General features: G+C 42.4%; 1 protein-coding gene across 1 annotated transcript; it reads right to left on the bottom strand.

Moving 5' to 3' along the window:
- Positions 1 to 32,167: 32,167 nt before the first annotated feature.
- On the bottom strand, positions 32,168 to 32,482 carry LCE7A (late cornified envelope 7A). Its single transcript, XM_061168421.1, has one exon. The coding sequence runs from the start codon at positions 32,480 to 32,482 to the stop codon at positions 32,168 to 32,170; it is 315 nt and encodes a 104-aa protein (XP_061024404.1).
- Positions 32,483 to 72,089: the final 39,607 nt, after the last annotated feature.

Here is a 72,089-nt window from a genome sequence, read left to right on the forward strand (position 1 = left end):
TTATTTTTATTTTTTTGGCTGTGCAGCATACGATGTGGAATCTCAGTTCCCCAATCAGGAATCAAGCTCGTACCCTGTGCATTGGAAGCATAAAATCTTAACCACTGGGCAACCAGGGAAGTCCAATGTTGTGTATTTTAAATGGAATAGTCAGGAAAGGCCTACAGCAAGAACCCAAGGAGTGGGGTCAGGGTGAGGATATGCAGGGGAGAAGGAACAGCAGGGGCCATGTCCCAAGCAGGCATGTTCTGGAATCAGCAAGGAGGCCAGTATAACTGGGCATGTATGAATGAGGGAAAGAGCTGTAAGAGGTGAGGGTGGAGGAGTGGGTGATGCTGGGCAGTGGGAGAAATCATGAAGCAACTTGGGCTTTTATGGTGAATGAGATGAGAAGCCTCTTCAGAGTACTGCACAGAGGGGCGGCATCATCTGACTTACTTGTAAAAGGTTCTCTCTGGCTAGCTTGGAAGCAGGCAGCCACAGTAATGTGGCAGCTGCCTAGAACTAGGGTGACAGCAGGAGGGGCAGGGAGACGTGGTCAGAGGATAGATATGTCTTGACAATAGAATCAGTAAGATTCCCTAACAGATTAGATGCAAGGTATAGGTGAGGGCAAACAATGACTCAGAAGTTCTTGGCCTGAATGACTGAGGATGGAGCTGCCACTTAACAGTGACAGAGAAGACCACAGGAGAGGCTGGCTTTGTGGGAAAAATCAACAGTGAGCTTTGAGACATGTTGCTTGAGATGCCCATTAGACACACCCAAGGAGAATTGTCAAGTAGGCAATGAGATATACTAGAAGGAGAGTTAAGAAGGAGGTTCATGCTGTAGACATAAATTTGGAAATCATCAGCATATAAATGGCATGTGAAGTCATGAGCCAGGATTAAGTCATCAAGGGAATGAATATAGATAAAAGAGAAGAGGTCCCAGGACCATCCCCTGAATCATTCCAGTGTCAAAGGGTCAGATGAGAAGCAACAAGTCAAAAAACTGGGACCAAATGAGAAGGAGCAGGTGGTGAGGTAAGAAATTCACCAGAAGAATAGGGCATCCTGGAACACAAGTAGAAAGAGTGTTGATCGGAAAGGATGAACATCTGCGGAAAATGCTGTAAAGATGAGAACTGAGAAGGCCTGTTTTGTTGGGCAACATGGAATCCATTGATGACCTTGACAAGGGTAGCCAAGGGCTGTGGTGAGGATGAAAACCAGACTGTGGTGATTCCAAGAGCAAATGAGAAGAGAGGGCTTAGGAGCAGTGAGGATAGAAAGCATTTTCCAAAAATCTTATAGGGAAGAGGAGCAGATAAATGGGAAAATAACCAGTGCTAATTCTTGTCCTCCAGCTTCTTCTGAACTTTGCTCATGATTTTGCCCTTCCCTTGCTGGGAAGCTGTCACTGACAGACCAGCCTGTGAGACCCTGACTGCTCTAGAGCCCACGCTCATTTCAACCTCATCTCCTTACTCTTTGCTCCTGCCTGTAGAAGCTTGGATCCAGCATGGGACTTTCCCACTTCTTCTCTGTTCCTGTAGAGCAAGTAACTCCATGACTTACTTCTGCACCTCATTCAGACTTCTACTCGAAATGTCACTTCCCTTCACACTGTCTAAAATAGACCACTCACTCCACCATGTTATTTATCTCATTAGAGTGATCATCATCATTTGAACTTATGGTATTTATTTGTGTGCTTGCTTCACTAGGAAAATAAGTGCATGAGAAGAGAGCCCTTGACTGCGCTAGTTCCTAGACTTTCCCAATACTCAGGACCATACTTTGCATGTGTGTGAGTGCTCACTCAGTCATGTTCAATTCTTTGCAACCCTACGGACTGTAGCTCACCATGGTCCTCTGTGCATAGGATTCTCCAGGCAAGAATACTGGTATGGGTTGTCATTTCCTACTCTAGGGGATTCTTCCAACCCAGGGATCAATGCTGCTTATCCTCATGTCCTACATTGGTAGGCAGATTCTTTTACCTCTGAGCCACTTGGGAAGCCTACTTGGCACATGATTTCTTCAGCATGCCCATATATCTGTCACTTACATAAATACTCCTTGATGTAATGTCTACTTACGTTAAAAAGATGCAAAAATATGTTTTCCCATAAATAAATGTAACCTGTAATATCTAGTTGCTGTTCCTGATGACAGAAAACTTAATGCATTCACATCCAGATAAACTCAATCAACTCTGGCTTAACTTCAAGCATTATAAGACCCCCTCTCCTATCCCTTCTCCACTTAGCCTCAGATTATTTTAAGTCTGCTTTCTGAAAGGTATACGATTTTAGATCTGTGCCATGAATCCCCAATTGGAGCTGAAACTCCAATACCTTGGACACCTGATGCGAAGAACTGACTCATTGGAAAAGATCTTGATGCTGGGAAAGATTGAAGGCGGGAGGAGAAGGGGATGACAGAGGATGAGATGGTTGGATGGCATCACCAACTTGATGGACATGAGTCTGAGCAAGCTCTGGGAGTTGGTGACAGACAGGGAAGCCTGGCATGCTGCTGTCTATGGGTCACAAAGTGTCAGACACGACTGAGCGAATGAACTGAACTGAATAGATGAATCCCCAAACCTTAGAAACCTTCAGACTTCTGTTTTGAAGATCCAGTCCTTGACTCTACTCTGGGGTCTGTGCTGCTGGCCAGATGGAAGACTCAGGGAGTTTTGTACAAGAAAAAGGATGGGATTAAAATATTCCAACGTTTCACCTCTCCACGTCATCTCTCCTTCTTCCTGGCAGTAGTGATCATTTGACATTGTGAACATTTCTTCCTCTCCATTAATAGTTTCCAGCTTTAGAGACAAAAGCCAGAAACCCATCTTCCCTCCAGTGTTTTCCCTCGCTCTTTTTGGTGGTATTTCTGTGCTTCACCTTTCAGTCCTCCACTCCTGTCCTCCACGGCAATACAGGACCCCCAGCCATTCTCCACCCCTGCCTCTAAGTAGTTCCACGCAGCAGGTGGAGCTAACTGGCTATAAGGCCAAACAAAAGAGTTAAGTCTGCATTTAGGGGTGAGACCAGGACAGACAGTCCTGGCATTTCTGCAGGTACTAGGAGCTATCAGAGCCAAGCCAGCCTCAGCCCTTCTGGGGGGAGGGGGTGTGCTGCGCCCCTTCCCAGGAGGCAGGAAGCAGGAGAGGGGCTGAAGCCACGGTAAGTATGGTGTGATTTTATGTGGGGAAGGAGGAGCATTCCATCTCTCTGAAGTTCAAGGAGTCCCCTCTTCTGTGCTGTGCTGCATGATATCAGTTTAAAAATACAGTTTGTGATTTTTGTCCATAACTCTTACATGCAATTCAACCCCTTCATCCAGTGCTTAACCAATCAAATAGCAATTGGTCTAGTGTGAAGGGGAGAGAAAATTAGGATTTAAAGACCCTTCTTAGGTGGCTCAGTGATAAAGAACCTGCCTGTCAATGCAGGAGATGCGGGTTCAATCCCTGGGTTGGGAAGATTCCCTGGAGGAGGCAATGGCAACCCACTCCAGTATTCTTGCCAGGAGAATCCCATGGACAGAAGGGTGTCAAAGGGTTGGTCACGACTGAGCACGTATGCACACAGTTTTAAAGACATATTTAAGTCTCCGCAATTTGTCCCCTCCTGAGTTTTCTGCCACTGAAATGATCCCTCTTTTTTTTCCAGCTTTATTGAGATATAATTGACATATATCATGTAAGTTTAAGGTGTACAACTTGACACTTTGATAAACACATATATTACAAAATAATTACCACAATAAGGTTAGTTAATGTATCCATCTTATAATTACCATTTATTTGTGTGTGTGGTAATTTAAGATCTCCTCTCTTAGCAGCTTTCAAATATCATTAAATTCCAGAGCTTATTTATTTTCTAACTGCAGGTTTGTACCCTCCTAACAATACCTTCCGATACCCCTACCCCGACCTGGCCCAGTCCCTAGCAACCATCACTCCACTCTGTCTCCACGATTGTTTTTTTAGCTTTCACATGTAAGTGAGAAAATTCAGTACTGTCTTTCTGTCAGACTTATCTCACTTAGCAATTATCCAAAATGAAACACAGAAAGACAATCTTAAAAGAGAAAAGAATAAAGCTTCAGTGAGCTGTGGGAAAATATCAAGAAACCTAATACAAGCACAGTTGAAATGCCTGAAAGATGGAATAGACAAGCAATTACTAAAATATTTCAAAATTGCAGTGGAGGGGCTCTATACAGATACAAAAATATTAATGAACTCAAGCACAAGAAATGTGAAACAAATTGTATCAAGTCACATCACAATAAAATTGCTTGCAGCAGGCGATAAGGAAAATAATCACAAAAACAGGCACAGAAAAACAGACACATTGCACAAAGATCATATTACAGAGGGAAAAAGAGTAAAAGCAAATTGCTCACTTGTCACGATGCAAGCCAGAAAATGGCAGAGGAAATGCACTGAAAGGGAAACTTTGGAATTCTATATCCGTAAAATATCTTTATAGAATGAAGAGAAAATATTTTTTCAGACATTTCAAAGGTGAAATAATTTAACACCAACAGACTCTGAACTCCAAGAAATGTTAAAGATAGTCCCTTGGGATGAATAGGAGTGATATAAAATGGATTTACAGATGCACACAAAAGAAATAGCACTCTACCTAGATAGAAACAAAAGACTTTTGCTTATTATTTAAACCTACTTGAAGAATAAATAATTGTTTAAAGCAAACTTGATAGAAATTTATTTTGAGGTTTTTAACATATGTTAAAGAAAAGTGTATCATACCAAAGCACATAGGTCAAAAAGAAAGAAATGAAAGGATATTGTTTATAGGTTCTGAGACTGTAAGTGAAGTGATGTAATATGAAGATAAACTATCCTGAGTGAAGGATCTGTACAACACAACACACAACATAACCACCAAATCACACAGTTATGGAGTGTAAATCAACAAAGGAGATGAGATGGGATTATATAAAACATTCCATGCAAAAGAAAAACAAAGGCATAAGAAAACAGAACAAATGTGGGACATAGAAAACAAATAGCAAGGTGGTAGATTTAAACTCTGATTAAAGGACAGAGATCGTCAGATTGAACAAAAAAGACCTAACTGTATATTATCTAGGCTTCCCTGGTAGCTCAGTGGGTAAAGAATCCACCGGCCAATGCAGGAGCCACAGGAGATATGGATTTGACCCCTGGGTTGTGAAGATCCCCTGGAGAAGGAAACGGTAACCCACTCCAATATTCTTGGCCTGGGAAATCCCGTGGACAGAGGAGCCTGGCAGGCTACAGTCCATGGGGTTGCAAGAGTTGGACATGACTTAGCGACAAAAGAAGAACAGCATATATTGTCTGCAAGGAACTTATTTTAAACATAAAGATAAAAATAGGTTAAAACTAAAGTGATAGAAAAAGAAATGCCTTGTTTATACCAATAAAAAGAAAGCTGAGGCCTCCCTGGGGCTAAGTGTTGAAGAATCATCCTGCCAATGCAGAAGACATGGATTTGATCCCTGATCCAGAAAGATTCCACATGCCTGGGTGCAACCACGTCCACTGTGCCTCAACCTTTGAGCCTGTGCTCTCGAGTCCAGGAAGCGCAACTATTGAGCCCATGTGCCACAACCACTGAAGCTCGCGCCCCTCAGAGCCCACTCCTCAACCAAAAAAAGAAGTCAACGTAATGAGAAGCCCACACACCACGAGAGGAAAAGCCCTCACAGCAACGAAGACCCAGCACAGCCAAAAATAAGCAAATAAATACATGAAATTTTACATATATAAAATGAAAGTTGAAGTGACTAAATTGACTTGAAAGCAGATTTTAGAGCAAAGAATGTCACCAAGGACAGAAAGTTCATTCTGTGATGATTATGATGCAATATATGAAGAGGATATGATACGTCCTAATGTTTATGCATTTATTAAGAGATTTTTAAAATGTATGAATCAAAACTGTTAGTTATAAGAAATAATTGAGGAATTTACAGTTATGTTCAAAGATATCAACACTACTCATTTAATAATTGATAAAACAAGTGGCCATGATGTCAGTAGAAATATAGAAGACTTGAATCATACTGTCACATCAATTAACCTAGTTGACATTACAGAACATTCCATGCAACAACAGATTCCACTCAGATTCCATTCTTTTCAAGTGTACTGGGAGCATTTACTGAGAGAGAGCATATGCTGGCCCATAAAACAAGTCTCAATAAGTTTAAAAACTTTTAAGCTATGCAAAGCATGCTATTTGACCACAGAGGAATAAAATTAGAAATAACAGAAACATCTTTTAAAAGTGTCCCAACATTTGGGGGGGGGGGGCGAGGAAAGCCCACTTATAACTAACTCATAAACCAAAGGGCAAGCCAAAAAGAAAGTTAGAAAGTCTTTTGATCCAGAAAATTGCAACACAACATTTAAAAATTTTTGAGTGTAGCTAAAGTAGTACTGAGAGGAAATTGTATAGCATTAAATATGCATATTATAAGAGGAAAGACTTCAAGTTAATGATCTTGGCTTTCATGTTAAAAAACAAGAAAAGAGAAGAACAAAGAAAGCCCAAAGTAAACAGAAGAAGGAAAATAATAAAAAGTCAGCTCAGACATTTAGTGAAACAGAAAAATGAAAACAACAAAACCAATGAAACAAACAGCTGATTCTTTAAAATTGATAAAATTAGCCAACTTACACATGAAAAAAGGGAGAAAATATAAATTTATCAATACCAGAAATGAAGTCATCTTACTAAAAATTCCACAGGTATTAAAAAATAGTAAGGACATATTATAAAAAACTTTATGTCAATAAATTCTAAAGTAGATAACATGATTAAATTTCTTAAACAAAAATTGACAAAGTTCATTCAAAAGGTAATAGATAATCTGAAAACTCTAAATCAGTTAGAGAAATTATATTCTAAATTAAAAGTTTTCCAGTAGGGACTGACAGTAAAAGGGCACAAGGGAAATTTCAGGGACAGAATGTACTAGTAGTCACAAGGGATATACATTTGATATAAATCATCAAGCTAAACACTTAAAACAGGTATATTTTTATTACTTGTAATTTATACTTCAGTAAAGTTGATTTTAAAAGCTTGAGCGGGGAAAAAAAAAACTTCCCACAAAGGAGCACTGGTGAATTCTACCAAATGTCTAAGAAAAAGATTATACCGAATTATCCACAAACTACTACAGAAAGTTGAAAAGAAAGGACTACTTCTCACTTCATAAGGACATTGTTTTGACACCAAAGTCAGACAAAGACAAGACAGGAAAAGGAAGCTATAGACCAGTATCCCTTATTAACATAGAGACAGAGAAAGTAACAAGATTTTAGCAAATCAAATGTAAACAGTTAAAAAAAAAAAAAAAAGGACTAAACACCCAATCAGATAGGGTTGGTTTGCCAAAGGAATGCAAGGTTGTTTTACCATCAAAAATCAATCAGTATAATTCACCATATTAACAGACTAAAAAAAAAACCCCAACTATATGAGCATTTCAATAGATGCAGAAAAAAGCAATTTTCAAAATATGACATTTATAGAAAAATCCTATGAAATTTACATGAAGCTACTAAAACTAAAAAGTAATATACGAGATTGCTATACAAAAACAATTGCATGTTAATATACTAACTGTTGACTGAAAAATAGAGTCACAACCTGAAAGTATAGAGTTATTTTATTTGGTGGGAATGTTTAGGACTCTGAGCCAGGGAGACAGCATCTCAGTAGCTCTGGGAAAACTGCTTCAAGGAGGTGGGGAGAAGTCAGGCTATATACAAGTTTGCAAAAAAGGGAGCAGGCAGTCTGAACATCAAAGATCAGGTATCAAGTTAAGGAATTTAGTATTCTGTGTATAGGAAGATGCAAGCCTCTGGGCTCACTGAACTCATTTCCCTCATATGCACTTCAGCTATCCGGGGCCAAATCCTGTTTCCTTGTTCACCTTGCTTCTTGCATCCCCCCAGCTCCCCAGCAATCACTGTGCGGGGGGCAGCGTCTGCTGGATTGCAGTTTGGGGAGCCCTCATTCACATTCTGAGGCCAGAAATAGCTGATGGCTGTGACATTTCCTGTTAATTAATATGGTAGGAGATATTTTCATTTCACATAACAATAACCAGAAATTGAAATAAAAATACCATTTACATTATGATAAAAATATGTGAAATACCTAGGGAAAAAACAGACAAAATACATGCAAAATCTTTTCACTGAGCTACGAAACTTAAAAAGAAATTAAAATGACCTAAATAAATGGAGAGATATTCCATGTTTATGAATAGAAAGACTTTGTATTGTTAATATATTCATTCCTCTCCAATTTAATCTATAGATTTAATTCAATCCCAATTAAAAAATCTCAGCAGACTTTCTTTTCTTTTGTAGAAATGGACAAGTTTATTGTAAAATTTATATGGTAATGTAAAGAACCTAGAGTAACTAAAGCAACTTTGAAAAAGGACAAAATTAGAGGACTATTTGATTTCAAGACATTATAAAGCTACAGTAAATAATAAGAAAATGTCAGTCAGTTAGTCAGTTCAGTCACTCAGTCATGTTCGACTCTTTGCATGAATCGCAGCACGCCAGGCCTCCCTGTCCATCACCAACTCCCAGAGTTCACCCAAACCCATGTCCATCGAGTCGGTGGTGCCATCCAGCCATCTCATCCTTTGTCGTCCCCTTCTCCTCCTGCCCCCAATCCTTCCCAGCATTAGGGTCTTTTCCAATGAGTCAACTCTTCACATCAGGTGGCCAAAGTATTGGAGTTTCAGGTTCAACATCAGTCCTTCCGATGAACACCCAGGACTGATCTCCTTTAGGATGGACTGGTTGGATCTTCTTGCAGTCCAAGGGACTCTCAAGAGTCTTCTCCAACACCACAGTTCAAAAAGTATCAATTCTTCAGTGCTCAGCTTTCTTCACCATCCAGTTCTCACATCCATACATGACCACTGGAAAAACCATAGCCTCGACTAGGTGGACCTTTGTTGGCAAAGTAATGTCTCTGCTTTTAAATATGCTATCTAGGTTGGTCATTACTTTCCTTCCAAAGAGTAAGTGTCTTTTAATTTCATGGCTGCAATCACCATCTGCAGTGCTTTTGGAGCCCAGAAAAATAAAGTCTGACACTGTTTCCACTGTTTCCCCATCTATTTCCCATGAAGTGATGGGACCAGATGCCATGATCTTAATCTTCTGATGTTGAGCTTTAAGCCAACTTTTTCACTCTCCTCCTTCACTTTCTTCTAGAGGCTCTTAGTTCTTCACTTTCTGCCATAAGGGTGGTGTCGTCTGCATATCTGAGGTTATTGATATTTCTCCTGGCAATATTGATTCCAGCTTGTGCTTCTTCCAGCCCAGTGTTTCTCATGATGTACTCTGCATATAAGTTAGATAAGCAGGGTGACAATATACAGCCTTTTCCTATTTGGAACCAGTCTGTTGTTCCATGTCCAGTTCTAACTGTTGCTTCTTGACCTGCATACAGGTTTCTCAAGGGACAGGTCAGATGGTCTGGTATTCCCATCTCTTTAAGAATTTTCCACAGTTTATTGTGAGCCACACAGTCAAAGGCTTTGGCATAGTCAATAAAGCAGAAATAGATGTTTTTCTGGAATTCTCTTGCTTTTTCAATGATCCAGTGGATGTTGGCAATTTGATCTCTGGTTCCTCTGCCTTTTCTAAAACCAGCTTGAACATCTGGAAGTTCACGGTTCACATACTGCTGAAGCCTGGCTTGGAGAATTCTGAGCATTACTTTACTGTGAGATGAGTGCAATTGTGCGGTAGTTCAAGCATTCTTTGGCATTGACTTTCTTTGGGATTGGAATGAAAACTGACCTTTTCCAGTCCTGTATCCACTGCTGAGTTTTCCAAACATGCTGGCATATTGAGTGCAGCACTTTCACAGCATCATCTTTTAGGATTTGAAATAGCTCAACTGGAATTCCATCACCTCCACTTCCAACAAACACCCTCTTCCAACAACACAAGAGAAGACTCTACACATGGACATCACCAGATGGTCAACACCTAAATCAGATTGATTATATTCTTTGCAGCCAAAGATGGAGAAGCTCGATACAGTCAGCAAAAACAAGACTGGGAACTGACTGTGGCTCAGATCATGAACTTCTTATTGCCAAATTCAGACTTAAATTGAAGACAGTAGGGAAAAACCACTAGATCATTCAGGTATGACCTAAATCAAATCCCTTTTGATTATACAGTGGAAGTGAGAAATAGATTTAAGGGACTAGATCTGATAGACAGAGTGCCTGATGAACTATGGACAGAGGCATAGTCTTCTGAATAATGTGATGACATTATACAGGAGACAGGGATTAAGACCATCCCCATGGAAAAGAAATGCAAAAAAGCAAAATGGCTGTCTGAGGAGGACTTACAAATAGCTGTGAAAAGAAGAGAAGCGAAAAGCAAAGGAGAAAAGGAAAGATATTCCCATTTGAATGCAGAGTTCCAAAGAATAGCCAGGAGAGATAAGAAAACCTTCCTCAGCAATCAATGCAAAGAAATAGAGGAAGACAACAGAATGGGAAAGACTAGAGATCTCTTCAAGAAAATTAGAGATACCAAGGGAATATTTCATGCAAAGATGGGCTCGATAAAGGACAGAAATGGTATGGACCTAACAGAAGAAGAAGGTATTAAGAAGAGGTGACAAGAATACACAGAAGAACTGTACAAAAAGAGATCTTCATGACCTAGATAATCACGATGGTGTGATTACTCACCTAGAGCCAGACATCCTGGAATGTGAATTCAAGTGGGTCTTAGAAATGATCACTACGAACAAAGCTAGTGGACGTGATGGAATTCCAGTTGAGCAATTCCAAATCTTGAAAGAAAATGTCAGGAAGGACAAATAGATCAATGTAACAAAATAAGAATTCAGAGGTAATTAAAAACAAATATGGTCAGATGATTTTTGACAAAACTGCAAAGGCAATTCAGTAGAGAAAGGATAGTCTAGAGCAATTGAATATCCATAGATTCCCCTCCATACTCCCCAACTCAAAAAAACAAAAAACAAACAAAGAAACCCTTTGTCCAAAGCTTTTACCATGTATTTTAAAAAGTAACTCACAGAAGAACATGTAGGAGAAAATTTTTGTGTTCTAGGATTAGGCAAAGATTTCTTAGATATGACACCAAAAACAAGATCCATAAAAGAAAAAAAAATAATTGGATTTTATCAAAATTAAGAACACCTCCTCTTTGAAAGAAATTGTGGAAGAGAATGTAAAGATAATCCACAGACTGGGGGAAATATGTGCAAATAGCTTACCTGATAAGGGACTTATATCTCTATATATATTGTTATTCCACACGGGCTTCCCTGATAACTCAGAAGGTAAAAATCCACCTGTAATGCAGGAGACCCCGGGTTGATTCTTGGGTCAGGATGATCTGCTGGAGAAGGGATAGGCTACCGATCCCTTGGGCTTCCCTTATGGCTCAGCTGGTAAAGATATATATATCTTTATATATATATATATATATTTGTTGTTCAGCCGCTCAGTTGTAACCCCATGTGTTGCAGGAAGGGGGCCCTCTTACCGGGATGGAAACTGGGCTTTTGTCTACCACTCAGAAATGATTTGTCCGAGGAGACACATGTGCTGACAAAGCAAGAGATTTTATTGGGAAAGGGCGCCTGGGTGGAGAGCAGTAGGGTCAGGGAACCCAGGAGAACTGCTCTGCCAAGTGGCCATCTCGGGTTTTATGGTGACGGGATTAGTTTCCGGGCTGTCTATAGCCAATCACTCTAACTTAGAGTCCTTCCTGGTGGTACATGCCTTGTTCAGCCAAGATGGATGCCCGTGAGATGGATTCTGAGAGGTGATTGGACATATGGTGTCTCCTTTTGACCTTTCCCAAACTCTTCCAGTTGGTGGTGGCTTATTAGTTCCATGTTCTTTACCAGGATCTCCTGTCGTAAAACAACTCATGCAAATGGTTACTATGGTGCCTGGCTAGGGTGGGTGGTTTCAGTCAGTGTGCTTCCCCTAACACATGGACTTTGCAACCCCATGGACTGCAGTATGCCAGGGTTCCCTGTCCTTCACTATCTCCTGGAGCTTGCTCAAACTTAAGTCCATTGAATTGATGATGCCATCCAACCATCTCATCCTCTGTCATCCTCTTCTTCTCCTGTCTTCAATCTCTCACAGCATCAGGGTCTTTTCCAATGAGTTGGTTGTTCGCATCAGGTGGCCAAAGTATTGGAGCTTCAGAGTGGGTCCTTTCACTATTCAGCATGTGTTTCCTTTAGGATTGATTGATCTCCTTGCTGTCCAAAGGACTCTCAAGAGTCTTCTCCAGCACTACAGTTAGAAAGCATTAATTCTTTGGCGATCAGCCTTCTTTATGGTCCAACTCGCACATCTCTATGTGACTACTGGAAAAACCATAGCTTGAACTATATGGACTTTTGTCAGCAAAGAGTGGTGTCTCTGCTTTTTAACATGCTATTTAGATTTGTCATAGATTTTCTTCCAAAGAGCAAGCATCTTTTAATTTCATAGCCTATTTTTTAAAATCTCAGAATTCTGTCATAAGAAACTAAACATCTCAGTAAAGTAATGGAGGAAATATTAGAAAAGATGATTCACCAAAGATGATATATGAAGACAAGTGACCATATGGAAAGATGTTCATACCAGTAGTCATAAAGGAAATGCAAATTAAACTCAATGAAATAACACTGCATATCCATTAGAATATCCAAAAATAGAAAGATGTGCAGCAACCAGAATTCTCATATATGTCCAATGGGAATGTAAAATGGCCAAGCATTTTGGGAAACAGTTGGGCAGTTTCTTAAAAGTAAAACATACACCTACTGTGTAACAGTCATTCTGGTCTTTTAGGCCTTTACTCAAGAGAAATGAAAGCATAGCCCATCCAAAGACTTGTCATGAAAGTGCAGGGCAGCTTTATTTGTAATAGTCAAAACCTGGAAACAACCCAAGTGTCCATCAATAGATTAATGGGTAAACAAAATGTGGGTATTATCCATACAATGAGTGCATTTACTACCCAGCAATAAAAAGTAATGAACAATTGATACATGCCACAACTTGTTTGAATCTCAAAGTAGTTTTGCTGAGTGAAAGAAGCCAGGCATAAGAGAATACATACTGGATGATTCTCTTGACATAAAATTCCTGAAAGTTCAAACTCATTTATAGGGACCCAAAGTAGATCAGTTGTTTTCTGGGATTGGTGGACAGGGAGGATCATGAGGGAGGAAATACAGAAGGGCATTAGAAAAATGTTGGAAGGAATGGACATAGCAGTTGTATACCAAGAATACAGGAAGAAGTGATGTCCACAGTGTAGTGAATGGGGCTGGTTTCTCTATTTCTACCTGTGCACCTAGATGAACTGAACTGTGTTTTGTGGGCAAATTGTTTTATCATGGTAACTCTTCTGGAGGGAAAAAGGGACCTGGTGACCGATAGAGAAGTTTGAGGAGAACCATGCATTGCGTATCCATGATGTGTCAGATCTGATGTTAAACGCTTTAAATGAATGATCCTATTTCATTCTCATAAAAACCCTTTGAAGTACCATTACTCTCATTTTACAGATGAGGAAATGGAGCCTCAGAGGGTCCAACAACTTGCTCCACCATTGCAGAGCTGGTATTGATACCATAAGACTCTGCTGCCTGGGCCAGTCACAGTGCTGTGCTGAGTCCTGGGAGCTCCGGTTCTAGGAAGATCTTGGGGGTGAGAGAGGGAAGTCACTCCTTGGCATGTGTTTTTGCTGGTTTGACCTCAAATGTGTTGCCCCAGGACCCAGGGGCACTGGAATTCCTTCGCTTAGGGTGACTGACCACCTCCACCCCCCTCTTCCTGGGACTGGAGGGATTCCTGAACATGGAACTTTCATTTTAAAACCAGGATGAGTCAGTCACTCTAATTCTGGCTCAGCAGAGGCCTTGTGCTTCCAGACTCTGGTTTTCTGGGTCCTGGGTGCCTTCATGACATGCATAGCACATTTTCCTGGGCTTAGGCCAGACAAGTGAGATGGTTTCAATGGTTTCACAGGTAAAGGAGGAAAGAGAGGTGATTTTCTTTATTGCTCTTTTATTTTTGTGCTATCTAATATCAGGATCACTAGGCAAGATGGTTCTAGCTTTTTCAACCTCCCATTTCCAGCTAGGGCCTCACAAGGGTGGGGGGTTCTGAAGGGAGGTAGGGGCTTCTGGTTGAAAGTAAATGGTGGTCACTGAGAAACAGCTTTTCTAAAGGTGGGTCTAGCCTGACGCTGCTGGGTGATGGGCATGGCCTGTCTACTTGTTTGGGACAATCTACTTGTCTGGTTACTTCTGCCCCCGGGGACTTTTGGGCCCCTGCTTCGGGCTTTGGGACTGCTGCTGGGTTTCGGAGTTGTTCTGAGTTTGGGGTGCAGCAGGATCGGGCTCCTTATTAAGGCAAGTACACTCAGGCTTGGGCTCCAAACAGCAGCACGGCTTTGAAGGGCAGCATGGGTTGCATTTTGATGGGCAGCATGGGTTGCATTTTGGTGGGCAGCATGGGTTGCATTTTGTCGGGCAGCTTGGACTGCATTTTGGCGGGCAGCTTGGACTGCATTTTGGCGGGCAGCATGAGTGGCACTTTGGTTGGTCACACATCTTCTCAAGTTTTAGGGATCCTAGAACAAAAAGATTTTCAGAGAAAAAGCTGGCTATCTGCATTCCCTCACTCCTTCTTTGACCCCCAGATACACCAGTCTTCAGAGCAATGACACAGACAAGGGCTGGGAAATCAGGCCAAGATGTTCAGAGGGAACCCAGTCCCACAGTGCTGGGCTTTCATTCGGGTCAGTGAGCTGCTTCCTCACTGTGCTGTGCTCAATTGCTCAGTGATATCTGACTCTTGCAACCCCGTGGACTGTAGCTCACCAGGCTCCTCTGTCCATGGGATTCTCCAGGCCAGAATACTGGAGTGGGTTGCCATTCCCTTCTCCAGGGGATCTGCCCAACCCAGGGATCCAAGCTGCATCTCTTAAGTCTCCTGCATTTGCAGGTGGGTTCTTTACCACTAGCGCCACCTGGGAAGCCCCAAAGGGAGTCAATTTCCTAATGGAAAAGGAAAGACCAGAATATGTGATAATTTTGCCTGGGGTCTCTTGGCTAATGAGGAAGAGTATGACCCTTGACAATTGAGTCTGAGTCGAGTGGTGAGCACTTCACAAACATCATATCATAAATGATTGCAGCCAACCTGAGAGGTCAGTGTTTTCACCCCCTTTTACCTATGAGTAAGACAGAGGTTTAGTGATCTACCTCAGTTGCTGTTAGGTAGATTCAAAGCAGTTTCCATCCCCACTCAGAGCATATGCTTGGTCTTATGTCCTTGGTCTGGTGCTACCCAGGAGCGCAGGTGCAATGAGAGTCTTGCTAGATGACTCGTTGACCGGTCCTGAAAGCACCACCTCCTCCCGTTCTCCCCAGTAAGAAGTCACTGCCTTGGGGGCCCTTCCAGCAAGAGGAAATGGAGAGGCCACTGTTTTTGGCATGGAGGGCCGAGATCCAGGCTGGCTCTATGACTCCCAAGTCAAAGAGAAAAGCAGTTCTCTGACCTTTATCTCTTCCTCTATGCTGGTACAGTGTTGGCAATGCAGAGGGGGTAACTGGACCCTGTATGCGTCCTCAGACTCAACCATTCAGGACTTTTGTAATCTTCCAATTCTTTTAGGAGTAGGAAAAACCCAAACAACTCTTTTCTTTGCATCTTATCAACCCACCTTTCTCCTACCCAGGAAATCCAGGAATGTTCTCCTTAGATCCACAGGCCTAGGACCCAATATATGGCCCCTGGGGTAGCCCCTCTGGTTTCTGCCCAGTACCTCTTTACGAACATGGATGAAAGCCACTGGGAGGTCCCAGAGCAGGACAAATGGTCTAGAAGTGGACAGGAGTCCATAGACAGAGAGTCCTCTAGCCTCAGAGGAGATGTGGAGGAGGGGAAATGAGCCTGTACCCCAATTGGGGGCTCATCCCACAAGGCCACAGACCCCTGTAGGCAGGTGCTGGGTCTGTCAGAGGTGGGTCTATGAGAGCTGGTCACCAGGGTGGAGACGGGTAGGTATGGGAGTTCATCTGATACCTGCTGAGATCAACTGCTTCTACCCTCCAGCCTCCAGCGTCCAAGGATAAGCCTCTTTTTTTTTTTTTTTAATTTTTAAAATTTTCTTGTTTGCGGCCTGTGGGATCTGAGGTCCCCAACCAGGGATCAAACCAGGCCCCATGCAGTGAAAGTGCAGAGTCCTAACCACTGGACCACCAGGGAGTTCCCTCCATACTGTTTTTTTAAACTGAACCAGTTATCGCTGTTGGCTTTCCACGAGACACACACACTCATAATGCCCTTGTGTGTGTGTGTATGAGTGTGTGTTTATGCAGAAGCACAAGCACAGGAAGGAAGAACGTGAGTCTTCTGGCCATGGCTGTGTGGCTGCATCGAATTGAGATTTTGTTATATTTGTTCATCAGGCTTTAAAACTGGAGCCTGTGTGAACAGCTACTAATGGAACTTGCTTCTATTCTGGCCTCAGCCCCTCCTTTTAGTGGATTCTTCCCTGTTCTCCATCCCACCCTTGTTCTGCCATCTGCCACCCTCTCCCCTAGTGGCTCAGATGGTAAAGAATCTGCCTGCAATGCCGGAGACCCAGGTTCAATCCCTGGGTCGGGAAGATCCCCTGGAGAAAGAAATGGTAACCACTCCAGTTTTCTTGCCTGGAAAATCCCATGGACAGAGGAGGCTGACGGGCTATAGTACAGACCCACAGGGGTCACAAAGAATCAGACACAACTGAGTGACTAACACACCATCTCCCGGCCCTGCTCCAAACACTCCATGTGCTGAGAAAGCCATGGTTCTCATCTGTTTGCTCTTCTCTGTGTCCTGGGATAGGGGACTTCCTGGGTATAGGAGGTATGAATCCCCTTGCAACGAAGACTTCCTGAGGGTTCCCTGAGTAGAGACGGAAAGGCTTATCAGCCCCTTCTTGCCAATGAAGGCAGCTCTAGTTCACAGAATCTGTGCAGGATTTTCATGTTAGGTGGTTCCTGAGGCAGACCTGTCCAGTGACCCACTTTGCTGTAGACCCAGGGCCTCAGCTGTCTCAGATGATGGGTGTCAGGCTCTTAGCTCAGCCCTTTCATCTGGGGCTCCACCTCGCTCAGCTCAGGTGTGCAAGCCAGGCCCCAGTGAGCCAGGTGTGGCTGACACCTCCGCCCAGCTCAGCCTCTCTCCATCCACTTTCAGAACCGCCAGAGCTTCATCCTGGGGTTCTGTGGGAGGGAGTCCCCAGCATGTGCCTGAGGAGGGGCTGTCACTGTGCGGCTTGTGTGTCTTGAGGACAGACTGAAGTGACTCCCATTTGGGGTCCACTATGCTGTGCACCTCCCGAGCTGGAGCACCAGAGTGAAAGATACGTGAGAAGGAAGCACCACCTCACAGGGCCCCCAACACTGCCTCTGCACCCTCCACCGTCTCCCAGGTCCCTGGCCGTCCGGCTGCAGCCTCAACTGTGTCAGCGGCAGGTTCCCACCTGAGAGGCAAAAGTGACTCCTGGAGTAGGGTGTCGGCCTTAATTCCCTTGTGACTTTATGCCTGCCAGTTATTCGGGAATTAATTCTGTCATCCGGGGAGAGGTTTCTGCTTAGTTTTAAGCACACGACGCAGGACCAGAGTTCCTAAGGGGTGGGAGTAGGAGACAAGTCACACAGTCCCTCCTTTCAGGTCAGGAGACGCTGCAGAGAGGCTGAGGTGACAGAGACCTGCCCTGTCCATGCCCTGACTTGCCTGGGAGGAAGAGGAGGGAGAGGCAAGGCAAAAGGAGACACAGAGAGGAAAACAGAAGGCAGACATCAGCAGGAAAATGGGGGAAAAGAGAGGAGGGTTAAGGTCCATGGAGCCTTGCTCTCTGCCTCCTTTATGGTCTTTGAAGCTGTTTGACAGAAAGTCTGTGTGTACTTGGGTGTCCTGTAGCCCTGGAGAGTGAGCTTGTGTGTGTGTGTGTGTGTGTGTGTGTGTGTGTGTACATGTATGCATGCACACGTGTGTGCGCTGGGAGCCTGGTATATGACTCAGGCTCCTTGTTGTCTGAACCTGTCCCCTCTGTCCCCTGAGGGGCCAGACCTGAGATCAGGGAAAAGGAGGTGGAGTTGGAAGAGGGTGAGGAGCGGGTGGTGGGGTAGACGGTAAGCCCTTTTAAACTTTTTCCATTGCTTTTCTCTGAGCATGCTTTGCTTTCTTCACAATTTCTTCCCCCTGCCTCTCTGTCTGTCACTGTTTTCCATTCCCTCTTTCCTCCTCTGGGTCTGTGGTTCACCTTTCTCCCTCTGCAGCCAGGGCCCCTGGACTGACAGCTGAGAGCCTCCTGCCCACTGGGAAATCCAGTATGTCAGGCTCCACCCTTCCAAGTCCAGGCTGGGCTGTTTCTAGAGGAGCAGTTCTCATCCTAGTGACCAGAGGGTTCACCTGGCTGCTCCCAGTCAACCCCTCCCAGCACTTCCTCTTTGGGCGGGTCCTGAGAACAAGTCCCGGGTGGAGACAGGGACGTCAAAGATGGAGAGCAGCTTGGGAATGAGTCCCGCGCACTAAAGGGGAGGGAAAGGGCAGGGCCGTCAGGCCCCACGCCTTCCAGTGTTCTCCTTGTTTCTCTGCCTGGAGGATGCGAGGCTGCCCTCTGTGGGACCTCTGCCCACCAGCCCACCTCATCTCCAGCCACTGTTCCTCTGTTGTTGTCAGACTGGCCCCGAGCAGATCCTTGTTAAATTCTGCTGGCCTCTGTCTGGACGTTTGCACTGCTCTTGCCATGGCCTAGAACACCCATCGTTACACTCACGAAATTATACTCAAATCTGAAGTCTCAGCTTCCACATCACTTGAGGAAGACGTCCCTAACTCACAGGGTCTGTGGCTCCGATATAAGTTCTTGGCGTTCCCTGAACTTCTCGCTACCTCGCTACCTTTTTACCATGATTTCCCTAATCGTCTGTCTTCTCTGGTGTGTTGCTTGATGAACACGGGCATCCTCACTGTCCTGCCTGCCACTGTTCTCGCCATCTAACACTGTATGACACTATGTAGCCTTCAATACCAAGGAATGAATGAATGGACGAACGAACAGTCAGGAAGACAGGCAGGGTTACCTGCTCTGGTCACTTCGTCTCTTTTCAATTCGTGCTTCTCAAGCTTGGCTTCCGGAAACTGTCTTCCCTGGACTGGCAGGAGATATGCCCCTTGCTCAGCAGCCTAGTGAGTCCATGATTATCAGAAGCCAAATGGTTTCTGTTCCCTGCTTGTGTCAAGATTCTGAGATTCTTAGCCTCTATGACCCGCCATGTGTGCGTGTCATAGTCACGCCCTGAGATTCTGCGATTGTGACCCACCAGCGCCCCCTGCTGACTGGATCGCAGGGCTCCTCTTGATTTCTTCTTCCCTGAAGGGCACAGGGAGCTCTCGCGAGAACCCGTAATTGTTCAATCACCAGAGCTTAACGCACACATATGTATCGTGTCCACTGTCTACCAGGCTGTGTCCTGAATGTGAGGTGCACAAGCCAATCGTTCACGTTCTCAAAACTCCTCTAATTCGGTGTAGAGACGGGAGAGGGGTCAATACCATGTGATGAGAACGATGGCAGGGGGACACGGGGGGCCATGGGACCACACGGGCTCAGGGTTGGGGTCTAGGAGGCTTTCAGGAAGGAGTGACGTTCAAGCAGGGATTGGATGGCAGCCGAAGATAAGGAGTGGGACCTGGAGATGTGTGAAGGCATTCAGACTCAGACATGGATAAGATAAACGTGGCCTGGGTAGGGGAGAAGCTCGGTGTGACTGGCGCACGGAGGAGAAAGAAGAGGTAAGCCAGGAAAGCGGGTAGATGCTGTTCTGATGAGAGCATTTTACACTGTGGGGAAGGGCTTGGATTTAACCTGAGGATAAGGAGAGTCACTGAGGGCTTTCAAACCGGAGAGAAACAGGGATCCCTTGCGGGGCAAGGGCTCTATTTTAATCATTTTCCTATGTTTCCAGTATATTCCCAGCACAAACACCACCCACCTCAACCTAGGGCCCTTCGCTTGTACTGGCTGGAACAGTCTTCATGACTGACTCCCTCACCTCCTTCAAGTCTTTGCTTATAAGTGGCTTTCTAATTGAAATATGACCACCCTCCTCCTCCTATTTCAAACTACAATCTGCCACTCTTTCCCTCATTTCAATCACCTTATACAGTTTTATCTTCTTTTCCTTGGTTAACACTTTACATACATACAATATACTTTACATATAATTTCTTTGCTGTGTTTTTTCTATTGTCTTTTTTCTCTCACCAAAATGTCATCCCCAAATGTACAAAGTGTTTTTTTTTCCCCCCACAGACTCATCTCAAGCTTCTAGAATAGTGCCTGACACATAGGAAATGAACAGTGTTGGTTGAATGTATGAAAGCTGATTGTCAGTTACTCCTTTTTGTGGGCCGTGGTCTCAGCTGTAACTCCCAGCTTCACTTGCCCAAGGTGAGAAACCCATTTTTTTAAAGTCGGTTCTCAAAACATCATCCAAACTAACAGACTGTACGCCTTCACAGTCCCACTCCTACCTTCTATGTTTTTCTTTTTGCCTCCGTCATCAAATTTAGGGATGGTTATGATCATCTTCCTTACCCAGAGAAGCTTAATATATTGGTGGTGAGAAAGACTGAGGCCACCTTGTAGGAACTAGCGATTAATGTAATTAATAGTAATTTATTAACTAAACATTAATGGAACAAATCCTTGTGGTCCCTCACATCTGTGTTCTGGTCCCTGAGGCCTAGCTTCCAGCAAGTCTCCTTTGACATTATCCACTATTATCATATATTCATTTGGTTCCAAACCCAAAAGGTAGAAGGGACACAAAGTGCAATTCCCCCTTGCTACTCCAATTCCTTTAGCCAATAGTGATCTGTTTCTCAGATATCCTTTCAGGATATTTTATGTGCAAAAAGCCACACAAAAACATGTATATTTTCCCTTCTTTTAACAAAATAAGAAAAGAAACTCCACATTGTCCTGCTCACTGATTTTTCTCACAATGTATTCAATAAGTTGGGGGTTTCAGTACATAAAAAGGGCCTTCATTCAGTTTGCAGCCTGAATAATAATATAGAGACACATGCACGCTAAGTCATTTAGTCTTGTTCGACTCTGTGCAACCCTATGGACTGTAGCCCGCCAGGCTCCTCTGTCCATGGGATTCTCCAGGCAAGAGTACTGGAGGCAAAGTACATGGCCTCCTCCAGGGGATCTTCCCCACCCAGAGCTTGAAATCTTGTCTCTTACATCTCCTGCATTGGCAGGCAGGTTCTTTATCACTAGTGCCACCTGGGAAGTCAGAGACACATGGGAATCCCCAATTTGGGCTCTTGTGAATGACACCACAGTGACACACCACACCCTCTTCATGCCTCGGGGAGTATGGACATAGAATTCATTGCCCTAAGTATAGTTGCTTCCTCAGAGGATAAAATTGAGAGACGTTGTCAATTTTTCTTCTATAAATGTTTCACGACTTTATATCACTCCTTACAATGTCTAAAACTTCATGTTTCCCCACAAACTCACACAATGAATTCATTATTGAACTCATTCACTCTATCAATAAGTAAAACTGATAATTCAGAGTAGGTTTGAGGTTTTTCTTAGTAAGTCAGCTCAATTCTTTTGTCTAGGAGTCATAATATTTCTTTATTTGGAAACTGTCCAGTTATGCAGTTTGTCTAATATTTAATTAGATTGACGATCATTTTATTATTGATTTGTGGTGTGCATACTGTATGGGGGGAATTAGCCCATTTTTGTGCTATGATATGTACAATATCTTTTGGTGTGCTTTTGGCCTTGTTAGATTTCAGCCACACATAATTTTTATGTAAATGATTTTTTATTTTATTTTTGTAAATGTTTTTTTAAAAGAGCCTTTGTAGAGGAATCGGGTGGAGAGGGAGGTGGGAGCGGGGATCGGGATGGGGAATACGTGTAAATCTATGGCTGATTCATATCAATGTATGACAAAACCCACTGGAATGTTGTGAAGTAATTAGCCTCCAACTAATAAAAAAATAAAATAAAATAAAAAATAAAAGAGCCTTTGTGTTTGCTATGGTGAACTGTCACATTCTAAGTAGTGTATAAGCACTGAATTGAAACATAATTAGCACATTTTAGAGCTACAAGCAAAAATGAAAGTGCTTGCTATGCAAATAGGCTTTTAGGCAAATCCCCTGTCTATCTTTCCACCTATCCTGAGTGCTGTCCCTAAACCAGGCATATATTCTGGAACCACCCTCAGTTCATTTAGCAAGTTCTTTATCTCTGGGGTCAGTTGCCACCAGCAGCAGAACAAGTACAGGAATCTCTACTCTTCATTATTCTAAACAATCTGTGAATAACCTCTGAATTTGCGTCAGCTTACTGGGATCTATAAAAGGCCTGAATGGTGTGGTCAAGGATCCTGAGTCCCTCCATGTGAATGGGAAGCAATATTAAAGCTGCAGCCTTTACCTCAAGCCTGTATCTGTCCTCCATTGGACTTTGGAAGAATTGGGTTGGCCAACAAGTTCGTTCATGTTATGGAAAAACCAGAACGAACATTTTTGGTGAACCCAATACCTCCTCTCAGTCATGACTCACTTTTAAGAGGTAGAAGTATCACATTCTTTTCCCAAGTCCACACTGATGTCTCGGGTCCAAACTCCAGTCAGGAAGAGCTACTCCCAGAGATGACTGTGATTGTCCCTTTTTCTCTTCATCTCCAATTCACCTCATCAATAACCAGAATATGATGTAGCATAAGAATTTCCAGGTAATTCACAACCAAGCATTACTGCTGCAGTTTAGTTTAAGGCATAGCTTTACTGTGTGGATTACAATAAACTGTGGAAGAGATAGGAATACCAGACCACCTGACCTGCCTCTTGAGAAACCTGTATGCAGGTCAGGAAGCAACAGCTCGAACTGGACATGGAACAACAGACTGGTTCCAAATAGAAAAAGGAGTATGTCAAGGCTGTATATTGTCACCCTGCTTATTTAACTTAATATGCAGAGTATATAATGAGAAACGCTGGGCTGGAGGATGCATAGGCTGGAAACAAGATTGCTGGGAGAAATATCAATAACCTCAGATATGCAGATAACACCACCCTTATGGCAGAAAGTGAAGAGGAACTAAAGAGCCTCTTGATGAAAGTGAAAGAGGAGAGTGAAAAAGTTGGCTTAAAGCTCAACATTCAGAAAACGAAGATTATGGCATCTGGTTCCATCACTTCATGGCAAATAGATGGCGAAAAAGTGGAAACAGTGGCTGACTTTATTTTTCTGGGCTCCAAAATCACTGCAGATGGTGATTGCAGCCATGAAATTAAAAGACGCTTATTCCTTGGAAGGAAAGTTATGACCAACCTAGACATCATATTGAAAAGCAGAGACACTACTTTGTCAACAAAGGTCCGTCTAGTCAAAGCTATGGTTTTTCCAGTGGTAATGTATGGATGTGAGAGTTGAACTATAAAGAAAGCTGAGCACTGAAGAATTGATGCTTTTGAACTGTGGTGTTGGAGAAGAGTCTTGAGAGTCCCTTGGACTGCAAGGAGATCCAGCCAGTCCATCATAAAGGAAATCAGTCCTGAATATTTGTTGGAAGGACTGATGCTGAAGCTGACACTCCAATACTTTGGCCATCTGATGTGAAGAGCTGAGTCATTTGAAAAGACCCTCATGCTGGAAAAGATTGAGGGCAGGAGGAGAAGGGGACGACAGAGGATGAGATGATTGGATGGCATCACCAACTCAATGGACATGGGTTTGGGTGAACTCTGGGAGTTGGTGATGGACAGAGAGGCCTGGTGTGCTGCGGTTCATGCGGTGGCAAAGGGTTGGACACGGCTGAGTGACTGAACTGAACTGAAAACTTTACTGCCCCCTGGTGGATGTAAATATCCTTACAGTACTGAAACAAGATTGCCTCTTCAGTTGCTTTTCTGAGGTGTGAATCCAATCACTGTCTACAGTGTAAGTCCTTCCAGGTCAGTGATGTGGTCTATTTGTCTGAGAAACAAAGGTGTGTGTGAATGTGTGTTTGTCTCTGTGTGTGTGAGAGAGAGCGGGCGAGAGAGCACACACCACTATGTCAGTTATCAATTTATTGCTTCTTGGCTTCAAATGCACCCTTTAACATATGCTTTATGATGAACGATGGACATCGTGCTCATTTCTCCATAAAAGTGAGCACGATGTTAAACTTTCTCCATAGAGGGTGCTGTAGAGACGTTACAGGAGGAAGGGGCTTCCTGTGGTTTCTACGCAGGTGGGACCAGGGCAGGGACAGGTGAGTGTGGGGACATCTGAAGGTGCTTGCCCCAGTCATGGGCCACTTTACTGTCTCCACATGAAGATGACCTTTTTTCTCAGTGCTCTCACCCTGAAACCAAAGTCCCCTCTGACCCAAGTGCACACAGCCTTGTTTGATGAAAGGGGGTGGTGGACTTCCACACAGAGCTTCAGCTCCCTCTCAAGTCTCCTAGCTGCTGGCATTCGCTGAAGGCCCCTGCCCCCACTGTGGCCTGGACGCCATGGCAGACCCAAGCCACACAGGTTCTTAAGGCCCCCTTGCCCTGCACTGGGAAGGTGGTCTGTTTGCCTGGCAACTCCAGATCAGCTTTGGTCTGGCTAAACCAGAGAGCTCCTCTGCTACCTGGTGGCTGAAAGAAATTTTCCAATTACGTGGACCCCTTCCAAGTTTGTCCTTCTTTGAGTACTTTTCCTTAGCCTCTGTCATATCTTGTGTCTACATTGGAAGGACTGATGTTGAAGCTGAAACTCCAATACTTGGGCCACCTGATGCGAAGAGCTGACTCATTTGAAAAGACCCTGATGCTGGGAAAGATTGAAGGCAGGAGGAGAAGGGGACGACAGAGGATGAGATGGTTGGATGGCATCACTGACTCAAAGGACATGAGTTTGGGTAAACTCTGGGAGTTGGTGATGGACAGGGAGGCCTGGCATGCTGCAGTCCATGGGGTCGCAAAGAGTTGGACATGACTGAGCGACTGAACTGAACTGAACTCTTTCTTTTACTATTGTTAATGATTCTTATATTGAACTTCCCTTTTCTAACTTACTGGTTGGTTTCTATAACCTGGTTGAACCCATTGCTACAGTCAGCCCAGAATCAAAGCTTGCTTCTAAAATTTGTTCAGCTCTGTGACCATGAACAAATTACTGAAACTCTGATTCCTAGTCCGTAAAAAGAAGACAGATTACGTGCCCTTTACAATCGTTATGAGAATTACACAGAGCCCATTATGTGCCTAGAAGTCAGCAAGCTTTGTTAGATGTGGCCAGTTAAGGAGATAGAAACATAGAAGAAAAAACAAGTCAGAAAAGGAAAATATAAGCCAGAAAAACACCTGATAGAACAAAAGGCAGAGAGAAATGTTAACATAAAGTCAAGCAAAAAGCAAATGAGATGAATAGCCAATGGTCCTTGAATTTACTTCAAATGGCAAACATTTTATTCAATACTTACAATTTAGAAACCATTTCAAAATAGATATTTCATCTAACCTTCCCAATAAACCATCTTAGTGTGTATTGTCATAAATGATGCTGTCATTTTCAAAGGTCCGAGACGAGACTCAGAAGCACGTTGGAAGCCACCTGCTAGCTTGTAAAAAGAGGGTCTTATCTCCCTGCATAACCTATTGTCTTCTACCACTGCCCTCTTGTGGTCAAGTAGATATCAACGCCTGAAACGTATCTGTCAGCTCACAGGGCTGAAGGTCTCCAACTCTAGTCCCCAAAGAAGACTCTGCACAACATTGAAGGGTGTCCAGCCTGACTCAAAGAGGAAGTGTTTCTTATAATAATCTAATCTTGTAAGTTTAAATTTTTTGCTTTGCCTTAGGTCGTACTTAAAATTAGCCCAGTAATATATGTACTAATTCATTAGTGAAGTGCACATGTTATTTTGTAATAGAAATTTGATGAACATTGCTCCAGAGCTACATGTCCCAAAATTATTTGAATAGGGCACAGGTGATATTTTTAAATTTAATAATGGAAGAACGCATATAATTTTATTTAAGAAATACACATAATGCCTTCTGTTAAACAAACAAAAAAACCTTATGTTAAAGAAGAAAAAAAGAAGATTCCACAAATTGGTTTTCTCAGTAACACATCAAAGAGGAATAAATTTGTGTAGTAAAGTGCCTAATGTTTAATAACACTCAATAGTGTTTCAAGTATATTCTGATATTGAAAAATAAGAGAAATATTATTGCATTTTCCCAACCTTTAGACAACATATATCAAGATAGAGATTAGCCAGAAATTCTACACATGAATTAATGCCCAAGTTAAAGGTCATGTGCTCCCAAGTCAGACAATCTATGAGTGACTTTATGGTTTTCACTGGTTAGTTATGTTATTTTCTTAAACATAGTTTGTATGCTAATAAGAAAAATAGTAAAAAAATATCATTTATATCACAATGACATTTATATTTTATAAAGAACAATATAACTTGCAATTATTTTTAATAGAATACCCATTTATATAGCGTGGAATCTTTAATGTTCTGTGGAAACTTTAAAATATTTTAACAACTACAACCATTTCTCAGATAAAATCTTATGTTGGGACCACTATGTGTAAAACATACAGGAGTTTATTCACTTAAGTTTACTTTTGCATTCAAATTTATATCAATTAATTAAGAGAAAGTAGACTATTTTGATGAACACAAAATAATCCGTGGATAGCAGATGGCAGTTGCAGTTTTATTATCAATTTACCATCTACCCTTTTCTCTGGATTTTTTTTCTGGTTGGACAGTATTGGTAAAATCATAATTACTGTTTTGCAAATGGCAATCAGGGTCTCTACTCAGATTGCACAGGCTGTGTACTGCAGAACCCCAGGGGGCACCAGGAAACCCCCACCTATAGGCCAGGACTAACAGTTGTTGGAATTTGTCTGTTTCTCTGACTTGGTTTCAAATCCCATGGACAGAGGAGCCTGGTGGGCTGCAGTCCATGGGGTGGCAAAGAGCTGGGCACGACTGAGCAACTGACACTTTGCTTTGGCTTCAACAGCTCAGTTTTCATTGTCAGTATCCTTTTCTATTAGGCTAATCTCAACATTCGAAAAAGGAGTCACAGTATCTGGCAACCAGAAAGTCAACAGGGACCTTGAAGATTTGGGTAAAGAGGTGGAGGTAAAAGCTTGACTGACTAGGTTAAAAGGAGAATTAGAGACAGAGTGTACAAAGAACACTTTTGAGGAGTTTTATGGGGGAAGAAAACAGATCAGATGAAAACTATCTCTGAATCCTGTTTTCCTTATATACACATATCTGTTTACCAGTGAATCCTGTTGGTCCAAGCCAGCATTAACACCTGCCTTAATTAGTGTGGTGACCTCCTACTTGGCCACGCTGTGTGTGTGTGTGTGTGTGTGTGTGTGTGTGTGTGTGTGCATGTGTGCTTAATCACTCAGTTGTGTCTGACTCTTTGCAACCCCATAACTGTAGCCCACCAGGCTCCTCTGTCCAGGCAAGAAAACTGCAGTGGGTTGCCATGCTCTCCTCCAGGGGATCTTCCCAACCCAGGGATCGAACCCAGGTCTCCCACACTGCAGGCTTTACTATCTGAGCCGCCAGGGAAGCCCACTTGGCCACTCTGATCTGCCCTTAACCCCACAATCTATTCTCAAAAAAAAAAATAGCCAAAATTATAAATTATGCTTTTAAAACATGGGTTAGCAGATCTGAAAGAGACACATGCACCCCAATGTTCATCGCAGCACTGTTTATAATAGCCAGGACATGGAAGCAACCTAGATGCCCATCAGCAGACGAATGGATAAGGAAGCTGTGGTACATATACACCATGGAAAATTACTCAGCCGTTAAAAAGAATTCATTTGAATCCATTCTAATGAGATGGATGAAACTGGAGCCCATTATACAGAGTGAAGTAAGCCAGAAAGATAAAGAACATTACAGCATAGTAACACATATATATGGAATTTAGAAAGATGGTAATGATAACCCTATAGGCAAAACAGAAAAAGAGACACAGATGTACAGAACAGACTTTTGGACTCTGTGGGAGAAAGCGAGGGTGGGATGTTTCAAGAGAACAGCATGTATATTATCCAGGGTGAAACAGATCACCAGCCCAGGTGGGATGCATGAGACAAGTGCTCGGGCCTGGTGCACTGGGAAGACCCAGAGGAATCGGGTGGAGAGGGAGGTGGGAGGGGGGATCGGGATGGGGAATACATGTAACTCCATGGCTGATTCATGTCAATGTATGACAAAACCCACTACAATATTGTAAAGTAATTAGCCTCCAACTAATAAATAAATAAATAAAACATGGGTTGATAATGGCACACCTCTGCCCCAAATCTTCTAATACATACTCATTTCACTCATTATAAAAGCCAAAATTCAGTAAGATCTCCATAAACTGGATCCAAGTTATCTCTGTGCTCCTACAACTACCCAGACATCCCACTCACTCCATCCAGGCACGCTGGCCCCTTTGCTGTGCCTGAAGAGCATGCATGCTTCTGCCTGAGTTGTACTCATGGTTCCCTCTGCCTAAAATGTTGCTCCAGATATTCATGAGGTTCATGTCTTCATTTCCTGTAAAGAAAATTTTATCACACAGGCCTTCCCTCACCCCTGTATAATCTAGCAGCCCTCTTGCCCCAGCAGTCTCCGTTCCCCAACCTTCCTTCACTTCTTCTCTATACAAATTAGTAATGTTTAAAATATATTAAACATTTAGTTATTGTGTAGTTACTGTCTGCTTTTCTCACTAGATTCTAAGCTCCACAAGAGTAGGACTATTTATTTTTGCTTGTAGCTATATCCTCATCTCTGAGCCTGATGCCTAGCACATAGTAGGTGCTTAATAAATATCCATTTAATGATGTAATAGTGATTAGGGGTTTCATTTTTTTATTTTTTCTTTGCCATGCCTCCTGTCTTGTGGGATCTTAGCTCCCCTACCAGGGATTGAACCTGTGCCCCATGTGGTGGAAGGAAGCACAGAATCCTAGCAACTTGACTGCCAGGGAATTCCCACAAAAAACTGAATTTATTCTTATTCTATCTTGAGTCAAAAGTTTTAGTTTCATTGTTTATACTTATCTGCTGATTTAAACAGTGGCATTGCAATACTACATATGCTGAGCTTTTTGAGTTTATTAAAAGATCAGTAAAATTTGGCAACTAATTTATTAGTTTAACTTATGCAACTATGATATATTTATCAACCATAATTATGTTGACAAACAAAATGATCATTCTTATCATATTCAAAATATCTGTGCTAGGACATTTTTACTATATGGACAATGATCTGTGGTATAAAAAAGTAAATACCGTTTCTTATTTCACACAAATGACACTGGAAATCTGGCAAGTTAAAGTCAATTTTTATGAGTGGTTTTGTCAGATCTTGTTTTGTGATGTGTCAGCTTCCTATAAAATCCATTTGTCTTCAGATGCAACACACAACAATTTCTTTAATACATATTAGCAGTAGTGTCTATACAAAGCACAATTTCCATCCAGAGTTTTTCTTGCCATTGCTTTTGTAGTCTCAATAAAACACCACTTTTACCTATTTATTTAATAGTATATAAAAATCTTATCTCAATATATAAAGTTACTTTCTTCTGTCGAGTACCTATCAAGCACCTTTGTATTTACTCATCTGAACATATTGTAGCAAGATGGAAAGATTTTCACCAGCCATCCTCCCGTTGAGTTTGAGATGGAAGATACTTTAAAGAATGAAGCTAATGACCAAGAAGGATCTACTTTAATAAGTAAATTTTTAAAAGGAATAAATCTAGAATGTGACAAAAAGAATATTACTCCATAAGTCAACTGATATAAGTAAGACCTTAAAAATGCACACTGAGGTGTTACCCAATTTCTAATCTGACGTCGACCAGTGAGGTTAGCAGTCCCGATGATCGCCAAAGCATTGTCATTTGTCGCCTCTTATTTAACACTTTTGGTGAGCATGCTGAATATTATCACAGCATTTTAAACATACACAAACACAGTCTTTCTCTCGCAGACATCTCAAAAATCTCTGAAATCTCTCTCTGGACTCCTACTGTTCTTTCTGTGGGAGGTTGAAGACCACTGAACTAGAAGTCCTTTTCCTTGGACAGAGTATTGGGAAGTAACAAAAGGTGGTCAGGTCTATCTTCATTCTAACCCCTAGAGCTCTCAGTGCCCTGGATGCCCCTGGCCAACCACGAGTTTCAACAATGTATTGTGATCCGAGAGGATGGCCTGGCCCAGCAGCCTGCAAATGTCTCTTCTGCAATAACACCTAATGAAGAGCATTCATGTGTGAGACTCACTCCACTGCATGAACCCAGATGTTTTAGTAGCTGTGTGGCTTGCTTCAACTAAGCTGGGACGATGTACAGTTTCTAGAGGACTGACCATAACTCCCTCTTTTGTCTGTCACCAGCCCAACAGGTAACCATGGGTCATGAAACTGTGGTTAAGATCCAGAGTACTGGATCTTATAGATTGGGAGTTTGGGACTGACATGTATGTACTACAATATTTAAGACACTTAAAATAGATATGCTAGGGACTTCCTTGGTGGTCCAGTGGTTGAGAGTCCACCTGCTGATGCAGGGGACATGGGTTCAATCCCTGGTCCAGGAAGACTCCACATGCCACAGGGCAAATAAGCCCATGAGCCACAACTACTAAGCTGGTGCTCTGGAGCCTGTGAGTTGCATCTACTGAGCCCACACATCTAGAGGCTCTGCTCCGCAACAAGAGGAGCGACTGCAGTTACTAGAGAGTAACCACCACTTGCTGCAACTAGAGAAAGCCTACGTGCTGCAACGAAGAGCCAGCACAGCCAAAAATAAATAAATGAATTTAAAAATAAAAATACTTAAAAAAGTAGATAACCAGCAAGGACCCACTGTATAGCACAGTGAACTCTGCTTAATATTCTGTAATAACTTAAATGGGAAAAGAATTTAAAAAAGAATAAATACATATATAAGTGAATCACTTTTCTGCACGCTTGAAACTAACACAACATTGTTGGTCAACTCTGGTCTATTATAAAATAAAAATTTAAGAACAGAGAACCACAGTGCTGGAGGAAGGGCAGAAGCATTACTGTTGCCTACGGCCCACTGTTAGTCTGGAAAAAGTACTTTGAGAATTCGCTTCCGAACCCATGCCACTTGTCCCATTAAATAAAAGAGGGAAAGAAATGACCTGGGATGAAGAGCAACAGCAAGACCCGAATGTCTCTCAAGGGTATTGTGCTCCCTGGGCCTCAGCATATATTCCCACCAGACTCTGGCACTTGAGTGAAGAGAAGGCATGAGGGGCTAGGTCAGGCAGATTTGCTCAAAGAGAGTCATTTTCATGGCTTTCTGAACTGAGATCTGGAAACTACAAGTACCTTTGTGACATTTCTTTCTTAAGCACATGATTACCCCAGATAAGAAGGATCTGGAGGCTAAATTCTGGGGCTGGGAAGTAGTGTGTCCTTTATGAGTAGGAAGAAACTTCAGTGATGGTGGCAAATGGAGCCACAGAAGTGGAACTGGGTCATGATACTTTGGGGACACCCCCCTCCTATTCCTCTCTGGATCTTGGTTTCACAGCTTCCCAAACCACTCAGACCCAGGGTCTACCCAAGAGGGAATGTCCCACCTGGTGTCTCTTAGAGGAAGTCTGCTTAAGGAATCCAGATTCCTGGGGGGCAAGGCTGAGGGGCATCAACAAATACCAAGAAGTTCTGAGTGCCAAGACAGATAAGCTTTATTTTTGCACACTGATAAGGCTTTGAGAAGCAGACTTTATTCCAGTATTTGGATCTTCTTGACCTAAGACCAGAGCTAAGGCCAGGAGGTGCGAGATTTTTGGGAAAAAGGAATCCATCTCAGCAGCTTAATTCAGGAGAGGGAAGAAAAAGACCGAGAAGTGACATTGGCTCCAGACTGGCCCTTGGCTGTGGCTCTTTGGATCCTCAACAGGTGCAGGTCAGCTGTAGTCCCCAAAACCGTGGCAGCAACTGGAACATCCAGCAAGCTCCACGTCTAAGCAGCTGGAAGGCTGGGGCTGGCGTCGGTAGTTGCTTGGGAACCGATGGGATACCAGAGAGCTGCAGCCTCCAAAGCCAGAGATAGAACAGCTGGAGACATAGTGGGTGCGGGCGGGAGGCAGGCAGGGAGCCGGGGCCTGAGGGGCCTGAGGGGCCTGAGGGGCCTGAGGAACCTGAGGGAAGCGCTTAGGTGGGTATTTGGGGAGGCTCTTGCTGGGGAGCTGGTACTTCTGCTGGTTTTGCTGGCAGAACATCTTGGAGAATGTTCAGTTGCTCTGTAAAGCAATACAGATATTCCAAAAGTTCAGTGAATATAAACCCTATTTGCATCAGCATTTTCCCGAGTCTGACGTTCTGTAATTTATTCTGTGGCTCCAGGGCCCATATCTTCATAACAGAGTAGCCCTACTTTCATGGCATAGGGGAAATCAGCAGTGGGTAAATTAGACGTTGGTAACACCTTCTCCAGGTGGCTAAGTGGTTAAGAATCTGCTTGCAAGGCAGGAGACATGGGTTCAATCCCTGGGGTTGGGAAGATCCCCTGGAGAAGGAAATGGCAACCCACTCTAGTATTCTTGCCTAGACATGGACAGTGGAGCTGGTGGGCTGCAGTCCACGGGGTTGCAAATAGTTGGACTCAACTGAGCACACACACACACACACACACACCCCTTCTCTGACCAGTTCTGGTTCTCCTAAGTCTTCTGAATTCAAAGGCAGCAATATGGGGCACTAGATAGTTCCCCAAATCTTAAATTTTTAAATAACATTTTCTGGTTTAAGAACCCTAGAAACCACATGTTTAGCCTGAGCACATGGTCATACTAACTGGTTTCATCATTTGCCTTTTTTTCTTTCTTACATCATGGGCTCTGCCTTAAGCCTTGTATAACTATCTCTTGTCTTACAAAGTAACCACCCCACACCCCTGGCCCAATCTCTGGTTACCATTTATCCCCCCTAGGATTGCTTCTTCTGAGCTACCTCAGTGATTTCCATGAGGCTGATTGTCCTTCAATTACAAGGTAGTTCCCATTCTCTCCAACTTGGAGTGGCTTGTCCAGGTGATGTGTGGCAGTCCTGGCCCTCCTCAAATTGCCATCAATTCAATTAAGACACTCACCTTGTTCTTCTTACCTCTGGCAAGTGATGGTACATCAAATGCAGTAAGGAGACAGTGTGATCTGAGGCCTTTTATACAAATCCTGCACCCAACTCGAGGGAATGAGCCACAGTCATATGAAAACTGTTCCCAACCAGGTCTTTATGGTGACCGTTTCCCACATTCCAGGGGCTCTGTCACTCTGCGACACTGGAGGCTAAATTCTAGGGCTGGGAAGTAGTGTGTCCTTTATGAGTAGGAAGAAACTTCAGTAAACGCAGCATTACTGGATGCTCGTGAATATCTTTCCAGGGCATCCTCCCCACCATAAACCCTAGAAGTATTTCCATAAAGATGAGAAGATTGTGATTTCCAAGGGGCTTATAATGGAACAGAACAACCTGGAGATTGAATTTAGGGTTTATGGAGGAATCCAATGCATGCTTGAGATGAAAATCTGAAGCTACAAATGTTGGGTCACCCAGAACATATGTAGGAGTTTCTGAAAACTCTGTTAACAGATTTGGGACCAGTCGTCCAAGCACCCTGGGGTCACAACCAAAGGATCGGCGTATCTGATTCAGATCCCAAAGTGTCTAAAACATTGACCAATGATGTAGCCTCATAGAAGAGCCCACCTGGACAAGATTTCAGGCCACTTCTTACCCTCCACACATGGATGACAAAACTGAAAGCCAGACAGGATGAAAAGAGATGCTCTGGTCTTACAGAGTCTGAACTAGAAACCAGGTCTCCTAACTCTCTAGCTAGTTCTTTCTTTGATCATAGTTCCTTGTTTCTAACTTGCTTGAAATCTACTAGCTTCCTTCCCACCAGCAACCTTTCCTAGTTTGCTTTTCTTAGTTCATCATTTCAACCACATTTTGGCCAACATATTACGGATGTGAGAATTTGACCATAAGGAAAACCAAGTGCTGAAGAATTGATGCTTTTGAACTGTGGTGCTGAAGAAGACTCTTGAGAGTCCCTTGGACTGCAAGGATATCAAACCAATCAATCCTAAGGAAATCAACCCTGAATATTCATTGAAATGACTGATGCTGAAGCTTCAATACTTTGGCCACCTGATGTGAAGAGCCAACTTGCTGGGAAATATCCTGATGCTGGGAAAGATTGAAGGCAAGTGGAAAAGGGGGCAGCAGAGGATGAGTTGGTTGGATGGCATCATCGGCTCAATGGACAAGAGTTTGAGCAAACTCTGGGAGATGGTGATCGACAGGAAAGCCTGGTGTACTGCAGTCCACAGAGTCACAAAGAATCAGGCATGACTTAGCAACTGAACAACAACAATAAATAAACTTTCTTGCACCCTTAGCTTTTCAATGCACTTGACTGACAAAACTCCAACCTTGGCTGAATCTTCCCTGCTATGCCTTGCTGCTATAAAAATAAAAACAAAACAGATACTCTGGATGGTTGGCATCATCACTAGATCTTAATCATCCTCTCAATGTCTTAGTTGAGCCCAAATCACTGCTTGGCAATCCCGTATACTCTGTACTTACTCTACACAAACATCATGACCTCCCTCCTCTCCTGAACCTTCAAAACATTCACTGTTGCCTCTAGGTAGATGATGCTGCCTGCACTTCTTGGGGCAGACAGTAGCTGTCAAGTGTAAAATGTTCCACTTCCCACCACCAAGTCTTCAAACCTATCCATGCCTGCAATTATCTTCTGTGACTTCCTGTGTTAGAGAAGGATCAGCTCTTTTTCTTTTCTAATGCCTCTCTACTCCTTTGCTCCAGATTCTTCTATCTCCTACAAAATGTCATTGTAGCTTCCTGTACTTCTCATTGCACCATGCTTGCATTTGTTTTTCAATATCTGTCATCCGGGATCACTGACTCAATGGACATGAGTTTGAATAAGCTCTGAGAGATGGTGAAGAACAGGGAAGCCTGGTGTGCTGCAGTCCATGGGGTTGCAAATAGTTGGAGACAACTAAGCAACTGAACAACTACAGCCTAGATAGAATGAAATCTCAGTATTTGCTAGTTCACTGTTTATCCTCAGTGCCTACAATGCCTGACATCTTGTAAGACCTCCAAAAAAAAAAAAAAAAAAAAAACCACACATTTGCTCAGTGAATTAATGAGCTATTTGTGGTTGAGGCAAAGGTCTCCCTCCTTTCACTCCTGGAGAAAGAGTACCTTGGGAGGCCAGGTCAGTGCCAGGTAAATAGGTCAGATTTGGAGGCTCCTCCCAGGGTAGGGTCATTATCGCCAATCAGCCATAAGAGTTTGGCAATGGAAGTCAGGCCTCTGGTTCTGGCTCTGCTACTCCTCCTGGGTTTCAAAGGAGACTGGACCTGTACATCTTCAAATGTGTGTTTTGCTCATTAGCATCAGACCTTCAAGGGCTTTTCCTGGTTTGCTATTGTCCCTGAACTTATTTCATCTGGGGTTGTGAGTGGTGGTGAACTTGATGAAGAAGGAGGAGAGGATGGCTAGTGTGTATGTGAGGATATGAAACACTGGGAGGTAAGACTCATGACAAGGAAGCAATTCCTTATATATTTAGTTCATCCCATTTAATAGAGGAAATTACTTAAGTCATCTGGCTGTGACAAAGCAGAGTATTGTGTATATATGTGACTCTCGCTTAATCATTTCTCTCCTAGCTAAGAGTTTGAGCCACTGAAGCCCAGATCTGTGGGATGGGCAACATTATGCACCTTCTCTGAGTGGCCCCCACTAAAACATTACAAATAATTTTCAAAGGTTGAAAAACATTGTTCTATGGCATTGATCTAATATCATCAATGAACCATTGATTCAATCATGAAAAATTATTTATCCCAAAGAAAGTCCTTTCTAACCATAACTTGGAAATGATCATTTTAATGACATTAATTTGTTCACTGAGTACCTATTGGGTGCAGGGTTTTGTGAATTCACAAAAAAGGTTAAGATACTTCTTTGCCCTTAAGGAATGATACAAGTGGGTTGATATGAGGGAAAGGAAGGGAATTAAGATTTATTCTTAACCTGTTGTCCGTCAAACTTGTTATTTTCATTATTCCAATGCATTATCTCATTGAGTTTCTTGCTGTTAACCCCATGTTACAACATAAAATAAGACTGAGTCTCAAAAACAGAGTGGGAGTTAGTCAGGGGATGAGAGGGAAACTGAACACCCGCATAGGCACGAGATGTGAAAGGGCTTAATCTTTTCTGGAAACAGAGTGACCTTACTGTTGGATAAGAGCCAGAAGCAGGACACTAGCTGGACAGAAAGGAGGGGCGAGCCCGGAGCATCAAGAGAGTTACATACCGGGTTGTGTACTTTAGCCTATAGATTTAAAGTGAAAAGTGAAAGTGGAGTCGCTCAGTCGTGTCTGACTCTTTGCAACTCCATGGACTGCAGTCTACCAGGCTCCTCCATCCATGGGATTTTCCAGGCAAGAGTACTGGCGTGGGTTGCCATTTCCTTCTCCAGGAGATCTTCCTGACCCAGGGATTGAATCCAGATCTCCCGCACTATAGGCTGATGCTTTACCATCTGAGCCACTAGGGAACTCTATAGATCAATGGCTTCCAAAATCATATCCCTGGAAACCCTATTGCCTGGGAGGTTCAAACATCACCTCCTTGGAGGGCCACACCTGCAGACAGTATGAGTTGTTCTATCTTGGGTCACTTCCAGTCCTCCCTCCCTGCCACCACCATTGCTATTGTGGTAATTTCATGTCTTTGCGGGCACAGAAGCTGGAAGAATATGGTTCTCAGGGTCAGGGCACTAGCCTTTGAATCATGGGTATGTTATTTACTGCTTTTGAGCCTCATCTCTTTTTCTTAACCTACAAAATGGGGTTAATCTGTAAAATAAGAACCCTATAGAACTATTTACTGTGATAATGAGAGTAACATTGAACAGGTAGTAGATTGAAAATACATTTTTGTTTCCTTCCTTTGCCTCACCATCTTACTGATAAGAGGATTCCTTGAAAACTTTGAGTCAGGTTTTAAAAGATTGTTTATCTTTAATTCCTGACTATTTGGGCTATGTGGGGGCAGGGGTTCTGAGGAGACATCAGTCTGGACCTTCCACTTATCCCTTGCTGCAATCAGAGTCATTACACCTTTACCTGCTGTATATATTGGAGGTAAACAATCAATTTCATCTGAAAACTAGATTATGCTGCCTAAAATAGTTTGACCTTTTTAAGAGACAATTGGGCATCATTGACCATTTAAGCAAAGAAGGGACATGACGAGATTTACACTTTAGAAAGATTCTTCAGTTTAGGTGGCCTTAGGTGCCTTGACTTGCTTACATGAGCTGATGTCTGTGGTGACAACCAGGCTACAAGTCTGATGTGAGGATCAGAGTGGGACTAGGGGGAGCTCTTTTGTTAATGAGCTTGTAGATAAAGGGACTGGTTGAAAGGTGATTGAAGGTCTTCCCTTGGCAGAGGCCTGTCTGGACTAGAGAATTTCTTGTGCATTTCTGGATTGTGCTCTCATCTGCCCAAACACCTCCTCACCATCCTGCCTGCCTGTGGATGCAGGCATGCTCAGGATTCCTTCTGTCTTGGGTGTGCCCTTAATAGAAGGGTGAGGAAACAACCAGGCCAGCCCTGGCATGTGTGAGATTCTTATCAAGTTAATTCCTAAGAGATGAAATAAAGGAAAACAAGGACCTTCATTCTGACTGAGCAGTGAGATCTTTGAACCATCTTCCTATGGGGCAGAACACCAGTGGGTGGGCAGACTGGTGGCTAACAGCCTAGGGAGAGGATTCACGGTCCTCTCAAGGGCAATGGGATTCACATTTGGACTGTTGAAGGACCCGTGATGCTTGTGCTTGGCTTGGGATAGAAGCCATGACCTGCGTTCAATCATGGCCCTGTGGGTCTGAACCCATCCCAATTAGGGGATAGAAGAAAGGGACACGATCTACTCAGCATAACACATCCCCAACTCTTGCTTCTGGGACTGACATGGCCTCAAATCCAGTCCCACTCCCCTGTCTGTATAGTGTGGACTAGAGACATAGGCCCACCTTGTCGTATAGAATGGTGGTTTGAAAGAAGAAAACATCACCGACATTGAGTGGGGTTCTGTGAGCTGTAGGTACAGCATAAGCGCTATCATTCTTTATTGCAGTTTCCAATGTTTGCCAGCTGTTGAGTCTTATTCCTGTGGGACCAGGGAACACACAGCAATGTCATCTGGTACCAACATGGCCCCTATTTTCTCTAGGCTCCCATTGTAGAAAACTCCCTTGGAATGAAGTAGCAGGTCATCCCTAGGGCACAGGCCCAGTCCAGTCCGGACGTTGGCCAGCTGTGGGTCACTTGCCTCTTCCAGGCTGCAGTGTCTTCACTTGTAAAATGAGTGGTGTTGTTGTTCTTATCTTGATCTCTCAGGTAATTATGGGGGCTGCTTGATCTTATTAGGACCTGAGTGACTTTCTGATTTATCATCTTTGATGGTTGTGTTGGTAACAAATGTAAGCATCCTTCTTTGAATCCTGGGCTCCACCCTGACCCTGCAGTTGACCTCAGTGAGTCGAGGAATAACTAAGAACTTCTGAGTGTGTGCTCTATCATGCAGTTGTGTCTGAGTCTTTGCAACCTATGGACTATACAGCCTGCCAGGCTCCTCTGTCCATGGGATTCTCCAGGCAAGAATACTGGAGAGGTTGCCATCTTCTCCTCCAGTGGATCTTCCTCACCCAGGGATTGAAAACTGCATCTCTTGCATCCCCTGCATTAGCAGGTGGATTCTTTACCACTGAGCCACTGGGAAACCTACTAAGACCTCTAGGGCTTACATTTACAAATGTCACCATCAAATGACACCTTGCAGTCCTAAGGTCAGAAAAGATACAGAGAGATCACTTTGCTTACTCCCTTCCTCCAGGCAATGATCCCAAGAAGATATTTCTGAATCTTCCAGAAAATGAGACACCACAGCCTATAGTGACAGGGCTTTCCTGCTCCTATATAGCTTCATCCCTCTCTTCTGATGCTCACCAAAGTGAAAAGAACAGATCTTTGGCTCTGTCATCCTACCATTCTTAGAGACTTCTGTACTCATAATATCTCTGGTTCATCACAACCCCATGCAAAAGACTATACCATCATTCTCTCTACTGTGCCAAAGAGACATAGCCCAGTAGATCGTACCCTTCAGCTTGCAATGAACACATCTTTAAAAAATCCAGTACAATATTGTAAAGCTATTAACCTCCAATTAAAAATAAATAATTATTAAAAAAGAAGAAGAAAAAGGCAGGGATAGTGATACCACCCCTCCCCCAAAAAGTCAGCTTCAAGTTGGATCGGGAGGTTATCTTTACCTAGGAAGGCCTGTACTCTAAACTGTTAGAGGATAGGGCTCAGGCATTAAGAAGCCTTAGGCAAGTTGCTCAGAGTGCGGGGCCTGCCATTCTCCTCTGTGGCATTAGGACTTTCTGCTGTAGTTCAAGGTTTAGGGAAGTAGTCTCATAAGGGAAGTCTGTCACATTCCTCCACATTTACACTACATTTCACCAGTTTTACTCTCTCTTCTGAACAATGCTATGACTTTAGTGTTACTGGCTATGAAAAAACAGAATATTGGAAAGTTTATGTGTAGTGAAGATCATACAATTTTAGGTTTGTGAGCAAGAGGGCCAACCCAGCAAGGAATTTAATGAAGCAAGGAAAGAATTCTTTGATTCTTGCCCTTGGTGCTGTTACAGATCAGAGTGTTGAAACCCGGCTGTGCGTTTGAGCCATTTGCGGGAAGGACTTTTAAAATGCACATTCCCGGCTACGACCTATTGAGTTGTCTCTGAGAAGGGGGTCCTAAGCATTCTCATTGCTTAAATATTCTCTGGGTGATGCTGCTAGTTTGAGAAACACAGTTCTAAAGGGTCCTGGTAGTACTTTGGAATGAAAGTCAGCCCGTGGAACATCCTGGCAATACTACTACCTTTCTCCAAGCTCCTCCAGGGATCTTCGTAGGCTGTTAAAAGATATAAGGAGCACAGGCAAATCACAAACCCATTCAGCCTTGGAGACGTCTTAGCAAACATCTAGTCAGGTGCCTGCATCCTGTCTCCCATGTGCCTGATGCTGTGATTTCTGGCCTCAAATAAAATGCTTACATTTGGATAACTCATTACCTCACAAACTAGGCCATTACTCTTCTGCTATTTTTGTTAGAAAATAACTCTACTTTTATAAGCCCATCAATATATCTGACTTGGCAAACCAAAAACTTTCAGGTCCCTGCCTTTACTTACCATCTTGGAATCTACCAAATTGTGTGTTTTTTTTCCCCGGTAAATATCAGTTGAATATACAAATAAAATTGGTAATGGGCTTCCCAGGTGACTCAGAGGTAAAGAATTCACCTGCCAATGCAGGAGATGCAAGTTTGACCTTTGGGTTGGGAGGATCCCCTGGAGAAGGAAATGGCAACCCACTCCAGTATTCTTGCCTGGAGAATTCTATGGACAGAGGACCCTGGTGGGGCTACAGTCCCTGGGGTCACAAGAGTCAGACACAACTTAGCAACTAAACAATGCAAAAAAAAAAAAAAAAGAAAGAAAGGAAGAAAGAATGATAGTACCTCAAGAAGCAGTTCTTGATATATTAGTCAGTAGAATGAGGGAATTAATTACAAATAAAATATGTCATTTGACTTGATTAAGTGTCTATATTTCACACCTGAGAGTTGGAGGACCAGATAAGTCATTTCAGTGTTAAAATTAGAATTAGGATGAAGCTCAAGGTCAGTTGATTTTACCCAGTGTTCATGCTTGGGGTGGAGAGGTGACATGGGGTTGAGAGGGGAGCGCCGTCATTTAGAGAGCGTGGCACAGGGGCTAAATGTCCAGTATCTGCACTCAGACCACCCACCTTCGAATCTGGGTTTCCTTACTTAGTAGTTGTATAGTGTTAGGTTCGTCACTATAGGTTAGGTTTGTCTGTAATTTGATCCCTCATTCGTAAAAGGATGATAAAATTACATCTGCTTCCTAGAGCTGTGAAAAGTCACTGACTCTTTGTGATCCCATGGACTGTAGCCTGCCAGGCTCCTCTGTCCATAGAATTCTCCAACCAAGGGTTTGCAGGTGGATTCTTTACCAGCTGAGCCACCGGGGAAGCCCAAGAATACTGGAGTGGTATTCCTTCTGCAGGATAACTTCCCCACCCAGCAATTGAACCTGCACTGCAGGTGGACTCTTTGCCAGCTGAGCTACCAGGGATGTCTGGCATGCTGTACTCCACGGGGTCACAAGGAGTTGAACACCACTGACCGACTGAACAGCAATGGCATAGAGCTTTCTTGAGGATTGAGTAAATAATATGTGTACAGAGATTAGAAGTGTGCTTGTACATAGGAGGCTGTCTATAAACACAGATTGTGGCTGTTGCTTTTAAAGTGTTGCGGTTCTTATTATATTATTATCTGGCTAGTCCAGTGTCCCTCAGTGATTACGATCTATATTTTTATTTCTCTAAAGATTTATAAGTACTAGTGGATATCACAAGAACATGTCAGTGACTGGGAAAAGCTGGTTTCGCAACATTCTTCCACAACCTCTAACAGGACCACCGCCATCTCCTACAAATATCCCCATGATCATGCTTGGGTTGGGCTAGAGCCGTGAGAGTGGACATTGGGTTGACTGGAGCCATATATTTGAAGCTATAATGAGGAAAGTTCCCTAAAAATCACTCTCGTAAAGCTATAATAAGGAAAGTTCCCTAAAAATCATTTGTCTGTGTTCTCTGAGAGCAAACTTCTTAACTCAGCACTAGAGAAATGAGTAGAGTTAGTGGTAGATCCAGGCAGGCACTGAATTTGCCTGGGGTTCAGAATGTGTCAATCCCTCCACTCCATGGGTAATCAAAGCAGGACAGAGAGAACCTGTCAGAGATAAGGGGAGAACTTTCAGGACCTCGATCAGAAGAAGAATGGAGACATCCAAAGGTCCATGTTGGGAGGGCATATTGAAGCTCCAGAGAGGATGATTGGGATCAGTGAGAATCTAAGGACTTGAAAGGACTGGCAGAGCTGCTGAAGACAGAGCAGTCTAGGAGTTAGACTCTGTGCTTGGGTATTAGATGATGCCTCAGCAGGATGGATAAAGGAGCAGAAACGATAACCCACTCCAGTATTCTTGCCTGGAAAACTCCATAGACAGAGGAGTCTGGCAGATTACTGTCCATGGAGTCACAAAGAGTCGGACATGACTGGCATACATGAACAAAAATGATTTATTTAGACCCCTTTATCTTTTTTGAGCATCATTTCACACCAGAATGAAGAACAAGGGTATTTTATTATCGGTATTTCACATATAGATGAATTACAATCCTTGTGAACCAAGCAATGACTAGACTTGTAAGACCTTCCTTTTTCAGGTTTCCTTACACTTTCCATTGACCCTCTCAGCATTTTGTTTTAATATGATTTGCTTTTCTCAGTGGGAGGTAAAACAATACTGGTTGTTATCCATCTGTAATTTTGTTCTAGTAATGTTTTTAAGTGTATCACTGATCATTGCAAGCAATTTCTTTTAGACTCCATTGTTAGGAAGAACAAGCCTTCTCTTGAAGACTATGTCAGGTAATTTGTATCTAGATTTTACCTATTAAGAAGTTCAGAACTACCCACCATTCTGAGATATAGTAACTACTCAGGTCACAAGTTTAATACTTGTGTTCTTTTATCAACTCACAGGCTCTCCTGTATTGCTTTCTGATGTGCTATAATACTTGCAGTTTTATGACAGAGATGCTATGTCCTCTCCTGTTCTGGTTCATAGAGAGAATCCAGACTGGTCCTAACCCATGCCCAGGAATGGAACGAGGCTTTCTCATGCCCACAGTCCCACACAAGGTGTTCATGATCTCATGCTTCTTGCACAAGCCATGTGATGAACTTGTTCACGGAAAATGAGTATGCTAAGGTGGGATGCCAGGAGGAGGAAGCTGAGCCACCTATGTTTGGCAGATGATTTCTAGGGGTGGGGAGTGGAAGTCCTCGTGGAATGACAATCCATTTCAGTTTCGTGCCTTGGTTTTCAGGATGTCTGGTTTTTATCTTGACCCATACTTATCCAACTTCAAGGACTCTGGCTCACCATTCTTTCCTCTTTAATCAGTAGTTTATATAGTCTCCAGAGGCAAGAAAAAAAGTTTCTTACATAGCATGAACTTCCTCCTGGGCTTTCATAATTTTGTTTTCAAAACAGAATGCACACTATTATTGTATACCAGGAATGAACAAATAAGTGAACGTGTGACAGAAGGTGGGAACTGGATTTCTCAGCGTTGGAGGAGAAGATTATAGATAAGCAAAAAATGAGGCTAGGACAAACCATGTGACACTGAATTAGAGTTGAAGACATCGGTATGAATATATATTCAGCTGAATATAGAGATAGATGGAAAACTAGTGAAAGAATTACAGACACATGACTATACACTTGTTAGTATACACATATATATTTCAAATCTCCATCCATTGAGAAGGATAAGAAGCAGTGATGTCCCAGTAGCACTGAACATAACCAACATTCAGATCTTAGTTTATAATATAATTTCCCAATAAAACAAACTAAGATTCACAAGACAAATAGATGAATCTAGGTCTGGGGTAAAGAATACACAAAATGAACCCGAATCATCTTAAAATGTCATAAAATAAGGAAGTGCTTAAAAAAGAGTCTGGTAGTTTGTTACCAAAGGAATATTGAAGCTCACTGAAAAAGCTGCCAAATATGAATGACAAATATGAACAACAAAATAAATAAATTGGCGATGGATTAGAACTCAAAGTATCATATAAATGGATGCCAGTATCTGTGAGTACATACTGATACAAATAAATGATTGAATAAACTGGGGGAGGGTACTCTTCCTTCAGAAAAATTCCATAGAATTGGTGTAGATACTGACCCCTCAAGAAGATGAGCCGAACTCTCTACTCCTTTGAATGGGTTGCTCATAATGACGTCCTTCCAGAGAGGAATACAGAAATGGAAGGAAAAAGAGTGACTTTAAAGTGGAGAAACCTGACAAACACTACGTCAGCTGGGTGATCAAGGTCATTGTTAACAGTGATGTCATATGGATAGTATCTACCCTGGATATGATGGGATGAGAATGGCATTTTACCCCTTATCCTCATTCTCCTAATCCATAATCTTATTCTAATCGTGAGAAAAACACCACACAAATCCCAACTGAGAGACAAGAAGCCCGACTGGTACTCCTCACGACTGTACAGGTCATCCGGATAAGGAGAGTCTGAGAAACCGTCACAGTGGAGAGGAGCCTAAGGAGACAAGACAACTGAATGTAATGTGGTGTCCTGGATGGAATCCAGGAACGTGAAATAGACACTAGTTAAAAACTAAGGAAATCTGAATTCAGTACCACTTCAGTTAATAATAATGTATCGATACTGATTCTTTAATTGTAACGAAAGTACCATACTAATGTAAGATCTCAACAACAAAGGCAACTGTTACAGGGGACATGGGGAATTCTCTGGACTGTCTTTGCAACTTTCTTATAAATCTAAAATTATTCTAAACACAAAGCCTATTAAAAAAAAACAGACATAGAGAACAGACTTGTGAACACAATGGGGGAAGGAGAGAATGAGATGAATTGAGAGAGTAGCATGGAAACACATACATTACCATATGTAAAATAGATAGTGGAAATTTGCTGTGTGCTTAGGGAGCTCAAATCAGATGCTCTGTGAAAATCTAGATGGGTGGGATGGGATGGAAGGGAGATTCAAGAGGGAAGGGACATATGTGTACCTATGGCTGATTCAAGTTGATATTCGGCAGAGATCAACACAAAATTGTAAAGCAATTATCCTCCAATTAAACTAAATAAATTAAAAACATAGAGTATACCCCAAATGTAAGGTACAGCTAACAATTGAGCTAAATGTGTCAAAACATGTTATCTACAATATCACACATAACCCCTTCCACAGTTTCAGAAACAGATACTCTTTATTTTACTTTATTTCTAAATGAGGAAAGTGAGGCACAGAAAAGCATAGAAATTTGAGTAAGATGACAGAGTTATTAGAGATTTGAAATGGGTTCCATCTGACCAAGAACTGAACTTAAACGCTTTATCTGTTAAGGAGTGTTTGGCCTGGGCCTCATACAAGGGTGTAGAAGTGGGATGTGGTTTTATTGATTTTTAGAAAAAGTAATATATTTAAGTAAAAATTAAAAACCAAGTTATTCAATAGCTTATAATATGAAGAAATGCCTCATTCTAAATAACCTGTTTATACCTTACAGTGTATACTTCCCCCAGTGAAACACAGTGAATAAAGCTCATGTTCATCAACACTTCCCTCCCTCCTTATTTAGACATGGTTTTATTTTTCAAGTACCATGTGCATGCGTGCTAAGTCACTTCAGTCGTGACTCTTTGCAACCCTATGGACTACAGCCTGCCAGGCTCCTCTGTCCATGGGATTCTCCTGGCAAGAAAACTGGAGTGGGTTGCCACTCCTTCTCCAGGAGATCTTCCTGATCCAGGGATCAGACCCGCGTCTCTTGTGTCTTCTGCATGGGCAGGTGAGTTCTTTACCACTAGAGCCACCCTACTGCTGTAACTTTAAACATTATAACTAAAATTCTATGTCTTCACTTGCCAAGTTTAGACAGTATTTCTTGACTTCCTACTAAAGAAGAGAGAAAACTAGCACCCCATACTTTCTTTCACCATAGGATGATTTCATTTTATTGTTTTATTTGAGACAGTTTTATGGACAGAAACAAAAACAACTTCTTTGCTATTTGTGCTGAATCATGACGTGTACAGTATCCAGTAATAAAATTTGGCCTGCAGATGTTGTAAACTAAGAGCTGTTTAAACCTCATTAGACTGAGGGAGTAGGCTTGGGCAGAGGAGCCTGGCAGGCTACAGACCATGGAGTCACAAAGTCAGACACAATTGAGCAGACACACATCACACCCACTACAATACTGCGCTTAACACTTTTTGAAAATTAGATAAAAGAACATATTAAATTTCAAATGCTCTGCCAGCATAATTTTCTTCTAATTAGAAAGTACTTAAAATGTGTAAATGTTAAACCCATAAAGTTAGATACAGTTTAAAAAAAAATGATGTTACTGCTTACTGATTTTTGCTGGCCCTATAAACTTGTTAAGATTTTGAATATACGACATTTTGCACAAAATGTGAAGTCTGTTTTTCGTTGTTACTATAAAATAAATGTACAATGTGTGTGGCTTCCCAGGTGGCTCAGTGGTAAAGACTCCACCTGCCAAAGCAGGAGACGTAGGAGGCCAGGGTTTGATTTCTGGGTCAGGAAGATCCCCTGGAGGAGGAAATGGCAACCCACTCCATATTCTGGCTTGAAAACCTGGTGGGCTACAGTCCATGGGGTCACAAAGAGTTGGACAAGCCTGAGTGACTGAGTATGGATGCACAATGAATGTACAATGTTAAAATGAATCAGTACTAAAGCCACATGACAAAGACATTCACAGTATTGGTATTTTCGATGTACAAACATTTGGAAAATGTGAAGATGCCAAATGTAGACCTTTACGAAGAAACAATATCAAATTACTAGTTTATTTTCAATGTAGTAATCTTGAAGTCAATTTGATACAGACTAAACAGTGTGTCAAGAAAATATTATATAAATTGAACAATTAGCACAGGGAATCCAAGTACTGAATAGGGAAATCTGAATAGGCCAAAATATTAAGGATTACTCTTGTCAAAGGAAATTTGTTTCTGTTAAAACTTTAAAAAAGTCTTTTTTTTTTTTTTTTTTTTGGTTTGGAAAATGTCTGTTTTCAATAAAGAGCAGAAATAAAAAATAGAAAAAACATATTCTTAGATATTAAGCTTTACACAATCAACTAAGCATTAATATTTTGCTTTTTTTCCTAGCAAAGTTAATATTTTGCTCATTTTCCTGAAAATGAGATTTCATTTTCAGAAATCTTTCACACAAATGTAAATGAATATCTAAAGTAAAAAATATTTTAAAATCTATCAACTAAATATGAAAGTTTAAGCAATGGCATATCAAAATTTCTAAGACACTGCTCTATACAACATAAAGCACACGTTTTCCCTCAAAAGGATAAAGCATCTAATCTTTTTCTGAGAATATGAATTTCATGACAGTAAAGTAGGTAGACACTTGTCAAGTTTCTCAAAAAGTGTGTCTTTTCACAAGACAGATGTTTTTCTGTAGCTAGCGTAATTTTTTAACATAGTACTCCTTCTTGCTCCCAAACAAAAACATTCCCCAAAATCATTTTCTTAAATGGAAGCATGGTAACTGCTAGCAAGATGCAGTTTTCATGGAGGGTCTGAAAGAAAAAAAAACTTCATAATTTCTGGCATTGAATGAACTATTTACAAAACAGAAAAAGACTCACAGACATAGAAAACAAACTATGGTCACCAAAAGGGAAAGAGGATAGAGAAGGGATGAGTTAGAAGTTTGGGATTAGCAGATACAAACTACATATAAAATAATTAACATGGTTTTACTCCATACCATAGGGACCTATATTCAATATCTGGTAATGAGCCATAATGGAAAAGAATATAACATACATGTATGTAAATGAATCACTTTACTGTAGACTTGAAACTAACACAACACTGTAAATCACTGTACCTCAATAAAAAATTTAAAAGTAGAATTCCAATTCTAAAAACTTATCTTAGAAAAATTGCTACTAACAATCACCAACAACAGTGTTTATTTTACTGCTGTTTAAACAGCAGAAGAGTGGAAACAACATAAGTGCCAGGTATCAAAGAACTAGTGGCACAAATTTATGGTGTATTTATCCAATAGAGTAAAATAGTGTTTATCAATATTTATGAGCATAGAAGGATATTATACGTTAAAAAAATGTTATAAAATATTCTGAAATAATCTTATTTTGTGATTTTTATAAAGTATGGAAATAGATCCATAAAATTATTAGCAGTGGTTATTTTTAGGTGATAAGATTTTTGGTTGTCTTAATCATTTTCCTTATCTACATTGACATATCTTGCATACATAAAAGTATATATCACTTGTTTAATGAGAAAAATATACATTTAAAATTATAATTATATGTAATTATGTTGTTGATGTTCAGTCGCTAAGTCATGTCCAACTCTTTGTGACCCCATGGACTGCAGTGTGCTAGGCTTCCCTGTTCTATACTATCTCTCGGAGTTTGCTCAAACTCATGTTCATTGAGTCGGTGATGCTATCTATATATCTAGGTATAGATGTTTCACAACAGAGGCAGAATTAGGTCCTAGCAATCCGGAAGATGGTTATACTCTGGAAATAAGCATCCTATTTATAGGAAATAATAGGATGATATTCTGCTCTGAGCCTGGGCAATATAGCCTACTGAGTTGGGTACCTGATTAAAAAAAAGATGTTCAGCATTCCCCAGAAAATGAGAATCAGCTAAAATTTTCACATGAAACTTATATTGATATGCAACATGGTTGCACCTCAAGACTCTTCAGTCCTCTATACTTTACCTCAGGTACTCCCAGTCCCAGACTGAGAGACCCTGAGCTTGGGTACAATCTTTTGCTTGCTGGAGTTTTATATCTTAAGTTCAGCAAATTCAGCCAGTTTGAGTTTTCACCAGGAATTGAAGTTACGGACTGCCCCACATTATCATTTTACACCTGGCAATCCAGCCAAATTGAAAATCATGTCATTAAGAAATACTCCATTTACCTTGCATTTGGCATCTGTGCTGCATCCTCTCGCTAGAAGATTCTTCCTCCTCATCCCACCCCCACCATCAAAGTCTGCTTATCTGTTTCTTTTTTTTAAGATTTTTTTTTAATGTGGACTATGTTTAAAGTCTTTAATTTGTTACAATATTGCTTCTGTCTTTTGTTTCATTTTTTTTTTTTACCAAGAAGCATGTGAGATCTTAGCTCCCTAAACCTGCTTGTGTGTGCATGCTCAGTCGTGTTCGATTCTGTGGGACCCCATGTACTGTAGCCCGCCAGGCTCTTTTGTCCATGGGATTATCCTGGCAAGAATACTAGAGTAGGTTGCAGTTGCCATTTCCTCCTCCAGGGGAGCTTCTGGTCCAGGGCTTGAATCTGCATCTCTTTGTGTCTCCTACACTGCAGGCAGATTCTATTCCATTCAGCCACCAAGGAAGCCCAGGGATCAAACCCACACCCCCTGCATTGAAAGCGAAGTCTCAACCACTGAACCACCAGGGAAGTATCAAAGTCTTCTTCTCTTTAGGTGGTGGTAGTTTAGTCACTAAATCGTGTCCGACTCTTGTAACCCCATGGACTGTAGCCTGTTAGGCTCCTCTGTCCGTGGGATTCTCCAGGCAAGAATACTGGAGTGGGTTGCCATTTCCAGGGACCTGTTTAAATGCTTCCTACCCCAAGAAGCCTGTTCTCTTCTCCCACAAGTGGTGTGCTCTGTTTTGAATTTTCCCTTCCGAGGCCCAGGAAGCCACGTTAGATTTACACCATCAGGATGAGCCTCCCCTGCTGTACTTGACCTTTCATACTATTTTTTCTCCTTTAAGTTCTTTCAGACACAAAGTAAGAAAAAAATAAGTATGTCAATCAGCTTAAAATTATATTAATCCACTTATTTCCATCCGGAGTGTGCATTGCTTCTCCCAGTAGATTGTAAGCTTCTCTAGAGCAGAGACAAATCTCCTACTTACATCTGTGAACACAAAGCCCAGTACACGGTAGGTTTTGAACACTTGTTTATTACACTGAAGCCTTCAAGGCTAGGATCGGGGGGTGACACAGAACAACGGCAGTGAGGATGCTGAGAACTCAGACAGAAGTCTCAAACCACCTGTCTCTCTTAGGAGGAAAGCAGGAGAGGCAGCCTGCACCAGCAGGGGTGTTAGCATGTCTGAGCAGAAACCCCAGGTGTTCACAGCAGCCGGGGCTCCAGAGCAGCGGTGCCGGTGCCGGTGCTGAGCTGAAGGGGTGGTGGAAGACGGAAGCAGAAGTACAGCTTAGCAGAGTTTTGCCTCCTAAGTGTAGGGATGCCAGGAGCCCAAGTGCAAGGGAGGAGACTGTGCTTCCCGAAGAATGAGTGCAGGAGACCAGGGTGGGCCAGTCACCTTAACACTCCTTAACATTCCTCCTCCTTGATATGGTGGGTTGTGCCACCCCTGAGGCAGCGGGGCTTCTGGAGAGCCCTCCAAGAGCCAGCTGGGCTCTGATTCTGGGGCCTTTGGGAACCAGAACCACAGTGCCCTGCATAAGGAGGGCAAGGAGCAGAGCAGGAAACTGGGAAAGGACTTGGGCGTTGGGGAGGGGGAAATCTGAGAGCACTCGGAGACCCCTGATTTTGCTGATTCTGTTGTGACATGGCTTGGCTAGCCCGTGGAAGCTGGAAGGAAAAAGGACATTTGGTTAGATCAGGAACCCAGTGGCCTTGGGTGTCTGTTTCTCTGCTTCATGAGCTGGATCTGTCGCATGGAGCCTAGCATTTACAACCTGCTAAAATCTACCCCAGGAGGGGAATAATGGATTTGAAAGGGGAGTGAATTGTGGTGAGAACTCTCAGGGGGCCCTATCAGCAACAACCAAGCAAATCACTTCCTCTTTATCTTAGACAAAAAAATAAAATAAACTGCAACCTAGTTGAGCTGGCAGTCCACATTTCCCAGGTCAATGTCCATAATGGTCAGGGGTTAAGGAGGTCCAAGTCTCTACCCATTCGTTACTCAGTCTTGCTTTACCCTGAAGTTCCTAAGCCTGCATATACCTTCCCTGCTCTTCTAGCTTCTGTGGCTTTCTTCCATGTTAGATCATGTGGGGTCTTTTAAAGGGATGCATTTCCCTTCCCTTCTCCCTGCCCCAAACCTCTCCTTTCTGGTGTGTCTATTCCCTTAGAAGAAACCAGAGAAGGAAATGGGGCTCCCTTAGTGGCCTCTGAGTGAGGGACCTCCGTGCGTCTCCCCACCCAGACGTAGCTTTGCTCTGGAGGAAGACGTGTGGACAACTTACCCCGGGAAGAGTCTGGAGGCCTGTGGGGCTGGGAAGGAAGAGGTGTTTTATACCTACTCCAATCAAAGCCTCCGGGCTACTTGCTATTGGAGGGCAGCCATGGAGTGGTTTATTTATCCGGATGTTTCACAATTCCCAGGGCTGGATTCCTCAGCTACACACACGCAACTGGATCTACGTCAAAGGGATCTGCATGTGAGTGAGTGACCGAAGGTTGGGGCCTTCAGGTTGGCTTGAGTGGAGGTGTACACTGACCAAGTCTAGATGACATCCCTGGGGGCGTTGAATGGGGACATCAGTTCTATCTGGGATTGGATGTGGAAGGATCAAGTTCAATACCATCCAAGTGTGAGGACGATCCTCCTTGTACACCCCACTCCTATCACCTATGACTTTCATCATCCAGCTCAATGCTGTCTCCTCCATGGAGACTTGCCTGGTCTCCCAGCCACATGCAAGCCCTCCATCCTCTGAACTTCACAGATGCCTCTCACAGCATTTACAGCTGCTCATGGTCAAGATGACCTAAATTCTTGTCCTAAATCCACTATTAAACAATTTCTTGATGACAGGGACCTTGTCTTTATCACATCTGCATTCCTAGAGCCTGATGCTGTCCCTGACATAAAGAGGATACACATAAATATTTGTCAAATGAAATAATCTAAGTGCCATTAGCACAGACTTTGAGTTTTGGGAGAACAAAAGACAGGAGGAAAACAAGATCCTGCTCATGTTTACTTTGTGGATCAGATCTCAACTACTTGCATTCACATCCTTGCCTGATACTGTTTCATAATGAGTGCAGGGAACACTGTGGATAGACCACATCTTATAGAACAGGCTGAAAATAATGTGGAGAGTAAAACACTAATACAGCCTGCCATCTCTTAAAGGCAGAAAGGGAGCTATTTATGTCATCATCAAGAGAATTTAGGGAAAAGTTGTCCAGAGGGAAAATTTTTTCTTCATCTTTCATGAAAATGTGTACCAGCACATGTTGTCTGTCCTTAGAGTGGGGACACTCTCACCTAAATACAGTCCCTAACTTCTGGATGTTTCCATCTCAGAATTACTCTGACATGCAGTTAAGTAAAAAGGTCCTGATGAAATTCCTTGATCTTAGGGATGATGTTTTGCCTGACTCTGCATTTGCAATGCTTGACACCCAGTAGGGACTCAGGAAACTGTTGAGTAAAAGAAAAATATGAGCAATTACAGAGGATATTCTGATTAAAGGAGCAGTCTTCAAAGGCTTCAGTCACGTAGTAGGTAGGATTTAGATGTGGGGTGAGGGATTCGTACCTAACCAGAGTGGTAAACAGGACAAGAATAGGAGCAGCTGTTGGTGCCCGAAGCTCAACAGGTCAGGATTATCAGGGCTTACTTGCTTCATCTGAGAAGGCTCCCTGGAGGGGGCAGCCTTGATGTGTAGCTTGGATGAAGTAGAGAAAGGTCCTTGTGAGTAGGACAGAGAGAATGATATGAAACCCATCCAATCTCATTAGAACAAGACCCTAGAGAGAGAGCTTCCCAGGTGCCACTAGTGGTAAAGAACCCGCCAGCCAATGCAGGTGATGTAAGAAATGCAGGTTCAATCCCTGGGCAGGGAAGATCTCCTGGAAGAGGGCTGGGTTGGGAAGATCTCCTGGAGGAGGGCATGGCAACCTACTCCAGTATTCTTGCCTGGAGAATCCCAAGGACAGAGGAGTCTGGCGATCTACAGTCCATGGGATTGCAAAGAGTCAGACATGACTGAGCAACGTTCAGTTTCATTAGAGACAAGAGAGCACCTGGTTAATGGGGCCTTGGAGATTAGACCCTTCTTTCCTCACTTCCTCCCTCTCTTCCTCTTTCTTCTTCTCTTAATTTTCTTCTTCCCCTCAGACATCAGAAAAAACCCAAACTGCTCCTCAGAAAGGCTGCAGACACACCAAACATTAGCAGGAGGGCAAAGGAACGCTGTCTCAGTTTAACAGTTGTTACTTGTCCCCACCCAGAACCCATCACATTAACCTACGCTCACAAATGAGTTTCCTTGAGGTCAACTAGAGTCTGCCCAACCCCTACTGCCCCTCTGTAAGGGCTAAAGAGTCTTTCTGGGGCTCTGCCCCGGATGAGCTCGGCTTCCCTTGTACCTCTCCAGCTCCCTGAACCCCTCCTCATAAATGCCCACAAGAGTCTCTAGGGCCCATCATTTTCAGCACAATGAAATTTCATAACATGTAGGATGGGATTGACACCACCAGAATTGGCCTTTTCAATGGAGGAGATTAGCATCCAGCTTTGCTCATCCCCTAAAGGGAGCTTGCTTGAGGCCAGCAGAGCTGTCTCATCCTCCAACTAGACTTATAAGTCCAGTCAGTTCCAGGTCAAGACTCCAGAAAGTTAATGTTCTCCTTCTCTTTTCCTGGTTCAGATTGTATTTATGAGTTTATATTTATTATATAAATATATATTTATATTTAGATTACATTTATAATAAGATTATATATTATTATATAATATAATATATGTATATTATATAATCAGATTATATTTATTAAGACCTGAAGCCAAATCTGGCCTCTGTACCCCAACACAGAATTAAATCTCAGAGACAGAGTTTGGGATGAAGTAGAAAATAATTTTCTCAGTTTTGGCTTTTTAGTTTTGGCAAGCAAAGGTGGCCACAGTGGGCTAATGCCCTTATAACTGTGTGTCTCCACTTGGAGAGTGTAGTGAGTTTTAGGCTAATAGTTCAGAGAGGGAGTGATCATTTTGTCAATATTCTTCTGATTGGTTGGTGGTGGGGTAAGTGGGAGTTAGCATCATCAACTTTCAGCTTCCAACTGGTCTGGGGTCTTCACACTTGCAGACAGCATACCATCTTTGATCTTCATCAATTTCTCCCACCTGGGGTGTTTCAGTATCTGCAGAACAGCTCAAAGATATTGTTTTGTGTACACTTTGATGGGGAGTCAGGACCTTGCCCCAGGGCTGCACCATTGTTTCTCTTGACTGTTTGCTTCTCCCTGTCTCTCATCCTTCCCTTCCCTGATTAACAATTGTTTGAATCTGCACATTGGAACTCAGGGAAGGTCATAGAGGCTGAAAGAAGGCTATTTCCTGTAATCAAAGAAATGGGGGACATAGAAAGGCTTTGTGCCCAGGAGCCCCTTAGGGACTTGCTTGGTATCAACACCATATTCTGGATACAAACAGAATATAAGTTCCATCTTATTCTTCAAAGTTTTTACACTAGAGATAATATAGACACATTGGTATCTAACACAAGACAGTAAGTGAGAGACAGGCAAACAGAGAGAGGCAGGTGAATTCTGGTTATGAGTTGAGAATAGACATGTACCACGTTAGAGTGATGGTATTTTGAGTAATGTGGTTCCCACTATTATTGGCATCCAGCCTTGTCTGGGGATAGGAAAACCTGTTGCTGAGAATTATCCATTCCCGTCTCACTCCTTAATCCCTGTTTGTGACTCTATTTCTCTAAGCAATAGACATTTCCTTTCTCCCTCCTTCCCTCCCTTCTTCCCTTCTTTACTCTCTCTTCCCCCTTTTTCTTTCTTTCCTATCCTTTATTTTTCTTTCTTTCCCCCTCTCTTCCTTCTTCCCTCCCTCCCTTCTTTCCTTTATTCCTTCCTATCTTTCTTTCTGCCTTTTTCTTTTGTTCTGAATCCTTTTCTGAGAGTACCTTTTCTGTAATGGGCTCCCTGACAATACCTGATCAAGAAAATCTTCAGAATAGTTATGGCTTGCCATGCATACAACTTATTGAAAGGTCGGAGCATGCCCCGGGAAAGTGCTGCAAGGCAAATTCCGAAGGCTGGCTAAACTTCCAGGGGCTGGCCCCCTGCAGCCTGGTCCAATCAGGCACCAACATAAAGCCCTCGGACACTGACCACCGCTGTAGCCCGCGCTTTCTTCCTTATATGAAAAGACCTGCCCTGGATGCCCGGCCCGGACTATAAAACCCCTCCCCACCCCTCATACCTTGCAGACTCCCTTTGTCTCCTCACTCACCCACCCCCGGGAGTTCTGCCCGAGAGCGGGGCTCAATAAAAAGGCCTTTACTACCGGTCATTAGAGGCGGCTTTTTTCTCCCGCGGCGTTTCCTAACACTTATCACACACAATTGCTTTTATGTGAGAGAGTAAACATTTCAAGCACAGGCTGTTGACTTAAAATATAGTCACAACCTAAAAGTTAAGAGTTATGTTTTATTTGATAGGAATTTTTAGGACTTCAAGCCCAAGAGATAGCATCTCAAGTAACCCTGAGAGAACTACTCCAAGGAGATGGGAGGAGGAGTCAGGTTGCATAGAAGTTTGCAACAAAGGACAGGTAGTCTGAACATCAGAAGTATTTTGTGAATTAAAGAAAACCAGATATCCCAAGTTAAGGAATTAGCACTTTTCTTCATATGGGAATAAGCAAAAGTCTGGGCTCACTGAAACCATTTCTTTTATATGCATCTCGGCTATCTGGGGCCAGCATCCTGTGTTTTTCACATCCTGAGTTCCTCAGTGCTCACAGTAGGGACTAGCTGCAGTCTAATGGCTGCCAGTTTGCACAAGTATTCTCCTTCCTGAATGCTCTTAGGGCTCAGGAATTCACATTTGGAGGACTGGAATGGCTGATGAATGTGAAATCCTTGTTTACTGATATGGCAGGAAATACTCCATTTCTCAGAGCTATGTCTCATACATCTTCTATCTCCTTTCAGGGTGCACAATGGTTAAGTGCCATACTAGTTTAATAACTAGTTAAAAAAAATTCCTATCACAAATTTTTGCCAAAAGGAAAAAAAAAATTTACCCTGAATGCGTTTCAAATATTATGTCCTAAGTTGATTAATTTCAGGTGAATATGAACTCAACCATGGCAAGATCAGACACAGTGAGGTGGGGTTGTCTACATCACACTGTGGACACCTCAACTGCATTTCCTGAATACTGTGATATTTTCACTTAGAATGTGTCAACAAATATAGTTTAGAGGGAGTGTTCAGGACATCTATCCCATGGCTCTCACAGTTACTTCTTATTTCAGAGCCCATCCATGTTCTTTTTTTCTAGAAAGAAAGGCTAAGAGATTTTCTGGTCCTAGAGTTTTCCTCCAAGTAGGACCAAAGCCAAATGACCAATTATGCTGACTTGTACACGAGGCTATAATGTTATGAGGATTAGCTAGCTAAAGGAGACCATAGGGTCTAAATGCTTGGTTTCAATTTTAGTAGAAGAAATTATCAGCAAAAAGTGAGCTTAGTGTAAGCTTTCCTTCACCAGCGGGGTCAGTCTCTTTTCTTCTCCTCACACCATCTAAGAAAGAAAAGAAAAGCTCCTGAGATTTAGAGAAAAAGAATTAAAACTGTGCTCAGAGGTTAGATTGTTTAAACTCCTCATAAAATAACTTTTAAAGAATATATTATTAAAGAAATATATAAATACTTAAAATCTTGAGACACAGTCTTTTTAAACCTCAAAGGAAACCTAAATCAGATTAAACAAAAGACCTTAAAGGAAGGCTTCCAGAGCATGAAGAGCTCCATGGACCCTTCCCCCCAGAAAAACATCTGTAATTGTTGAAAATTACTTTCAAAAAGTATTTAAAGTCTATGTAAATTGTTCTGGAGACGTACAACAAATGCAGAAACTTTTGCTCAAGTGTGTGAGTGCATGCTTAGTCACTCAATTGTGTTCAACTCTTTGCAACGCATTGGACTGTAGCATGCCAGGCTCCTCTGTCTACGGGATTTTTCAGGCAAGAATACTGGAGTGCATTGCCTTTTCCTTCCGCGGGGGATCTTCCCAACCCAGGGATTGAACTTGTGTCTTCTGTGTCTCCCCATGTCTCCTGTGTCTCCTGCATTGCAGGTGGATTCTTTACCTGCTGAGCCATAGGGGAAGCAAGAAAATCTACTAAATCTCAGTCATAACAAAAAAAAATCTATGACCCTAGAGAACACCTGGTCTTAACTGGAATATTACACCTCTCAGAGAAATAAGATCCTCTTGTCTGAGAATTCCAGTTTTAGATAACATGGTAGTCATGTGTTCCTTTGGTCACCGATAAGCTCTGTGCTTAGTATGCTAGGTGGCTTTATTGGCGGGGTCCCACCAATATGTGTAATGTTTGACTTCTCTCTTTGCTGAAACCAATGGGAATGCATCCCTCTTCTAGTTTCCTGGACTATCCAAGGAGGAAGTGCATGCTGAGGATCAGTGTACTGGATGACCCCTCTCTGGAATTTGATTCTTAAGTTTCAGACTAAAGACATAGGGACATCTAGAGGTCATGTTAATTACAGCAGTTGGGAGGTCTGAATCATATTATTCTTGTGATGTGTTCCTACTGTCTACTCTACCAGACACTTGTGTCTTTCAACAAATTAAAAAACAAATTCAAGGTATTGGCTATTTATCCAGTTGATAATAAGACTATCAAGACACAATAAACTAGAAGTTAACAACGATTAAATCTCATGTGAAATTTGTAACTGAAAAAAAAATTATTGAAAATGCAAGATTTCCTTACAAAATTTAGAGTTGAAATATTTGACCTGAAAAATTGGACTTGGGACTCAAGGAAATAAAAGGGAGACTTGAGAGCTTTTGAAAAAGTCCTTGATTCCTCTTAAAGGCATTTTAAATTTTGTGATCTTTGCTGCATGGTTTATGCATGTTCTTAGTTAGAGAATTAGCTAAGATTCCAGGTTTATTTGCAGAAAGTTCATATTTAACTTTCAAACAAATGTTTTGGTTAAAGGAGAAAAGAAAATTGGGGGTGAGTTGGGGTAGTATCACAAAGGGTAGAAGGAGGAGGAGACCAATGAAGGGATGGAATGCCTATCAGTCAAGTCTGTCTTGCTCCAGGGACCATTGGACCCAGAAGAAAACCTACAGTCCAAGGCTTCATCTTCATGAGAGACATTAGGACACTGTACTTAAGCAGAGCTGCATGGAATTCATCTGAGAAATGGTGCCAAAGTAAGAGGCAGGCTTCTCTGGTGTCTCAGCCATTAAGAATCCTCCTGCAACATAGGAGATGCAGGTTCGATCCCTCAGTCAGGCAGATCCCTTGGAGGAGGGCACCGGCAACCCACTCCAGTATTCTCGCCTGGAGAACCCCATGGACAGAGGAGCCTGGTGGGCTAGAGTCCATCGGGTCACAAAGAGCCAGACGCAACAGAAGGACTGAGCAGGCACACACAAGTAAGGGACAGGGCCATTTTTCTTGCCCCTCCTCCCTTTCTTAACCGTATCATCCAGTACATATTTGATTCCCAAGGTCTCAAGCAGCAAGAGAATGGATGACAGTGAAAAGAATACTGGGGCACAAGCAGGCAAGGAAGAGTCCAGAACAAAATGGTAAGCAGATTTCTTGTTTTATTGTTTCATTTGAGGCTGCAGATGCAAGGAGATTATCTGGGGAGTGAGTTAGAGTCTGTGGTTTGGGGATTCCAGGGCAGACATCCCAACTGGTGTCAGAGGTCAGCAGACAGATTCTTGGGAGCAGACTCAGGTTTCTGAATCCCAGGACAGAGAGTCACTCCAGCCCAGAGTTCAGAACCTCACCTGGGACCTCTCAGGCAATCTCACGAGGGGAGGAGGAAGTGTTTGTCCATCTGTTGTCCCCAGGTCGGCTCTTCTTGGCTCAGCGTCCACTTCAGCAGCAGCCGCCTCCAGAGGACTGGCCGCTCCCCCCTCCGCAGCACCCGGAGCCCCCCGAGGGCTGGGGGCAGCAGTCAGACCTCTGGGGTCTGCGGTGGTGGGACCTGCGGCGCCTGTGGTGGCTCAGGCAGCAGCCCCCACACCCAGAGCTGCAGCAGCCCCCAGAGCTGGGGCCACAGCAGCCCCCGGAGCTGGGGCCGCAGCAGGAGGAGACTGGGGGGCACTTTGGGGGGCATTTAGGGGTGGGGCACTTGGGGGCACACTTGGGAGGGGGCTGGCACTGCTGCTGGTTCTGCTGGCAGGACATCTTGGTGGGTGGGTTCAGGAGCTGAGGGAGAGACAGATAGCAGGTCAGATCCAGCACACAGAGACCTCCCTTACGGGCTTTCACCATCTTGTCTTTCCCCCACATTCTAAAAACCTGGTCAAGTAACTCCTGGAGAAGTTCTCTCTAAAATATAGTTTTTCAAGTGCTTTTCACTATCTTATTTGAAATTTGGGAGCTTTTCACAAAACAGACATAGGTTGTCTTCTTTCAACAAAGCAAGACATAGATGTCAACTAACTAAATTGACAAACTTGCCCAAAGTCAAGGTCCTTTCTTTGGAGAAGGCAAAATTGACCTTCACAAAGTCTGACTCAAGCTCATTCTACACCACTCAGAACTCTGATAATGTCCAGTCTAGGAGAGAGTTTAGCGCAGCAATGCTGTCTGCTAAGGAAGAACTAGAGATTCCCTTCTGGAGGAACTTCCCAGATAGCTTTCCATAGACACATATTATTATCAGCTCATATATCATATATAATTTCATAATTCTGCATATGTATTTGGGTTAACCAGTCCATATGTTGGCCCTTTGCAACTCTGTTTATATATTATCTATCTATACCTGTATTTATCTATGTATATGCTTGGCTTTCCAGGTGGCCCTGGTGGTAAAGAAACCCCCTACCAATTCAGGAGACATTAAGAGAAGCAGGTTTGATCCCTGGGCAGGGAAGATCCCCTGGAAGAGGAAAATGGTAAACCACCCCAGTATTCTTGTCTGGAAAATCCCATGGACAGAGGAGCCTAGTGGGCTCAAGTCTATAGGGTGGCAAAGAGTCAGACATGACTAAAGCGACTTAGCACACATAGCACACATGCTTGTGTGCTACATGCAAGTATATATGTATATCTCTATATATACATATATAAAATGGAGTTACTAAATCATTTTAGAGAGAAGTGAGCCCCAAACCTAATCAAGGCAAGTATATATGTATATCTCTCTCTATATATGCAAGTATATATGTATATCTCTATATATACATATATAAAATGGAGTTACTAAATCATTTTAGAGAGCAGTGAGCCCCAAACCTAATCAAGGCAAGTATATATGTATATATCTCTCTATATATGTAAGTATATATGTATATCTCTATATATACATATATAAAATGGAGTTACTAAATCATTTTAGAGAGAAGTGAGCCCCAAACCTAATCAAGGCAAGTTGGATTTGAAACTAGGTTTTCTGGTCTAGTGAAACTAGGTTTGGTTATGCACCCTTTACAACACACAATCTCTTCCATTTTTTACTTCTTAGCAGGTAAATTTCAACTTGTTAATCATTATTCAACTCAGGAGCTTCTGGTACGGATGCCAGGCAGCGGTCCTGACCAAGTAAGTGACACTTGGTGAGGGTGAGGCCCTTGGATCTCTGTGTTTATCTGACCCCAAATATGCTGCCTCTGGTCTCCATTGTTTGAAAAATCACTCTGACCCTAGTGGAGGCTTTGGAGCAGGAACACAGCTGGCTTCTCCAAGGTAATAGTTCCTTATGAAAGTTTTGACTTATCTAAAACCTGAGAAACTCAAAAAGATACAGAACTAACTTAGAGCACAGAGCATAGACACACAAACGCCATCTCCTGCCTCACAGCTCATCCTTTATCAGGTTTCTAGATTTTTGCTCCCTCTCGGGATCCACCCTCATCCTTGCCATCCCCAAGACCCTGCCCCCCGCCCTCCCCTCTAGCCTGAACATCCTCTGTGGAAGGTCCTGCTCTGGGTCCCAGTGGACACTTACCAGTGCCGAAGCAGCACGGGGTCTGTCAACACCTCAGGAGAGAAGTGGATGGAGGTGCTCTATCCCTAAGGCCTTTTATCCTGGCCTTGGGCTCTTCCCTCAGGTGTGAGACATGACCTGGGCATTTGAGGACCGCCTCCTGCCAGCTGTGTGGCTCCTGTGACAAGTGATGACTGGTAGCTCCTTCCTGCCTCTCTCAGTGGGGCTCAGAAAAGCTGCTCCCAGCTAAAAATATGGTCAATAGAAATGGGATTGAATTCCTCCCATCATCTGCCACCTTATTATCCTTAGTGGTAACTGCCTTTCAGCCTCTTTCTTGGGCCTCCAAACTTTCCTGTTTTTCCTTCTGTGACCGTAATTCATTAGCTTCAGACCTTCTCACTTGCACGGAAAAACACTGATGTCTCCAAGGTTTTCACTTTGCTATTGGGAGTGAATGTAAGTGTACACCTGTGTGTCTATGTCTGCACTTGTTTTCTAAGTGCAGTATGTGTATTTGGTATGTGTTTTGTGGAGCTCACATTCCAAAATAGATTTACCTCTTAAAATCAACTTGAGCTTGGAAAAATTACTCAGAAGTTAGGTTTATATCTCTGGAACCAGACTTCCTGAGCATGAATTCTAGCTCCAACACTTACTATTTAGATATAATAACTTAGGGCAAATTGTTTAGCTTCTCTGCTTTTGTTTCCTTATCAATTTAGCGATTTTAATAGCTTTTACTTCATGAGTTTCTTAGGAGAATCAAAAAGCTCATAGAACTTTGCCTTGAATATTTCATACATACCAAAAGCTATCATCATTGTTATCAACAACATCATTTTCCTTAATTACCTTCTTAGACGCATGCTGTGGCAATCAATAGCTATTCTTGTCATGTATGAGGCCAACATTTGCATAGGACTTTAGAATTTCCAAATAGTTTTCTCATATGTCCATCAGCATAAGGCCTGGAGCAAGCAGACATATGTATCCTGTGCAGACATAAGATACATCACTCTGTAAAGTCTGGCCCTATGCTGCCTGAGTATGACTCTCATCTTCCTGCTCAGGTTGTTACTCATAAGGGAATGATTGTAGTATCAATTCCTTGTCTATCACACAGAAGTCTTACTCAGGAGCAAAGCACTGATATTAAAGTAATTGGCCTGAGGATTCGTATGGTCCCTGCCTCTAAAGATGTGGTACCCAAGCCATCAATCAATCTGGTTTAGATATGGGTGATAAGCAGGTTTATGATCCTTATGATAACCTCATAAGGATTGGTTTGCTTCCCTTGACTGTGTGATGTTGATGGAGTTCAACTCAATAAGAATGTTTTTATTAAGCAAATGATTGACTTTCCCAGCCTTCTGTTATCAAGGGATTGGGAGTAAACATGACTGAGTTTTAGATGCAAATAAAAGGCAGATCAAAAGTAATGCAATATGTTTCACATTGAAAAATTACTGAAATAACTCTAACAATTTCTTTTCCAATTTATTTTGACTATGTACAAGTATAATCTAGTAATTAACAAATTTTTTTAAGTGTTCAATTTTTCTAGAATCTCCCTGAACTTCACACTGAGGGTTATTTTATTTTATGCACTAGAACCAGTGTCAAGTATGTTTATGGTTTATTTTTTCACCCAACAATCTTTTCTTGTAACATACATAGTTAAATCATAGTCAAAATAACAAAGAAAAATATAGTTGATGGTTTTTTTATGCCTGGTAATGCCAAAGCCATGATATAAAAAGAATTATGATGTTTACCCACTTCTAAATAAAACCATTTATATGAACAAGAGCAATATTTAAGCAAATTTGAAAAAGATACGACCAACTGAGAAGAAAATTACAATATATATTCCAGGAATAAGACTAAAACAGTTGGTATGCAACTATATTTTACAAATTAATAAGGAAAAAATTCCAGTGAAAATAATAGTGAAAAGAGATAAACAGGCAATACAAAATGTTAGATTTATATATTACTAGGAAATGAATGAGAGCTTCCCAAGTGGTGCTAGTGGAAGAACCTGCCTGCCAATGTAGGAGATAGAAGAGATACAGGTTCGATTCCTGAGTTGGGAAGATCCCCTCGAGAAGGAGATGGCAACCCACTCCAGTCTTCTTGCCTGGAGAGTCTCATGGAAAGAGAAGCCTGGCAGGCTACAGACCACAGGGTTGCAAAGAGTCAGAAACAACGAAGTGACTTAGCACGCACAAATGAATGAAAAGCTAGAAAAAAAGACATCTTTTATCTTCTTCTATCAAGTACATTTCTTCACATCAAATAGGCAAAGTTTTAAAAATTTTATAAACTAAGTGTAAATGTGGAGAGAAAAAGCCACTGTAAATGGAACATAAGTGTTACCTTTCTGAAAGGCAAATTGGTGGTCAATTCATTCATATTAATTTATTGATAAGTAAAATAATTTAGAATATACATATATTTTGATTAAACAACTCCAATTTTGGAATTTTATTCTATGGATATTACCACAAAAATGTGAAAATCTGAATATTCAATGATATAAACTGATATTTATAAGAGAAATTGGGAATATATTAATACATGTAATAAATTTTGACACATACATGTAAATACATATACAGTGATTAAAATTATTTATGGTTCTATGTTTAGGCATGAACAGATATTTCTTGACTGAAGCTGTCATATTATTTATTGACTGGTGCTATGTATTATAAAGCAGAAATATTGTACAAGAATAGAAAATAGAATTTAAAGATAGAACCATGTTTAATAGCAGCAAAAATATGAGATATCTAATAATAAATATTTCAAATTTGCACAAATGGAGAAAATTAGATTCTTCTATCTAGTTGCATTCAATATTAGAGGAAAATTGAACCCCTGTGTGAGACTGTATCCCTTTCTCCTAATCTTTATTCAGGGATCAGTAAATGCATTTGGAGAACTGGGAGAAAAGGAGAAATATCAAGTGTGACACATGTGTAGAAGGACTGGGCTCCGTTTCCCTCTGTGATCCGCCAGCACGCAGAAGCCATTAAATCAAGTTTGGTATTGTGACTTTCTCAGACTGGACATTCTAATTCCCAAACTGAAACCAGGTTTGTGATTTAAAAATGACATTACTTGGAAAGAGCTATGAAGTCACTAAGTCTTCCCAAGTTTTCATCTGGCATCAGAAGATCATCTCATTGAGTAAAATTTTAAGGACAATAGTATATAATACAAACTATATTCTATAATCTCAGCTTGCTTAATAGGAGCATAGAGATAGATTGTTTAATATCACACCTGCTTGAGGAAACTCTTAGATGACTTCTTGGAAGGATGATATTTTGGGTGGGCCTTTAAGGAGGGACAGAACTCTGAAGGGGTCCAGATGGTGGAGAAGAAATTGAAGAGTACTTCAGATAGAGGGAAGAGCAGGTAATGCTGCTAGTAACAGCAGGAGTCACAGTAATGGTAGTAGTAATAACAGGAGTAGCGGTGGAAGCACTTATAAAATAACAGTAGAAACCCCTCTTTTTGGAGAACTAAAGCATTCTGGACACTGAACTAAAGACAGTAGCCTCTACCGCTTCCCAGATTAATAGACATCAAGATGTACAAGTTTAAGTTATATCTGGTAAGGGTGAGTTGTTCAGTATGGCGGGAACACAAGGTTCCATGAGGCAGTATGAATGGTGAACCTTAGAAATTAAGTTGGAAATATTTTCTGTTGAGCTTTAAACAGAGTAGTTAAGAAGAATGTGCATTATTCTGTAGAAAGCCACTGTTTTCCAGAAGTAGAGTGACAAGTTCATAGATGCCACATAGACAGCATGTTTGGGGAAAAAAGGTGTAGAGAGTTTAATGAAGCTGAAAGAGGGAGAAAGAAGCAGGATTTGCTGAAAGGTTAGTATAAAAGTAGGCTCAGATGGTAAAGAATCTGCCTGCAATGCAATAGACCTGGGTTCGATCCTTGGATTGGGAAGAATTCCATGAACAGAGGAACCTGGCAGACTGCAGTCCATGGGGTCACAAAGAGTTGGACATGACTAAAGTGACTGAGCATGCAGCATGCACATGCCTGGAACCAAACTGATTGAAGAAGGGGTGGATAAAAACCATGGGCTTTCAAAATGTGTTTTTTTTTCTTTTATTCATTCATTTATTTTGCTTCTCTTTTTCTTTCACGCAAGTATGTGCATGTGTAGGAGGAAGGATGTTTTGGTGGAGTGGATCAAGAGTAGCAGAATGAGTACATGGGAGAAGAGGAACATGGAAGAACATGGAATGGCTGGGTTAGGGCCCCAAAGGTGGTCAAGAACGCAAGAAATTATGTTTACAAAAAAAGCATTTGAAACTTGGTCCATCAATGATTCTTCAGGGCCCTGATGACATTAGAAAAAACAAGAGTTAGGAGCATTTGTCTCTTCTGCATCAGAGTGTCTCTCTGGCACGTGGGATTCAAGACCACCAGCCAGAGAGGACAGGGTAGAGGAGAACAAAGGCAACTCAAGATCAAGATGCTGAGCAGATTCATTTTATTGTTTTACATCAGTCAGAGAGCACCCTTTAAGAAAATACCACGAGGAGTAACTTAGGGAATTTTTCCTCGGGAAGTGAGGGTAGACATAGAGATAGAATCCAAGGCCTTGGAAGGGGATTCAGAAGAAAATTTGAGTTTCTGAACCCCAGGGAGGGTTCATTGTCTTTGCAAGTTCAGAGTCTTCTGCAGGACCTCTCAGGCTCTGCGACCAATGAAGGAGGATAAAGATGACATCCTCAGCAGTGTGCTGTCCCCAGGTTGGATCTTGTAGGTTCAGGGACATCTTCAGCAGCAGCCGCCTCCAGAGGACTGACCGCTTCCCCCTCCGCAGCACCCGGAGCCCCCCGAGGGCTGGGGGCAGCAGTCAGACCTCTGGGGTCTGCAGTGGTGGGACCTGCGGCGCCTGTGGTGGCTCAGGCAGCAGCCCCCACACCCAGAGCTGCAGCAGCCCCCAGAGCTGGGGCCGCAGCAGGAGGAGACTGGGGGGCACTTCGGGGGGCATTTAGGGGGGGGGCACTTGGGGGCACACTTGGGAGGGGGCTGGCACTGCTGTTGGTTCTGCTGGCAGGACATCTTGGTGGGCGGGTTCAGGAGCTGAGGGAGAGACAGACAGCAGGTCAGATCCAGCACACAGAGACCTCCCTGCCCCTTCCTGATTTTTCAACATCATTTCTAACATGTATGTTTAAATAACTTGCCTCTGTTATTATTTTAATGTCTTATCAACTACTCTCATAGCATCTCCTTTGAACCTCATCTTATCCTTTTTAAAGTAGAAAGGGGTTATAACCTATTTTACCAATTTGAAAATTGACATTAAATGATATTTAAAAAACAATTCTTTTCACTTATCTCATTCAAATGCTGAAATTGCTCTATAGAGATGAACTTAGAACTGAAATATTTTCTTTATGGAAAAAAGTCCTGTTAACACCCTAAATAATTTCACGTTTTGGACATTTACAACTTCAGATTAGAAAGGGATCTGAGGATTTTCCTGGCTGGCTCACCTTGTTAGAAAGAACGATGGGAGTTCCCTTGACTCAGATCCTGACCTATAATGGCCTCAGAAACACCTCTTACACCATCCTTAGCCTAGAAATTATTAAACTTCTTGTGCTTTTCCACCTCTAGAAGTATACAATGCATTCCCAGGCTCTATCTTCACCCACATATATAATAATCTCCCAGAGTGTCTCTAATCCTCTCCTCACTCTGACAATTGCTCATATCATACCAGGCAGAGAATACAGTATCTCTAGAAGGTAAACTCCATTTCTGAGACCTGTTCCAGAACATCAGAGCAGCTGCCAGTGGTTTCCTTCTTTCATCCTGGGAGTCCCCCCTCCACAAAGCTGCAGATCTTTGGGTCCCTCCCAGTGTCCTTAGCCATCACTAAACTCCTAACATTCTCCCTGTCTTCCTGCCTGCTCCTGGTTCCTTCTGTCCTTCCAGGGCTTGTCTCTCTCTCTCTCTCTAATACTATGGGCCACATCCCCCAAGGCCCTGCTCCCTGCCCTCCCTCTGGTCTGAGCATCCTCTGTGGAAGGCCCTGCTCCCACTCCCAGTGGAAACTCACCAGTGCACACACAGCACAGAGTCGTCAGCACCTTAGGAGAGGAGTGGATGGAGGTGCTCTGGCCCCAAGGCCCTTTTATCCTGGCCTTGGGCTCTGCCCTCAGGTGTGAGCCAGGGCCTGGGCATGAGAGGACCGCCTCCTGCCACCCACATGGTTCCTGCGACAGGTAATGACTGGCAGTTCCTCCTTACCTCCCTCCATGGGGCTCAGAGCATCCCCAGCACCAGTGCCCCCTAATTCTCCTTACAGCTTACTGTCCCTTACACCTTCCTCTTGGAATTTGGCCTCCCAAGCCCTCTTGTCCTAGTTCTCTGAAATGGTCTGCTTTGAACTAAGACTAATGGAGCCCCCAAGGGTCTCTGCTTACATCCCAGCTCCCTAGGCCCATCCTGTGTGTGTGTGGATGTCCATGTCTGTGCTGTTCTTATTAAAAGCCTGGATTGGGGTGAGACCCATCTGGGACAGAACACCTGGTCCTGACACTCAGCTATGTGATCTTAGGAAAATCACCTAACCTTTCTCATTTTGTTTCCTAAACTTTAGAATGGTTGAGTAAAACTACTTTCAATGATGTCATGAGAGTCAACAGAACCATAGAAGCAAAATGTCTGCAAAAGGTCCGATAGCACACTCTATATGCAAGCTCAGTCATATCTGACTCTGCAATCCCATGGACTGTAGGCCACCAGACTCCTTTGTCCAAGGGATTATCTTAGCAAGAATACTGCAGTAGGTTGCCATTTTCCCCTCCAGCAGATCTTCCCGATCCAGGGATCAAACCTGTGACTCCTGTGGCTCCTGCATACATCGGATCCTCACAGATGAGCTATCTATCCATTGATAATTAAAAGTGAGAAAATTTATTTAAAAAGACAGCTCTTTTCTAGGATACATACATCTGACTTTTTAAATGACCAACTTTTTCACCTGAGCTTTTTTGTGCATTTTCATAAAACAATATTCCCGTCGAGTAACTAGGGAGTAAATCTGCATTGCCTTACATAGTAGAATGAGAATCTGCTTTCCAAGAATCTTACACAGGGAAAACTGTGAGCTGGTGGACCAGAGAGCAGCAAGAAGAGACAGTGAGAGGGTTCAACCCTGGGGCACAGGTAGAGGGCTGGGACCCTACTGAAATGTGTGCCCCGGTGGAGGAAGCAGGAGGACCTAACAGAACAGGAGGGCTTGGGGTTCAGTAGGAATCTCCAGTGTTAATTCTTTGTTCCTGCAAGAACCCAAGGGTTCCTTCAAAGGTGTTCCTTCAACATTTTTACAAGATTAAGATAAGGACTAATGTCAGTTTGGTAGGTAGCAGGTGAGCCTTCCATGTGTAGAAGGCAACATCACAAAAAAACTAAACAAATTAATCAGATGAAAGGAAATCAGAGCTAGGATTAATTATGGGAAGAAAACCTTCTTTCCAGAAGTGTCCAAAATAATTTTTTGGAGTAGAATAAGATACAAATTGAGTCAATAATATCTATATCAAGGTAATAATGGATAAGAATAACCAATATCTGGTGAAATGTATACATGTGCACAGGCATAGGGGGTTTTAGATTGACTTAGATTGACTATATTTTAAAAATTGTGGTATAAAACCTTATAGACAGAGATAGAGATGCAGGTACAGATACAGCCTCAGATACAGATAGAGGTGCAGAATCTACCCTCCCTATCATTCTCAGCACCAGATATGAAAAGGTGGATCGCCTCTGCTGATGAATCACTGCCTCCCATCTGCTGGGATTTCTCCTTGACTCCAGTCTTCACTGGGATACAAGCATGTTCTCTTTCCACCATCCCATTACATCTGCCCTTTAAGGAAGCCTCATTCAGGGCTCCACACTGTGTTCAGGATTGAAGTAATCATTTTTGGCTGATATGCAAGGCTATCTGTAATATGACTTTGTACAACTACTCCAATTTCTGTTTTTCTTCCCAAGATTTACTGTATTGGCTGTACTGTAAGCATATCTTTCCTTACTCTACTTCTCTGCTTTGTTCTATATTTTCCTTTCTGAGATGATGAGTTCAAGTCTCACTTACTCCATATGCTTTATGTGACATATCTTACATATGAGATTTTAACAGACCATCTGACAACCTGTGCCTTATACTTCTGATTCTCCTTCAGCAACCTGGACAAGGTTCTGCACACATATGTAGTTAATAGATTTTTAAGAATTCTTTCATTAGCATTAGCACTGTGTAGTTTACAAGTAGCTCTTCCCTATGACAGGTCATCCTCCTAGAAGACCACACACTGAGATAGGCACAGTGAGTTGTGATGGCCACATCACCCTGCAGAGATTTGCCCCAGTCTCACCTGGCTATGACATTGGCCCAGATTGTTCCAATGAGCTTAGTTATGGGGAAGTGGAAAGGAATATCTGTGCATTGGCTCACAGATATGGGTTGTGAATCCAGCTCCTGATTCCTAGAATGATGGGGTGAAGAAGTCATATGGTCCACACCTCTGCCTCGAGGCAGGGCAACATCTGAAATATCAATCTATTTGGACTTGGGTGATGAGTCAGAGTCATGATTGCAATCATATCACTTGGACTGACTTTTTGGCCCTGGATATTAGAGTTGGTGATGGACAGGGAGGCCTGGCGTGCTGTGGTTCATGGGGTTGCAGAGTCGGACATGACTGAGCGACTGATCTAAACTGAACTGATGAGCTGTCAATGGCTTTGGCCTCATTCAATAAGCATTTTGACTACCAAAGGCTTTCTGAGGTCACCTATTCATCCAAGAGTTCTATAACTCTTAAAATCATTCTTGCATCTTCTCAAGGAGCAGGAGATCTAATGGGAAGTAATTCAAGCTGAATTAATTTTCCTCTGTGCCCTCCCACTCTCCTCTATGTGAGCTGCAAAGTGGAACATTATCACATTTTCCCTTCATGCAAATCTTTCTTTGAAGTTATAAATGGTAATCAATAATCTAAAGAAATAGAATTTCTAAATGATTGTTTCTCAATTATTAAGGGAGTGAAGGTATTTTAAGAGTGGCATAAAATCCATAATATATAAAGGAAAGAATTGATAAATTAATTACATAAAATAATTTCTATATAACATAAAGTACCACAGGTAAGATTTGTTGTTGTTCAATCACTAAGTTGTGTCTGACTCTGTAACCCCCTGGGCTGCAGCACGCCAGGCTTCCCTGTCCTTCACCATCTCCCAGAGTGTGCTCAAACTCATGTCCATTGAGTCAGTTATGCCATCCAACCATCTCTTCCTCTGTCATTCCCATCTCTTCCTGCCTTTAATCTTTCCCAGCCTCAGGGTCTTTTCCAATGAGTTGGTTTTTTACATCAGGTGGCCAAAGTACCATCAGCTTCAGCATCAGTCCTTCCAATGAATATTCAGGGTTGATTTCCTTTAGGATTGACGGGTTTGATCTCCTTACTGTCCAAGGGACTCTCAAGTGTCTTCTCCAGCACCACAGTTCAAAAGCCTCAATTCTTCAGCTCCCTGCCTTCGTTATGGTCCGGCTTTCATATCTGTACATGACTACTGGAAAAACCATACCTTTGACTATACAGAATTTGTGGGCAAAGTGATGTCTCTGCTTTGTAATATGCTGTCTATGTTCATCATAGATTTTCTTCCAAGAAGGAAACATCTTTTAATTTTATGGCTGTAGTCACCATCCACAGTGATTCTGGAGCCCAAGAAAATAAAGTAAGTCTGTCACAGTTTCCATTTTTTCCCTCTCTATTTGCCATGAAATGATAGGACCAGATGCCATGATCTTAGTTTTTAAAGTCAGCTTTTTTTTCTCCTATTTCACATTCATCAAAAGACTATTTCGTTCCTCCTCTCTTTCTGCAATTAGGATTGTATTATTTGCATATCTGAGGTTGTTGATATTTCTTTCTGCAATCTTGATGCCAGCTTGTGATTCAACCAGCATGGCTTTTTGCATGATGTACTCTGCATGTAAGTTAAATCGGCAGGGTGATAATACACAGCCTTGACGTACTCCTTCCCAATTTTGAACCAGTCCATTGTTCCATGACAAGGGTTCCATCCAGTTCCATTGCTTCTTGACCTGCATACAAGTTTCTCAGGATACAGGCAAGGTGGTCTGGTATTTCCATATCTTTAAGAATGTTCCACTGTTTGTTGTGATCCACACAATCAGGCCTTAGCATAGTCAATGAAGCAGAAGTAGATGTTTTTCTGGAATTGTCTTGCTTTTTCTATGATCCAATGGATGTTGTTAGTTTGATCTCTGGTTCCTCTGCCTTTTCTAAATCTAGCTTGAACATCTGGAAACTATCGGTTGAAAGCCTTGCTTGAAGGATTTTGAGCATGACCTTGCTAGCATGTGAAATGAGCACAGTTGTACAGTAGTTTGAGCATTCTTTGGCATTGACCTTCTTTGGGATTGGAATGAAATTCTTTTCAAGGCCTATGTCCATTGCTGAGTTTTTCCAAATTACCTGGCATACTGCGTGAAGCACTTTAATAGCATCATCTTTTAGGATTTTAAATCGCTCAGCTGGAATTCCATCAACTCCACTAGCTTTGTTTGTAGTAATGCTTCCTAAGGCCCACTGGACTTCCCATTGCAAAAAAAAATTACAATACATACCTGATAAGGAATCGCTTTATTTAATATATAAATTTATCTCATAAATCTAAAAACATATAAAACCATAATGGACAAAGGACACAGAGAGCCCTCATTTCTCATATGCATACACATTCACACATATTGTGTTAGTCAGGAATCTTCAGAGAAAGAGAACCCATAGAGCATTAACATACATGTAATCAGATTTATTCCAAGGTACTGGTTCCCACAGTTGTGAGGGCTTGTAAGTTTCATTTCTGTAGAGTAAGCACAGGTTGAAGATTCA

The sequence above is a fragment of the Dama dama genome, chromosome 20, assembly GCF_033118175.1.
Source record: "Dama dama isolate Ldn47 chromosome 20, ASM3311817v1, whole genome shotgun sequence".
Classification (NCBI taxonomy): domain Eukaryota; kingdom Metazoa; phylum Chordata; class Mammalia; order Artiodactyla; family Cervidae; genus Dama; species Dama dama.

Excerpts from the sequence above, each read along its gene's own strand:
- LCE7A (XM_061168421.1), bottom strand. The coding sequence starts at position 32,482 with ATGTTCTGCCAGCAAAACCAGCAGAAGTACCAGCTCCCCAGCAAGAGC.